The 71,392-nt window shown below is 44.9% G+C and overlaps 2 protein-coding genes and 1 long non-coding RNA gene across 5 annotated transcripts; 2 read left to right on the top strand and 1 right to left on the bottom strand.

The window, feature by feature from the left end:
- The first annotated feature begins 17,285 nt into the window (after positions 1 to 17,285).
- LOC122457030 lies at positions 17,286 to 22,156 on the top strand. 2 transcript variants are annotated; one of them, XR_006276300.1, is made up of 3 exons: positions 17,286 to 17,448; positions 20,431 to 20,531; positions 21,753 to 22,156. It is a non-coding gene; the product is annotated as an uncharacterized LOC122457030 (long non-coding RNA). The 2 variants fall into 2 exon arrangements; XR_006276299.1 differs by lacking the exon at positions 17,286 to 17,448 and adding an exon at positions 19,904 to 20,166.
- Positions 22,157 to 28,734: 6,578 nt separating this feature from the next.
- On the bottom strand, positions 28,735 to 46,216 carry OTUD3 (OTU deubiquitinase 3). The gene is made up of 8 exons (XM_038376373.2): positions 45,987 to 46,216; positions 43,966 to 44,114; positions 42,325 to 42,437; positions 36,525 to 36,647; positions 35,590 to 35,715; positions 34,749 to 34,845; positions 33,705 to 33,895; positions 28,735 to 32,734 (listed from the first exon to the last, which is right to left on the bottom strand). The coding sequence occupies exons 1-8, from the start codon at positions 46,214 to 46,216 to the stop codon at positions 32,558 to 32,560; spliced, it is 1,206 nt and encodes a 401-aa protein (XP_038232301.1). The 3' UTR covers positions 28,735 to 32,557.
- A 247-nt stretch (positions 46,217 to 46,463) lies between these two features.
- On the top strand, positions 46,464 to 59,092 carry RNF186 (ring finger protein 186). 2 transcript variants are annotated; one of them, XM_038376381.2, is made up of 4 exons: positions 46,464 to 46,516; positions 49,450 to 49,535; positions 55,685 to 55,772; positions 56,755 to 59,092. In XM_038376381.2, the coding sequence occupies exon 4, from the start codon at positions 57,416 to 57,418 to the stop codon at positions 58,313 to 58,315; it is 900 nt and encodes a 299-aa protein (XP_038232309.1). In that variant the 5' UTR covers positions 46,464 to 46,516; positions 49,450 to 49,535; positions 55,685 to 55,772; positions 56,755 to 57,415; the 3' UTR covers positions 58,316 to 59,092. The 2 variants fall into 2 exon arrangements, with proteins under 2 accessions (XP_038232309.1, XP_038232312.1); XM_038376384.2 differs by lacking the exons at positions 46,464 to 46,516; positions 49,450 to 49,535; positions 55,685 to 55,772 and adding an exon at positions 46,875 to 46,994 and having other exon boundaries at positions 56,755 to 59,077.
- The last annotated feature ends 12,300 nt before the right edge of the window (positions 59,093 to 71,392 follow it).

Below are 71,392 nucleotides of genomic sequence, written 5' to 3'. Positions count from 1 at the left end.
TGTTTGGGCTTGGGTTCTGAAACCCACCCCGATTCCGGCTTCAGGGACCAAGCTCCAGCCTGAGCCCGAACATCTACACTACAGCTACTTTTAGTGCTATAGTACAAGCCCAAGGCTGTAGATCCAGGCTCCAAGGTTTGCTGCCATGAGTTTTCTTTGCCATGCAGGTTGAGTTTGAGAGAAGAACACTGACATTCTAATGGGCTTCCTTTATGTGGAAAGGGCAAGTAGGCTATGGGGCTAGGCATTTTCTTAACCCCCAGAACAGAATATGAGATCAAAGGAGAGTCAAACACACAATAATAAAATGGGTAACAACCAGAGGCCAGGCAATTAGAGACGGAACTTGGTTTTTACAATGTGGAGGAAATCCGCTGACTGAAGGTTTGAGCACAGCCTGTCTTGCCCGTGTTCTGGAAATGTAGCGACATCTGCGTGTCATGATAGTTTGCTGCTTTATCAGTCACATCCCTGTGCATGTGTCTCAATCCACTAAACTAGGAAGCTGGATGCTGGGCTGAGGTTCTACTCCCTAGGGACTTGTCTAACTGGGAAATTCCATTGCATTAGATTGCACCCCTGTGGAATCAAAGTAATTGACATGATGTTAAACCCAACGGTCCCTGTCTACGGGGTACTATGCCATCACTGCCATCCTGCCACAGGGCCAGGTTATAACGTGATGGAGTTTCACATTGTAGACCAGCTCCTAGGTGTCAGCATGTGCTATCTTGGGGTATGACTACACTGCAATCACAGGATGAGATTGCAGCTCAAGTAGACATACCTGAGCTCGCAGTTATCTGGCTAGCTCTAGTAGTGATAACAGTGAAGCCACAGCAGTGTCCGCTTCAGTGCAGGCTGCCCTGCAAGTCATAGGGTTCTTGGGTTGGCCCATGCTGAAATGACACTGCTATGGTTTCACTTCTTGAGGATCCCAATAGCTAGATTTAAGCTTGTTTGGGTATGTCACATCCTAGGCTTACAGTGTAGACATACTCTTACATGGCCCCATCACCGTTGGTAGCCTCTCTTCTTCTCTCAAATACGCATCCTGTTACTGTTTGTTGGCAGGCTTGGGGAACCAGTGCAAAAGAGAGAGCTGCCAGTGTGACAGTGACTTTGTGCTCTGCTTGAAGAAACACTTAAGCAGCTACAAGAAGGGTTATCGCTTCTATCGAAAGAGCCACTGTGGGGATGAGAAACCCAGATGTTAAAAAGTTGCACAGATTCTTTACCTGCCATATCAACGTACTCTTTATTTGCACAAGGTAAAAGCAACAAAATGTGATTGTTTTATTATAATGTCTGTTTATTACTTATACGCATTTATAGATATAAAATTTTGCATGGACTGCTTAATGTATTTTCATAATGTTTTTGCTTGGATCATTTTATAACTTTGATCCCATTTATATGTAGCAACATTTTTTTGCTGTATTTTTTTTAAAAATTGAAATAAAAAAACAAAGCAGTCGCGTGTCTGACCTGGATTGGTGAATGGAATGATTTCACGATTTTGTTACTGCTTTTGACAGGACAGAAATCTCAAGAACTACTTGTGAATAGCCAACATGATCCACCTTAAACCATGTCATGAATTAGGGACTAAATGAGCCTGATTCTGCTCTGGTTTAATTAAGTTATAAATCAGGAGTAATTCCCTGGAAGTCAGTGGAGATACACTGGGCCAAATTGTCCTCTATTACACCAGGGTAAATCTGAAGTAAATGAAATGAAGTACTTTGCATTTACACACATGTAAATGGAAGGAGAATTTATCCCGCTGCAATAAAAACAGTAAAATTAGGTCCCTTAGTTAGTTGCTTTCTTTATTTACATATATGTTCCCCTTTTGCAATGCTGGACAGTGTCATCCTCCTAGTTGAAACTTCCAATCTCAGCTGCACTGATGCCATGTGGTTTCATGCCTAGTTTCAATACAATTCACAAACTTCTCCAGAGAGGCATATTTGCCCCACCATGCAGCTTTGTAATAGCCAGGTCTTGAAAGATTTAGAGTATTTGGGTTAGGTGAGGTGGGGGAAGATTGCTTAGTATTAAAAAGCATGTGAGATGGAAGAGTAGCATAAAAACTCACCTGAGGAGAGACTGGGTTTTCTGCCAGATCACTGGAAAAGAGGAGAATTTTGGTGGTTAGATTCAGTGACCACAAATTGCAGGGCTGTTGGGGACATCGGTGCTAGTGAGGTTACACTGCTGTCAAACAGCAGTAAGCGAGAGGAGAATCAGGCTCCTAGGATCTGTGGCAGACACCCCACTGAGACTGGCACTGAGTCACTCGTAACCCACAGTCATCCACTGTCCCAGGAGAGAAGACCGTGGGAACTGGTAGAAATTACCTCTTGCACTGCAGTAATTATTAATTTAATTAGGTATTAAAGAACTTGGCACTGCTCTAGCTCTTTCCAGATTGAGATCTCAAAACACCTTTCAGTAGTATTATCCCCAATTAAAGAAGGGGAAACTGAGGCACGGATTATGGCCAGGATTTTCAGATGCCTGCATGGGAGTAATTGGCAGTTTAGGTGGATAGAAAGGTTTGGGATGGGATCCTTTAGTGCAAAAGAGGGTGTCAGTGGCCACAAAAGGCCTGATGAACCTTGGGAGGTGGGGGGTCTAGTCAAGGCCATGGCCACTCATCTTGCATTTTTGGAAGGGCCAGACTCTCACTCACACAGGCGCGGCGGCTCCAGCCATGCTTCAGGCTAACTGAGCAGGAGCAAATTAACACCCGTATTTATTGGCTCAGATAGATACAGCACACCCCATTGCACACTGAATGCAAAGGCCACCATGCATGGAGAGAGGAGCATGGAGATGGATGCTGAGTGCAAACGTGCATTACGGGACTGGAGGAGAGGGAATAGGAACTCCCATCTCCTACACGCAGTGTATTCCCCAGCCAGTGGACTCCATCCCAGGCTGTCTTCTCATGGATGGCTATGCCAGGGGCCCTTCTTTCTGCTCCCCTCTATATTTGTCTCTGTGCCACTGTGGTTCACTACTCTATGTCAACAGGCCTGACAAACTCACTACACCGGACACGTTGCTGTCATAGTATTTATCTATGAAGAATGTCATGTATGGGATCAACTAAAAGTTTGTCATGCTGGTCCTCATCAGCAGCATGCAATGTATGTATAGGTGTCATGCAAGAAGTTGAATGTATGTACCAAAAATCTGTTTAGAATCCTGTTTAGAATCTGTGTCCTGGAGTTTCACCAGACAATGAGGTATGGAGTCCCCTATCTGCCCTGTCTCTTGTGCAAATTAAGCACTATGAAACCAACACAAAGGAAACTCCATTTGCATGTTAGGCCAATAGAAAAACAGGTTGATGGAGTAGCGGTGGGAGGCGGGGAAGAAGGATGTGAAATCAGTATGGGAGACCAAGGCTGGAGGGGTCAAAACAAAGAGTTTTAGGGAAATATAGGGTGAAGCAAAAGAACTGCTGGGAATTTGTGAAAGAAGAGATTCCCTTCTGAGAGATGTGATTTAACCAGAGCAGTGAAATGTTATTGCTGGGAAGAACTAAGGTGAGCTGTTTAACACAGCATCATATAGAGATGTTCTGGAACTAAAGACTCTCATGAAACAGGTCAGAGGATGAGGAGAGATGCTTTTAAGACCAGAGAACTTCAAATGGATATAACTGAAAGGCAATAAAGCTGTTGACTGGGAAATTTCAACCTGAGAAGGAACTTGGGGTTGTGCAAAGTTAATCAAAGAGGTTATATCACCCTGAAATCTTTTTAAAGCCCACAGAGCCATGTTTGGCAAAACAAGGGAGTTTGGGGTAGGTGGACATCAGTTACCTAAACTCTTGAAATTTTGAAAGCAGAACTTAGACTTTAAGTGTAAGAGTCGTGAGACATCTATCAGCTCTGGTACTAAAACCACAGTAACCATGTGAAATTACAACTGTGGAATTGTCAATTCAAGACCTTGTTTTCTCTGATTGGAATGTGCAAAGGCAGCACCACCTCTTACTCTGATTGGTCCCATTTTCAAAAAACCAATGTTGACCAATCAAATTACAGTCCAGAGAGTATGGCCAAACATAGATCCCCCTCCCCCCATCGGAATGGAATAAATAAGCCTAATCATCAGTCTGCTTCCCCATAGCCAACAACTCTTGGAGCAGTACCCTGGATCCATAGACTGGCTGCTGAGGACTCTCTGTATAGGTAACAAACTAAGACTTACCATAGATAAAAGGCAGAGTTAATAGTATTTTAAAGACAGCAGTGTTGTAGAACAAGCCTTACAATACTACTGGCTGAGGTCCACTGGCCTGCAGTGGGAAGGAGGTCAGACTAGATTATCATAGTGGTCCCTTCTTGTGTTAAAATCTGTGAATACTACCTCACCTTAAAACAGGCCACTGATGACCTGGAGATTTCACCTACAGTGCCTCCATTTGACAAGTAACAAGAACTTTTATACGGACGTTTCTTTTCAGCCAAGTGGCCATTTGCCTATTCTAATTAAATGTGTGAGTTACAAAGTTTGTAAATAACTTAGTTATATGGTGCCATGCAGGGGCACTGGAACAATTTGTATAGTGGGGATGCTGAGAGCCATTGAACCAAACTGTAAACCCTCTATATGATGGAAACCACTTCAAGCCACAGGGTGTGACCACACCCCTAGTTCTAGCACCTATGGCATGTCTTCATTCTGTTGAACTCGAGGGAAGTTTTGCCACTGATTTCAATGGGTGAGGATCTGGGCATTGGTCCATTATGTGTAGTTGTGTGTCACTAACAAGTTTCATCCTAGATTTATTGTGGTTTGATGTCTTGTTGTTATATTTTAACAGCCAGAGCCAGATCCTCAATCAGCATTGCTCCATTGACTTCAGTGGAGTTGCATTGATATACACCAGCTAAGGATATGGCCCCTTGTATTAAATTCATTCATTTGAACTCTATAAAAGCCATGTGACCTCTATCATATGACCATGTATATTTTACTCTCAGTAAGTACTGATTTCACTGCAAGCTCTCTTTGGATTAATGTATAAACTTGCAACAGTTCCTGAGACCACACTTTAACCATGCAAATTCATGAGAAATGCAGTATGGGTAACTGGCTAATTACAGTTGCTTAATCCTTGTGTATTTTATATTATATCTGTTTTCAAAGGGCCTCCACCCCTGTTAACAAGGGGTATCGTGCCCAGCAGTGGAACCATTGATAAAACCTGTGTAACCCTTCTGCCAGGGCCGGGTTCAATATCTAGGGGATCCTCTTCAACAATACAACACAGCACTGGCTTGAGCCCTGACCCAGTAACCTGGGAAAATTACACACCGCCCCGGGGTGCCTCTGAGAGGCAATCCTTCCCCTCTTGCAAACACAGAGTCTGAGTGTAGAAAAGAAACTTTTAATGAAAGGAGGGAAGTCACCCGACATTCATTAGGGAAAATGCCACAAACAGGATTCATAATCATAAAACTGTGAACAGGACGCCCACCCTCGAGTGCATGGGGCAGTCTTCTGCCTCATGTTCTTGAGTTCTACAACCAAGAGTTCCTTTTCTGTGTCCCACGCTGCTCCCTTATCACACCCCACTCACAGATGTTGTCCTTGGGCAATGAGGACCCAGGTTTCAGAGGTATAGCTGTGTGAGTGCACCTCCCGCCTGGGGAAGAATGCACCTTGCTTGTTCCGCCATCTGAGCACTTGCTCTGCTTGGCCGCCCTGCCAGCCATGGTTCCTCTCCACTGGCCAACTGTCAGTTACCTTCTGCTGCCACCTGCATCTCTGCTGTGACTTCTGCATGTCAGTCTCTTATTGATTTTCAGCTTTTAGCTGGCTGGGCAGAAACACTGTCCCACCACAAGTGATTTCAGTTCTCATTTAAGTACTTAAAATAACAAAAGTATCAGAGGGGTAACTCTGTTAGTCCGGATCTGTAAAATCGGCAAAGAGTCCTGTGGCACCTTATAGACTAACAGACGTATTGGAGCATAAGCTTTCATGGGTGAATACCCACTTCATCGGAGTCTGTTAGTCTATAAAAAGAAAAGGAGTACTTGTGGCACCTTAGAGACTAACAAATTTATTAGAGCATAAAGCTTTCGTGAGCTACAGCTCACTTCATCGGATGGTGGAAAACCAAATGCATCCGATGAAGTGAGCTGTAGCTCAGGAAAGCTTATGTGCTGCTACTCTGAAACCTGTTAGTCTATAAGGTGCCACAGGACTTTTTTGCTGCTTAAAATAACAAGGGCTCCAAATGGAGCCTATTTAGCACTATCTTTGAACAACAGTGGGGAGAAACAGGTTAAACCAGGCCACACCTCCTGGCTAGGACACCTGTCCCCTCCCCTCTTACTTTTTACAGGGGTTTGGCATTGGAGCCCCTGGCTTAATGAGGTCCTTTCAGCTAAGGGTGACCCCCTCATTTGGGATAGGATAAGCACAGTTCTGCTCCCCTTTATTCATACAATAAAGACAACGACACTGATAACAGCATTTCACTACCCCTGCATTCAGCACTAAAGTGATTTGTAACCCAACACCAGCCAAAGTTGATCACTTTGAGCAACACCACTCTATCTGCTGGATAGTTAAGCAGAGTAGGTGTGTTCATGTAAATACAGTTTGCTCCTGATGTGTCTCCCCATGCCAGCTAGCTGTCATGGGAGAGTTCATTCAGACCCTGCTTACACTTGCTTCTCTTTCTCTTGTTAATGACAAGTCCCTTACTCCACTAAAAGACCCATTCAACTGTGGGAGTTTGCCTGACAAAGTGTTCCAGCATTGGGCCGTATGCGTCACAAAACATTCCATTGGGCCATATGGAGTAGCCTGTTTTCTAAAGTCTGCTAGAAAACCCCTTGAATAGATGATCAGGGTGGATTTGTTTTTTCTTTCAGGTCCTGACTAGACGAAGATGAGGCTTCTCTTGGCATTGGCTGTGCTGTTCTCCTGCAGTAAGTGCAGTAATTTTGCAATCCCTCTAACACATGCTAATTATCCTGGGCCTGATTCTGATCTCGTTGACATTGGAGGAGATTCCATGCAACTCCATTGAAGTCAGGGCAGTTGTCCCGGGATAGAACTAGGGTGAGAGTAGAATCTGAGGGTTGGATTCTGTGGTGCCTTGCGCTGCTGGTGCAACCAGCTAGGTGAGGATTGCCACACGGTTAGAGACTCCTCTGGTGGCATAGAGCTAGTGTTGCAGATCCGGTGGCACTCCTTTGCCAGGTGCTCATATAGGGGGTATAGCCCAAGGGGGGGCATGCTTCCAGCCTCCTCACCATCCATTACAGACCCTTGTAAGAGCAGCTGGGGGACCATCCTTGTTTGCAGCTAGCCAAGGACTGGGTGGGCTATGAAGGTGTCTACATCTTCTGTTGCATGCACCCCCACTCCAGCTCCATGCTACGCTCTCCTCAGCTGCTGTTTAGGATTGGGATGTGGTGTTTTGGGGATCCCCCACATCAGTTAGAGGTTCGGTCACCACCTGCCTTGTAACTTGGGTGCCTGAATGCCGTGCGGCTAGGGCTCAGAGCCCTGACACCAGTAGCCAGCCGACAAGCATAAAGGGTCTCACCCTGGCTTCCACTCACCTAGTTACTCCTTGCATAGTGACTCCAACAGCCCTTACTACCCCAACTCTCCCCAAATCCATCCCCCCCCCCCCGAGTTCTGTAACTACCAGACGCTTGTACCTTTCCCTTCTAGTTCATCACCCCGAAGGTGTCACAACAGCCCTCAGTTCTCAGCTCATTTTGGTGCCTATGCTCCACACAGTTTGCACCCCCAGAGACCTGCTTGGGGTACAAAATGAAAACAGAAAGTTTATTTAATAGAAAAAAAATCACAGCTTTGAAGTTGAGCTCGTGATGAAAAGCAACACCAAACATTACACAGAAAATAAATCTACAGACACAACTTCAGGTGTTGCACTTCTACGGTAGATTAAGTCCCTTTTCTAATCTAAGTTACCTATTGCCTCCGAATGGTCTCCCAGTGTCGTCCTTTTATAGACAGGTTTCAGAGTAGCAGCCGTGTTAGTCTGTATTCGCAAAAAAGAAAAGGAGTACTTGTGGCACCTTAGAGACTAACAAATTTATTTGAGCATAAGCTTTCGTGAGCTACAGCTCACTTCATCGGATGCATTCAGTGGATCCAGCAATTCACGGAGGGCTTCCCGTTAGAGGTTGGCCCTCAGTTTCTGGATGAAACTGCAGTTTCAAGCCTCCTCTTTAAAAGGCATTCCCCCCCCAACTTTTTTTTCCTTTCTTTCTCCTGGCATGGTGCCTCATGGTTATTTAGGTATGGAAATTCTAGACAGGGATGTCGTGAGCTGTAGCTCACAAAAGCTTATGCTCAAATAAATTTCTTAGTCTCTAAGGTGCCACAAGTACTCCTTTTCTTTTTTTGCGAATTCAGACTAACACAGCTGCTACTCTGAAACCTGTTAATGTTTTCCCGTTAGCCTGAATGGCCCGTCGTTTGTCTTTTCTCCTAGGTTGTACAATGCTAACTGCTTGGAGCTGGTTTTGTGTGAACAACTGGCTTGGGAGGTACCCCTCCCTGCCCAGTTACTTTACCACTCTGCTGTGAGGTGATGCTGGAGTTGCTCCATGGTCACAATGCCATGGTCATAATGCCGTGGTTACAATGGCATGCATTCAGCATTTCCTCACTGTTAAGCAAACAAGTGCTTGACCTTGGATTGGGAATTGCTTCCTATCCAGTGGTTCTTGACAGCTCCCTCCCTAGGCTACTGTGAGGCAGAATCCAAGGAACTGCTCTTAACTAACAATAAAGTAAAATAAAATAAGAGACCCAATCTGCCTTAACTGCTTCACGATACCCAGGGTCAGAAGAGAAATTATTTAGAGGGAGAAAGCAACACATGTCCCGTTTTTGATAAAAATACTAGAGAGAACTGGCGCATGTCCTCTGCCATAGTTAAGTTATGATGGGTGCCAGGAGGAGTCTCTCCATTCTCTTCAATAGTCTTTGGATCAGGACCTAAGTGTATAAATGAACATAGAGAAATGTCCATTTCCTTTGCTCTTGCTCCAGTGCAGATTCGCTTTGGGCTGCTTCCGAATAAAACGGAAGAATATAACCATGTTCTTCTCCGGGTTGTGACTCAGGGGCGTTCGACTGAACCGAACAATTCACCTTTTGGCATGAGTGAGAAAGCTGGAAGGAGCTACCCTTTTAGTGTGGTTGCAAGTTAAAATATCCGTAAGTCCCCTGATGGTTCTGAGCCACAATGTTCAGATCCTGAGTCAAATTTCACTCCCAAAATTCATGATCCAGGGTGTGGTTCAGTCCACTTTAGGTAATGGGGTTTGCTGTAGTGTTCTGATTCAGATCCCACAGCTGGGGTGGATCAGATCTGGGTCTTTGGTTTAGGCCCATTTCTATCACTTCTCTTTGTTTAGGGTGAAAAAAATCACACCACAGCTACTGGCTAAGGCCCAGAACCTGCAAGTCAATATGCACAGAGCTCCATGCTGCCAGCTTAGCTTAGGTACGTCTCTGGGCCCAGCACCGTAGTATCTGAGCGCCTCATCATCTTTAATGGATTCATCCTCACAAACCCCTTGTGAGCTTAAAGCCACTTTCCCTATTTCACAGATGAGAAACAGACACAGAGAGGCTAAGGCCCCAATCCACAGAGGTATTTGGGTGGCTAACCCCCCTAGGCATCCAGGCATCTATCTTCCACCTAAGCGTCAGAGCCATTCATACCAGGAAAACAGGCATTCCCCCACCTAAGTTGCATGCAGGGCCCAATCTAGTAGGCATGCTCAGAGGTCACCTACCAGCTTGAGGCCCACTCAAAATCTGGTTGCACAAGGAGATGTTGGTGCCTCTATCCAGTGGTTAATGCACTTATCTGGGATGGGGGAGACCCAGGTTCAATTTCTCTCCCTCTCCACCAGCAGGGGAGAGAGGATTTGAACAGGGGTCTCCCTTTTCACCGGAGGTTCAACTGCAAACCATAACGCTGCTCCCAGCCAACCAGCCATGTAAGGGGGATGCAGGTAGGTATACTACCAATAGCAGCACAGAGCCCCTTCAATCACTTCCCATGGCCGATTGTCTGGAAATGATTGTCTAATTTTCCCTGGGTTCCGTCACCCTCCTGTCTTGAAGGAGTTCAGTGAGTTCTGGCACAAGGGAGGTGTACATTGCACCTTTTCTGGATCTCAGGAAGGCTTCATCCACAGGGAGAGTAGCTAGCATAACTACCTGTCCTGTCCCCACCTGGGTGTTTATGCTGAAAGGACAGCTTTAGATAACACCAGGGGCACCATAGGACCCATGTTGGGAAGAGGCTACTATGGGGATGCTCTCAAATGATCACATCCCATTCCAAAAGGCAGCACCCTCTTTTTACCCGTTAACCATCACAAGAGAAGTCCTGGGCACTCTGTCATGTCACCTTAACCAGGTTCTCTTCCTTGGAGGCCCTTCCTCCATAGTTTCCATGTTCAGCATGCCTGGTGGAGGCAAGAGAAGTGCTCCCCCTCTCGGTGCAATGAAAGTGCAAACACTTGGACCTCATCTAGTTTTACCTTCAAACCCAAGCATTGTTCTCAAGAACTGAAGCAAAGAGCCCAGTGTGACAGAAAGGATAGGAGTGACTGGGTTCTCCATCTGGCAACATATCCTGCAGTAGGGTGACACATGCTTATGCCCTTATTATCATTTAATTATTGAAAGCCACCAGCGTGCTCCGCAGTGCAGACGTAAAAGCTGACGTCATATCTATTTCACGGAGTTTATGTTCTATATTAGACAATGCAGCTCACACACACAGTACATATAGTGCAGGACTAAAGGTTAAGCAGTGTTTTGTTGTTGTTTTTAAATGATATCTGCTCGATAGCTGATGCAGAAAAATCTGGATCTGATCCAAACAGCTCAAATCATCGACAACCTCCACTCGTCCAGGAACCTTCAGCCAGATAGTTCTGCCCAGTCCATGAACCCAGATCCAGGTCTCACTGCCATCAATGGGATTTTAGCAGGTGAATTTGTCCCGAAGTGCATTAAAAGTAGATTATTTCCATCCAGTTACTACAACAACCCCAGCTTGAAATCCATCCTTAGCCTCAAGTTACAAGCATTGTTGAGACTCGCTGGAGCTGAGCGACCTGTGGAACTCAATATGAAGGCGCTGCTAATCCCTCACAGCTCCCCTGGAGTGTGATGGAGATAAATCAGGACATAAGGGACAGGGGACAGGTGGTTGTTCTGGATCTTACAGATGCTGGCACCTACATACTGACTTGAACTATTGTGACTGTCTCAATTCCTCTGACCACAGGTTGTCTGCATGCACTTTACTGTCTGTGCACCTGGGCTGCCTATTGTCAATTAAGATAGGAATTTCCACCCCAGCCTGTGGGGCTCCATTGCTGTGTGCCCCTTGATTTAGTGCATTCAGCAGAACAAATCAGCAGTTGGAATAGCTGTGGGAACGAATGATGAAAACCCTTTCCGAATTTGGGCATGAAAAGGTTGACAATAACTCCATGTCAATGTGAAGAATCTCATATGAGTAGTTAGTTCTGGATTACTGTGCCACCTAGGAGCACTAGTCGTGGATCAAGGCTCGGCTCCTTAAAGGTATTTCAACACCTACCTCCCACTGAAATCAATGAGAGTTAGGAACCTAAATACCTCGGAGGAGCTAGGCCCAGGACCATCTTGCACTAGGTGCTGTACAAAGTGATTGGGAATAACTGCAGTGGGAGGGTGTTTTTGCTACGTTAATCCCCTTCACATCTTGGCCTATGTCAGTAGCACCACCACCATTTAGCTGTGGTTAAACATAAACTTGCAGTCCTCACGCAGGCCAAACTTCCATTGGGTAGCCATGATTCTGGCCCTTTTCAGGTGTTGTTCCCTCGGACAATCCAGCACGGTCTCACTCTTAAAGACACGGGGTGAAATCTTGACCCCATTGACGTCAATGGCAAAACTCCCGGTAACTTCAGTGGGGCCGTGATTATTCTTCATTGTTCAGGGTGGCGGGGAGGAATAGTTTCTTGCCAAACTGGCATCAGAATGCAGAGACTCTGCCAAACAGGTGTGAAACTCCAGCCTGTGAGTTCCTAGCACAGTGGAAGTGTTCAGAAAGGAGCAGTGTGAAATCACCAGACAGAGACTGGAGTCTCTACTGGGGGTCTTCAGCATGATCGGTCATCCTGGCTTAAATACAATGGAAGAGTCCTTCAGACCCAGAGGAAAGAGGGAAATGGGTGACGCCTTCTATTACAGACCTCACCACTCATCTGGATCATCCTGGATGATGGACCTTGGAGAACAAGATCCACCTGGCTGGGGTAGCAGTGGGAGGGACAGAGTGGAGAATATAAGAGAAACCAGTGGCTAGCACACATCAGGTGTTACTCCAGCTGCCAAGCTTTTCCCAAGCCCAGAAGAGGTGAGTGCTTTACAAAAGAGACTGCCCTCTAGTAGGGACCTTGCTACACTGACTTCGTTTACCTGGGAAGTGGTTAGGTATGGTGATTGGTGCGATAGATATTATTTACTGATCTTTTTCTTGCACTATGGGATCAAGCAGCTGATGCCCATTCTGACAAGTTGTAGTTTCTGCTTGTGTGTCATTGTGGGTTATTCCTTCTAACTGGTAACCATAGTTCTCTTACAACTAGTTCTCTGTACTTGGGACAGACTTCCCACCCTTCACTGCAGCTGAGACTGGCTTTGGGACCTTGGGGTTCACTAAAGCATGTCTACACTGCAGCTGGAGGTGTAATTTCCAGCTCAGGTAAATACACCGATTGAGCTAGATCACTACACACACTACCATCCTGGACAGGGCTTGGACTCATTGCGATGAGTGAGTTCGTGCTTCAGAAGTTCGGACTTGCCCCTCTATCCTCTCAGCAGCAGCCAGCTATCTGAAGCCTGCCTCCTAACTGGAGCAGATCCAGAGATCCATACCACTAAGTTGCTTGCCTGAGTGAAAGAGCCGGGTGTTTCCTCTCCCAGGTCCTGCACAAAGATGAGGAATCTCTTTGCAGTCACCTTGTTGATCGCCTGCAGTGAGTACAGCAAACTAGTGACTCCCTAGTCAATGCTAATTATACCATCGCCTCTGCTCTGTGTCCAGCAGGTCCCCCTCAGAGCAGAATCCCCAGCCTCAGGGCAGTGCAAGTGAGGCTCAGTGCTTCATGCACCTGGCCGCAGCATGGGGTCTGGATGTCGGGTTTACTCAGCCCTTAACTGGGCGAGGCCCACACTGAGGTCACTGGGAGCTTTACCCAAGTGAGGCATATTAAAGTCTCAGGCCCCAGCTCGTGCATGGCCCCACACAGCTGTGTACCAACAGGGGTGGGTAAGGTGTTCTCCTTGCCCCTTGCATTGCTGCACAGGGGCCTCTTGCAATACAAGTCCCTGTGCTCTGGGGAAGGGCTGTGCATTCCTGCTCTCCCACAGGAGAATAAGCTGGAGAAAGGGGGCAGGGAGGAGTTGGTGTCCTGGTCCTGCTTCCTCCTGTGCTGGTCCCCAGAGCAAGAGCAGTGCAATTGTGGGAAGCGGCTATGCCAGTCTAAAGGCTGGAATGAGGATTGTGCATCCCCTTTGCAAGGAACACACCAGTAGAGGGCACAAGCTGTCTGGTGCCCCGTGTAGAGCAGTGCAGCGCCGCAGCGCCCCCTACCAAAGGGCTGTGGCATTAAAGCCACGTGCTAACCCCAAGGATTCAGCTCCGTGTTCTTTCATCAGTGCAGTGTGTTCCCCATGTGCATTAACAACGGGAGACGGGGGAGTGATCTTTCCTTTAGAGGAAACTAGCCTTTCTAGTGCTCTTGCTGGTTTGCAGGTCTGTCTGGGGCACAGGGGAGTCTTCTGGAGTTTCAAAAGATGATTAATCAAGCCACGAGAAAAAGTGCCATCCTCAGTTATTATGGGTACGGCTGCTACTGCGGGTCTGATGGCAGAGGGGAACCGAAGGATGCGACAGATTGGTAAATTGCCACTAGATTTTTTTTTTAAATATATCATTCCTCAAGCAGCACTGTCATTCCCATGGGACTGGTCAAATGCTTAAATATCCCTAAAAAGTGCAGCAGAATTTATTATCAAGGGTCCTTTGCAAGAGACCAACTGGATGGAAAGTCTCTTAAGGTGCTCACTGGCTTCTGCAGAAAGCTCAATTTCTACCAGCTACTCACCAGAGCATTTCTGATCCTTGGTTATGGTTAGATATGGCCCTGATTCAGACATGAACAAATACATGCATTAGTGGGAATGTCCTGGATATGTACAGTAAATCCAACAAATGCTTAGGCAATGGCTATAGAATATCAGGGTTGGAAGGGGCCTCAGGAGGTCATCTAGTCCAACCCCCTGCTCAAAGCAGGACCAATCCCCAACTAAATCATCCCAGCCAGGGCTTTGTCAATCCTGACCTTAAAAACCTCTAAAGAAGGAGATTCAACCACCTCCCTAGGTAACCCATTCCAGTGCTTCACCACCATCCTAGTGAAAAATGCTTGTATAGAAAAGATTGTCTATACTGGATGATAGTCTCTTTCATTGTAAGCAGACCTTTGACGTGTGCCTCTTCCTTCTCCCCGGAGGTGCTGCCGAGCTCATCACTGCTGTTACAAAAGGCTAAAAGCTAGTGGATGTTATGGGAACAGACAGCGATATAGTTACACCTACAAGGATGGAGAGATCCTGTGTGGTGAGTTCTCTCCCCTTGGTCAGGTTGGGATATGCTTTGCTTCTACTCTCTAATCAGCACACTGGTTTGGTTCTTTGCCTTTCTCGCTCAGCCTCCTCCTTGGCCTTATCATTGATCCAGAAGAGAAGGGTTCAAAGGGGAGGGTAGCACCAGGGTCCGTGGAAGGACTCTGGCTGTCTCTCCTTGTGTCATGGACCAAAGAAGTGCATTAATGGCCCATAAGTATTGGAGTTGCAACACCTTGATTCTTTGAAAGCCCTGGTTCAGCTTCTGACCCAGTGACTTTGGCCCCTCATCCATCTGATGTAGGTAAATTGGGGTCCATGCAGTTGACTGTAAGGGGGTGTGAGGAGCTCACTTTTTAAGATCTCATCCAATCAAATGTAACCTACCACCAGTGTGAGTGAGGTTGCCTGTAGCAGTACTTCATACCCGCTTTGCACTCGCACAGCCCGAGTGTAAGTGACTCCACAGGGCCAGTAGGAAGTCAGGCCCTGAGAATTAATCCCCTTCCTCCTCATCGCCGCGATTGTCCCATGAAAACCATGCGTGTCTCTCTCTCTCTCCGTCTTGGCAGCTTTGGGGAGCTGGTGTGAAGAACAGGTCTGTGATTGTGACAAGAGCACTACTCTCTGCCTGGAAAGGAACCTGAAGACATTCAACAGCCGCTACGTTCGCTACCGAGACAGCAAGTGCACAGGATTCACACCCAGATGCTAGGGGCCACCCTGGCCCCAGCCCATCCTTTTACTGACCACCCAGCTGACAGGCGTTTGCACATGTTGTTTCCCCAGGACCAATGAGCCAGGAGCGGGACTGTAGAATGGACTGTGACCTCTGAGTGCTTTGCTACAAAGGACAAGAGAAATTCCAGGGAACTGCTTTTAAATAGTCCAGCAGCTCTACCTTAACGTGGGTCACTAGAGCAGACCAGACCGGAAGAGAACCACATCAGATGGCTGGTCACCAGTATAGGAAGGATGGTTGAGAGACTGGGCTGGGTTCAATTCCTGGCTCTGGCGCTGACTTCCTGTGTGACCTTGGCCAAGTGCAGATTTTAAAAGGCACTTAGGCACCTAACTCCCATTGGAACCCATGGAACTTAGGTGCCTAAGTACCTTTATGAATCTGGGCTATAATCGCTCTATGCCTCAGTTGGCCCATCTGTAAAATGGCGATAATAGTCCTTTCTTTGCCTGTGTCTGTAGAGTGCAAGGGACTGTCTCTTCCTATGTGTTTGTACAGCACCTAGCATGATAGGGCTTTGATCTCAGTTTGTCCCAGAAGTGCTACAGGGTTATATGTAATACTACAGTACTAAAAATGGTGACTACAGACCATATGGTTGAACTGGGATTCTCCTAGGATTGCTGGCATAAGCTCCCCATTGTTTAATATTCTGGTTACAGATTCATTTCCTTCACTTTCGTTATTATGCTATTTTCCTTTCCTTTGCTTCTAAATAAAAGTGAGCAGAACACCTTATTCTGCAATGCAGGACAGTCTGTTGAACCGATTTTCCCACCCCTCCGTCTAAGGTTTTTTTTAGAGCAGGGTTTGTGCAGCACAATGGGGCACTGGTCTGATTGGGTGTTGCTGTGAAGACTAGTGCAATACTAATCACAAAGCAGCCCTCCGGGCCATGACCTGGCCCACTCTTACCCTCAGTTGCAAGCATTGTCGGGAACCACTGGAGCCAAGAGACCTCTGGAGTGGAAAGCGTAGGGCTGACTGATGTCTATACCTGGCATCAGCCCTCTTCTGTGGAAGCACCTCAGGCAAGGATGGGTGAGGCCACACACAAAGCGTGACTCGATTTTTTACCCTGGGCAGGTACAAAGAGAAGATACTGCTTAATATTTCCCCCAAACCAGCAGAAAAATGTTCTGGGAACAAAAGCTCCTGTGTCCTTTCTACCTTCCCATCAGCAGTATTTCTAGTAACAGCAAAGCGACACATACTCATGCAAAGGTGGAATTGCATGTACAGAACAGGGGGCTGGGAAATGCAAAAGGTTCCTGTGTTTGTGTTCATAAGGACGCACGCTGGAGGCATTAATGCCCATTTTGGGTACCTCAGTGCATGCTTTGGCATGCTGCCTTATGCTTTGGCACAGGAATATTTTGCATGCAAAACTCAGGCACTGAAGTTTGAAAATCTGATCCATGGGAACTCATTTTTAGTCACAAAGTCACACACACTGATCCTAGAAAGACAATGAAACCTATTTTGCAAAACGTTCTGTGAAAAAACAGGCCCATTGTTTGAGTTTACTCAAAACTTTGACTGCGGGGTAGTTTTGCATTTCACAATGCAGCTCTCAAGCCCCATTAAACCCATGGCAAAAACACGAAGGCCCAACTCCTCAAAGGGCTTCTATGCAAGTTAGGTGCCAAACTACCTTTGCGGATCTGGGCCTAAACCCCTATGGCAACAGTGTCCGGGAGTCCCAGACACACTGCTGCCTAACAAATACATACTGGTGAGAACTGTACATATATGTACTTCCTTTCTTTCTTTAGTTTAATAAGGAGGAGTGGAGCTATGGAATGGCCATGTAACCAACAGCAATAAAGGTGCAGTTAGTACTTTGCACTGCATGCTAGGCTCTCTTTAATTTTTAGCACTTTCTGTGGCTGGACGGTTATTTTCTTCTCTAACCCCTCTCTCAATTGTAATGAAGCATTTGCCTGGCAGCCCTTTACTTTTCCTGTGCTGTAAGTAAATACCCAAGCCTGGGGCATGGTTTTAACTCTCCTGATATTCCTGTAAACTCTGACATTGCCTAGAAGCTACTGTCATAGAAAGCCTTAATGGTTTGCTTGAGACAAAGTAGTCTAGTGAAGTGGTGTGCAAACTGGGGGCAGGGAGGTGCAAGAGGTTTGCGGGGGAGGAGGGTGCAAAGAAACTGGGATCCTGTGCACGCTGCAGGACCTGCTGCCATAATAGCAGGAGTGGGATAAAAATAGGGTGGGTATTGCATGATGGGACAGGAGTGAGATTGAGAAACATAGTCCTCCCTCACTGCAAATAACAAGAACGCCCCGGCCAGCAGCTGCCGCTCTCCAGCAGCCCAGCTCTGAAGGCAGTGCCGCCGTCAGCAGCAGCGCAGAAATAAGGGTTCAGATTACAAGTAATGCGTTGGCGAGTGCAACGAATGCTGCGAATGGTAAGGGGCGGGCGTGACTGGAAAAGTTTGCACACCACTGGTCTAGTGGATGGGGCCCTGGGCTGGAACCCTAGAGAGCTGGGTTCTGTTTCTGACTCTGCCACTGACTGTCTGTGCCTCTGGTTCCCCCTATGTCTGTCCTGTCTCCTTAGCTTGGGAGCTATCCAGGGAAGATGCTGTGTACGTACAGAGTGCAGCACAACTGGGGCACCAATTTTAGGCACAATTAATTTTATCTGCATCAGGTTAGGAAATGGTTCTCATCTCTGGCACTCCCTTCATTTTGCGGAGGACACTGCATTCCTGGATTAGCTGGTGTGGAAAGGAGGGGGCGAGTGGTTACTACCCTGAGTCGATGATGCAAGGACCCAGTAGTAAATAGGAGGGGTATGGGGGAGCTGTGGGTGAGATTCCTGACTACAGCCCTGCGTTCTGAGGGGATAGAGCTCCCCACACACGTTAGGTAATTCAGTCCCTGCCTACAGAATGATCAGAGAGCCAGGAGTGGGATGCAGTAGGGCTAACATGAGAGGCAGGGGGTGTTTTTCCCCGATGTCCCTTTAGACACAGTTTAATTATCCCCAGCTCTTTGGTTGCAGTCGTGCCCTCGGCATGCAGTAACCTGATTCCGCTTGCAGACGAGACTTGGTGGGCGACTGGGCAAAACACCATTCTGCATTACCATGGTTACGGATGCTACTGTGGACAGGGAGTATCCCTAGAGTCACTAAAGGAGACCGACTGGTAAGTCAGAGCACAGGCGCTAAGGGGACTGGGAAGTGCTACCATCATTCAGTGCCCATGCTGCCCTCCTCCCCTCCAGAACTGGAATCATCAGCATGGCTCTTGATTTGTTACTGAGGGCAGTGACCTGGACAAGTGTTCAGAGCACAGGACTGGGAATCAGGAGAGCTGGGTTCTATTACCAAGGAATTGTGTAACTTAACCTCTCAGTCCTTCAATCTTCCCACAGGTAAAATGAGGTTACTGCATGTCCACTATTATGAAGAGCTTTAAGATGCTTGGTAGATACCTACAAACGATCATGATGATGATGATGATTTAGTTCAGTAGCAATCAGTCAGAGTGGGATGACCCCCCCCCAGGAGTAACTGTTCTGTCAGTGTGCATTGTTTAACTAGTGGCATTTACTTTCAAACCCAGTGTCATGCTAGGAACTCAGAGAAGAGGGGCATTTCAAGGGAATCAAGGAACCGCAAGGGGAGATTGGCTCCAAAACCTGTTCTGGCTCATTTGTTCGACCACCTTCAGGAATGCTGTCATTGATATAAGACTCCACCATGTCTCTCAGCTTTGTAGGTGAATATCAAGTCCGAGGGAAGCATAGGTTTGTGGAGTCCAAAAATAATCTCGTAAACTGAGTAATGGATAGTTGAGTGCCAACAGGTGTTATATGCAAAGACAACAAAAGGTGTCTTCATACCCCAGTCTTGTTGGTCTCTGCTGACTCTATGTCCGAGCAAGGTGATGTGACTCCTCACAAACTGATATTTGTTTAGTACAAATTTAAACCCTGGCTCCGTAAGAAGCTCTAAGACCCATTCCACACCTACCAGATGTCCCACCCATGTTTTGTGGGAACAAATGAAGTCATCTAAGTATGTGAGGATGTCATCAGTTCTCAAAGCTTGGGCAAGGCCAGTCACCAGCCTCTGAAATGCCCCTGGTGTGTTCATGAGTCCGAAAGGCGTTCTGAAGAATTGAAACAACCCAAAGCATGTCACAAAGGCAGTTTGTTCTCAATCCTCAGCTGCCACTTTAATCTGATGGTATCCAGATGCCAAATCAAAACTACTCACGTATTTTACTCCTGACATTTTATTCATTTGAGTGTATCTGATCTGAGGGGAAGTTGCTAGCTAGTTTGAACTGTCTGTGAGTTAAGGCACCTGTAGTCAACGCACATCCTCAAGTCTTCATTGGGCTTTTTCACAACTATAGTTGTGGGTGCTCAAGGTGATGCAGACTGCTCAAGGAGGCCCCCGCCCCTCCAGCATGCGCATGAGCTCTTGCAACACTACCTGATCTGCTATCTGCACTGATCAGGCCAGCATGCCTAAAAGAGCATAGGCCTCCAACTAGAGATCAAATCTCTCCTGACAACACTGAGCAATGACTCAGCCAGGAGACCTTAGTTACAGCAGAGAAACAGGAAATCGATCAAAGCAAATACTGCATTGTTGGGAGGCAAACAATGAGCCGCATTTAATCATCCCCTTTGTTGTAACTCTGCGGAAGGTGAATGGTAAGGGCATGTGTTTCACTCCACTTTCCCTGGGGGCCCTGAATGAAAACAGCTAGGATGTTCTGCTAGGAAGATGTACTGTAGATTGTGAGCCCTTCGGGGCAAGCCTTGGTCTTGCTGTGTGCATACGGCTTCTACCCCCCTCCCCAGGCGCTCTGATCTCATTCAGGGACCCTGTGTGCTACTGTAATTCTAATAACAACTAATCATGTTTTTCCTGGCATCCCCCCAGTGCTGGACTAATGCTGACTCTGTTCACACCAGGTGCTGTTATGCTCACATCTGCTGCTACAAGAATTTGTTGGCACGTGGCTGTTATCCCAAATTGGAAGTCTGTTCTTACTCGTGGGGCAACATAGGCTGCAGTAAGTGAGAATGTAGAGACCAAGGCATGAACAGAATGGCTTTGCTCTCCATAGAGACAGGCAGTCTCTGGGCCCCACTCCTCCCGTAGACTGGCAGGCTGGAAAATGGTATTCAACTGGTTAACAAGTGGAACATGCTTGAAATAGGGAACAGGCTGTACAAATCCTGGTTGCGATTATTATTCAGGTGACTGGTTTAGCAAGATAAGCTTCCCTACGGGTGAAACTCACCCCAGAGAGAGGGGTCAGGACAAGGGCCTCCACACGATTTCAGCCCCGTTTATGCCTTATTTTAAAAACTGAAGAGGAGCAAAGGCCTTTTGGTGGCCTCATGCTCTGGGGTGAATTTCACCCTGAGCTGAGTACAGACCCATGGCCCTGCTGCGCCACAGGGAATATTTTTTCTAGAACAACTCGGAGAAGTTGGCAAACAGGGTTCTCCCTAGCTGTGTCACATGTCGCATGATTTCTGGCTATTGTCTATTGCCAGGAGGCACTCACCCAGGAAATTCAGTCTTCACTGGGTGCATAGGAATCCAGGACAGGAAGCAGAATCTAAACGCCAACCTTGTGCTCCAGTAGTGTGTTGGGGTGAAATTCCCCTCTGTGCAGGGCTCCAATATGAGGGCTAGGTACTGCTTAAGCTATTTTAAGGTCTTGCATGAGACTTAGCTGATGCGTAGGATACGTGCCAGCCTTCTGCACCAGGGTGAATTTCATCCTCTGTGCAAGAAAGGAACTGAGCATGTTCCTCAACATGGCATGTGCCCAGCTGCTTTGCAGCCAGCAGAAAGTGGGGTGCTCCAGACCGGCTTGTATCATTCCAATCTTCTCAACAGCGGCATTTTCCAAACAAACATAAACCAGAAAGAGACATTCACCGCAGGCCCCCTGCACCTAGTTATGGATTCGCGATCTTCCTGTTTGGGAAGAGGCTCTATGCACCATCTTGGTTGTTATCACAGAAACCTCTGTAAAGCAGCAGTAGGACTGGTAGGCAAGAGGTCGAGCCAAAACCCACTGCAGTCCATAGAAAGGTTCCCATGGACTACAGTGGGCTTTGGATTGGCCCCAAGTGACACTCCCACACATGCAGTGGCTTGGTTGCAGTACTCAGGCATGCGATGAGAGGATCTGCATATGCTACAGCAGTTGATTCAAGGTAACTGCCCTGAGCTCTATTGTACTGTTCTCATGAGTCCCTGCTGGTTTATTTTTCAGGTGGGAAAACCTTCTGCCAGAAGCTGATCTGTGAATGTAACAAGGCTGCGACCGTTTGTTTCCAAAGGACCGGCCATGTCTACCATGGAAAATATCTCTGTTTCTCACAAATGCTCTGCAAGGGACCCTCTCTCCCATGCTAGGCCCACAGCTGCACTAGTCTCAGTGCTCTGCAGTGCCAGCCTCATTTCTTTCCAGCGCTAGGTGCTGTTCCTTTTTCAGCAAGATATTACAAGTTCTAGCAGCATTCCTCAGCAGGGTTCTGAGCCAACACAGCAGGGAAGTCAACGGGAGCCTTTCCATTGACTTCAATGGATTTTGGACCAGGCCCTTAGGTACAAGCAATACCTGCCCCTACTAGTAAAAATAAAAGCCAGCTTCTAAAGGGCAACCAGTGTTTTTAGCTTCTAAGAATCAGTGTGAAATTCCAGCAGCTCTGCCTACAAGCTTGGGCCATTTTGCATGATTTAACTGCTGATGGAATATTTGAAATAAATCTTATCATAGCTAGCGTCCTCTTGTGTCCGGTTATACCAAGCTGAGCTCTCTCTCTCCCCCTTCTCCAATGGAGATGTTAACCAGTCAGCTCTGCCAGGCAGCTGCAGGCAGGCTTGGTTTTAGGACCAACTATAATCTGAAAGATTATCCAGAGGCAGAGTGGGTGGCTATATGGGTTTGCAACTGTAAAAGTGGGAAAAGCTGCAGAACTGGAATACTGGACTCTGCCTCGAGGTCCTGACCCAAAGTGCGTCTAAATCAGGCTTCCCTGGGCTTTGGATTGGGCCCAAAATGAATGGGGAGATTAACTATGTGCTGGAGTGTGATTGGCTGCATCAACCCCACAGTAGTTTAGCCTGGGCTAATAAAAGCCTGAGCCCAATTAGGCCCCTGGGCAGCATCTGGAGGGGTGTTAGGCAAAACCGGTGATCAAACCCAGCTGTGGGGAGTGGGGTCTTCATAAAAGAAGGAGCAAAGGGAGAAAAAAAGGCCAGACAGGAGACTAGCTGCTAGTTTCCTCTCATGGGCTAAAGGTCGAGAGAAGCCTGTGAGCCCTAGAGCCACAACTAGAGATGGCTGAGGCAGTCTGGGAGGCCATGCTCTGAAATAACAGCAAGCAAGAACTTTGCAGGCGTTAGGCTGAGGCCCAGTAAAAAGCTTTGAGGAAGCCCGAGAAGCTGAGGGTGTCAGGGAAGGCCCCTAGAGACAGGGCAACAGGAGATGGTGAGTTTCACTGTGGTAAGCCTGAAAGAGAGTTTAGTACAGAGTTGCCAGACCGAGGGAGTCCCAAGCTGGCCAGAGATGAGTGGGTTTTTTTCCCCGTGGTGAGACTGAAACAGGTTGATAAAGTGCTGGGAGTTAGCTGAGTGGGACTAGAAGTACTTGAGCTTTCTTTGAGTGATCTACATAGAAGATCCCAGGTGAGGACCCTGTGAGTCTTCGTTAACCCCAAGAGAGGGGTTGAAGAAACTGGAACTTGAGTGGACTACCCTGAAAGGGATGGGGAACTAAAACGGGACCTGGCTAGAGGGCTGAGTCGCAAAAAGAGGCAGGCCACCACAGAACCAGAAACAACTGTCAGCAGGGGTTGCTGGAGAGGAAGAGTTTGCTCCTTCACACCCAGCCACGAGGAGGCATGCCAGAGGTGAGTCAACCCTTCAACGTGGTGATTTCATGTTCTAAAATATTTTGTGCAAGGACTTAAATGACATTCCGGTAGCTCAGTTACAACAACCTCCTTGGCCCTGTCCCCACAAAGGAAAAAAGTGCTCTTTAAAATATAGTTAGCTTAACGGAGTTACCTTAACATGATTGGAAATCTCCTTTCACACCCATGTGGACACAATTTAACACCTTTGCAACTGTGTCAACTGGCTGTGTGGCTGCCCCACAAGGCTAACTCCATTGAACTAACCCAATTTTAAAAGCACCCTTCTTCAGGGTCCAGACATATCCATCCAGCATTATTCCCAAGCACTCGGATATAGGGAGTCAGGCCCCCACAATCATGAGATTTTAAAAATAATAAAACAGGGGCCTTTTTATTGCCCTTGTGGTTTTTCAGCTTTTAGGGTTCATGTTTCCACAGGCTTTTCTCTACAACCATGAGAACTAGAAACTTACTTTCTCCAACTTCCCTGAGGGACTCTTTTTTAAATAATCAAAGGATTGGCTGGCTAACATCAGCTCGCAGTTGTTCATGTCTCCTCTATGGAAAGACTTATAGAATAATTGTATTATTTATTTTGACATGTTGCCTAAGCTCTTAGGCCCCAGGTTAACACTGTTGAGCTGGGATGTAAAACGGGGAAATAGATTGTGAAAATGCTGTTTGCCCATGCGTTAGTGATCTAACAGAACAGCTGTATTCTAAACATTTTTATTAGAAAGGGATATGTTATATTTCATGCTGCAGCTAACAAAGCTTGTAAGAGCAGGAGCATGAATGGACGAATGAGACACTTGAGAAATCATCTCTGGGGTTTCTTAAGCATGGGGAGCTTTGCAGTAAAATCACTGAATTCATGATGGGGGAACAGTCACATTCATTTGGGTAACTCTATCTTGGGTTTTATACTGTACTCCTTTCTTTTTTGGGGGGCTGATCCAGGGCAGGTGTCATGCAGATTAATTCTCACCCCTTTAAGTTGTGTGTGACTTTTGTACATTTTACTCAGGACAGAGAGCAAAACTGAATCAATGCCTCTTTCAGATTTTCCTGCCTTAATACAATTGCTATAACATTTGGGATCCTAACACTGAATGTTAGAGGTATGTTCAAATCCCTAAACCAGACTTTTTTTTTTTTGTTCAGTTTCATGGCAATATTATTGTTGATTTAAGGCCCAATCCTGCAAATACATGCACATGTCAGTAACTTTGCACACAAGTAGTCTCACTGATACTACTTAACATACTGGTGAACATAACGTGGTACATACTGAAACAACAAGGTCTTAATAACATGGGCCCAGATCTTCAAAGATATTTAAGCTCCTTACTTCAATTCATTTCAGTGAAAGTTGGGAGCCTCATACCTTTAAGGATCTAGGCCTTGGTATCTGGACGCAGCAGAGTTAGTGTGTTAGAAATGTAGTGGGGAATGAGATTCAATAGCAACGCACTGCTGTTGAATCTTTGAGAGGCAAGGAGAGACCACTGTTTTGAGAAGGTGAATTGCAAGTTGTGTAAGGAGTGCAGTGGGGAGTAGTGAGGTTCTAGTGTACACTGGAAATCTGTCATCAAAAACATAAACTCTCTCTGACCCCAAGTAAGCATTAAGATACTATCAAACATTTAGAATAAGGGAGTGACATCCACTTAAGTGATTAACTTCCATTCTTTCTTGTCTTGAGTAGAGTACACTTCCTTGCCAAACAACACCACCAAGGGATGCATCCTTGCAAGGAAAGAGGTTTCTTGGTTTTTTTTTTTTTTTTTTTTTTTTCTTGGATTCTCATGATTAGTATTGTACCAGTGAGGAGACCTCTCTGAATGACCCTGATTAAATAGCACCTAGAAAACTGCATTTGCTTCTGATCACCTAAAAAGACTGAAGGGAATTAAGAGTCATGAAGGGGTTGGAGGGACTGTCTTATGAAGAGAGGCGAAAAGACATATGGGACTGGATTCTCCATTGCCCTGTCTTCAGGTCATTTACACCAGCATGAAGTGGGCATTAAAAGCCGCTAATTCCATTTGGTTGCATTTTATACCTACTTTGCACTGGTGTAGATGACACAAGGTTCATGCTAAAATATTAGTTAAATTGGAGCAAACATGAAATCTGAATTCCCAGTGATTGTGAATCAGACTAGACATCCGGATAGGTTCCAAGACCAGAGACAGTGCGGTCCAGTGGGTAGGGTGCTGAACTGGGGTGTAAAGAGAACTGAGTTCTGTACCTGGATCTGTTGCCAAATCATTCCAGCTCTCCTGCCCAATGCTCACAGGTATTTAGGTTCCTAACCTCCACTGAAGTTGGGAACCTAAATAACCTGTGGTGATCTGGGGCCTCCATTTCCCCTCCCACCTATTCTCTGCCTTGTCTGTTCAGACTGTGAGCTCTTCTGAGCAGGAATGATCTCTCACTATGTTTGTGTTAGGAGCTGTACAATGGGACTCTGATCTCAGTAGGACATCCAGCCACTATTGTAATACAAATAGTAATAGAACTAGCAGCTACCTGGGTCTTGTACCCAGGCCTCCAAACATTGGCATATTATCCCTGCTGAATATGGTCACCATTTTTTGCCTCATGAGTTCCCCGATACACTCAGCGTGGAGATTGCATCATGCTGAACTGCAGGGACCACTCTGCAGGTGGGTGGGAGAGCTGGAGCCAGAACTGGAGCATCCAGCTGAGTAGAACCCATTGCAGCAAAGGAGCGATGCTTCAAAAGGATTTGGACATGGCAGCTTGTCTGTAGCTGTGTGGGATTCCTTTGATCTGACAAGTGCAGTAGCGAGGAGCTGTTTGTATTACTGAACTGTTCCGAGATCCAAAACATTGTAAAATCTGAACACTAGATAACTGTGGCAGCGTGGTTACTGCACCCCTACAGACGGCAAGGGGCAGATCAGACTGCCGAAAGAAAGCTGCCCAATAGACCTGGTAGGAAGCTACTGCCCTGAGGTCAAGGGGCAAGGGCCTTATGCATGGGAATGGCTTGTACTTACTACCTTCTCCTAGTCTTATTAAATAATTGCAGCTGAATTTGAGAAGTTGTTCTATCAGGTGTGTATGGGGGGCAGAGGTAGTTAATATTATTGCCGATAGTTCTATTCTTGTTTTGAGTCTCATCTTACGGCTCCTCTCGCGTTGCCTAGCAGGATAACATCCCTCTGGGCCCTTCCCAGGCAGATCCCTGCTCCAAACAAATTGGAATAGATGCTGTTTCAACAGGGTTGTATTTTGCATGATTGCTGTTTACCACTGGTTGGGGGGCTGGGAACAAGCCTAGCTGATTGTAGGCCTACCTGATTCTGTGATGTGGGCAGCTTGACAGCATTCTGGCACTAGGAGTGATCAGGCGCAACAAGGGGTAGCACTGGGAGGACACACACGGCCTTTGCAAGCACCTCTCCTCTACACCAGCACTGCATCATTAAGAGAACACAGGCTAGGGACACATGCTCAGAGTTGCGCACAAGAAGGCTAACAAGTAGTACAGAGGTGCATTTGGGGTGGTTATAGTAAACGTGAGTGGAGGAGCTCTGTGCACTAGAGGCTAATAATGTTAAGCCTGGCCACAATCGTACAGAGCAGACCAGACTTTGCCAATATCCATGTTGAGGAATTAAATAAACATAAAACTGCAAGTGCACCAGGTAAGCAAGTACAGTCCTCTCTCCCCTCTAGTTAGCATAGAGGCCCTCCCATGAATGATGCACCTACTAATATATCTCCTACCGACCTTCCCCTCAAACTTACCCTTCAATTGAACATGTTGACTTACCCTTAAACCATTTGTTCACTTCTCCTTCTAATGAACACCCCAGACTCTTCTAGAGCACTGAAGGGCTTTCACTTTCCATTGTAACTTAGGGGCAGGGGCTCCTCCCATTATAGTGAGTACTTAAATTTCATCTTAATGGGAATTGCAAACAATTGTCACAGAAAGATTAGATGGCTCAATTGCTAGAGCAGATTCATCCTGAACTGCCTTCTAGTATTGCATACATGATGGAAGGCTCCAGTTCTTTTAGTTTGGGCACCAGCACAGCAAAACAAAAGAGGATAAATGAAAGCAAGTCAAACAAGCTGGATTTATGGCCCAGATTCAGTGGAGTACTTAAGAGGGATGGGATTACATACATGCTGCGGCTAAGTATATACTGGAGTCCCCTTACCTCCACCAAGGGAAAGTTTTTAGCTGCTTATAGTAACAAATGAGTTGAAAAGACAGATTAGAAAGAGGTGGTTTATCATTTCCCTGTGTGTTTGGCAGTGCTTTGTATCCAGGCAGCTTCACCTGGTTGTAGGTTTTGGCACAGCGACAAACAAAACACATTTTTAAAAGGCTCACGATTTAAAAAAAACCCACCAGAGTACTACAGAAATCAGGTCAAGCACACTCCATTAAACTCTTTTGAAACTGCCCAGATTTCAAGGTGACAATGCTTTTACCATCTGGGATTCATCTACAGGGCATAAATCACTTCCCCATACACATCATCTTGGAAATTGGGGATAACTCAGGGTCCATAATTCTCACTACTGCTCAGAGGAGCTGGGTCTTGCCTGGTGCACTTCCCTGATGTTAATAATTTTGAAGGTGCGCAAGAAGCAGGGAAGAGTCATTTTGAGCTTCAGCTAGCTGTCTTAAGGCAGGCCTGCCTACAATTACTGGTAATTGGTTAGTGGTGTCTTCACTGAATGAAGTAATGTAACTCATAGATTGGCTTGTAAACCATGATAGTTAGTGGTAGTCTTTAAGCAGGTCTGGTGCAGATGTGGGAAGATCTTGGATGTTTACCATAGATAATTTCCTGGATCTACAGTGTAAGAGTAACTTGGTTTAAGATTAGCACCTAGAAATGCTTAGAATTTTTAAACCACCTAGAATTTAGAGGGTAGTTTAAACCACAAATGTGGTAACACTAGAACTAAGTCACTATGGGAAAGTGTATGCAATCAGTGCCCTGCTTTAGCTTTTCTGCTGAAGGGTTGTTAATTTGGCCGTCTTCACAGCACAATACCATTGTGTAAAGTGGTGGCAAAATGGAGCTAACCAGCTCCTGAATAGAGTTGGTGCTGCACAGTTCATGCTTGCCTCACATTGGGCTGGTCACATACCATGTCTGGGCCGCTGTTCCTCCTCTATAAAATGGAGATCCCATTGCCCTACCACACTGGGTGTTGAGGATAAATACATTGAACACTGAAACACTCCCACACTACAGTAATGGGGACCAGATAAGAACCAGATTGCTTGGGTGTGTTGGCAACTACATTCTTACTCAACAAAATGAAGTAAGACAGTTTTTAGTAATCTGAATTTTGCCTTTAATCTGTACGAGCAATATACAAAAATCTATTCTCCTAGTTCATGGCACGTCTTTGCAGCTTCTATTGCACCAAGTATTAAATTAAGAGACAGACATTTTGGTTTGACGGGGCAGAAGCCCCACAGAGCGCTCTGAAGTAGGAAGGAAGAGAAGAGCCCTACTCAGTTTCAACAGAATCCAAGGGAAATTAGGGACATCTGGAGCATTACTATGGAAGCAAATGCTACAGGTCATGTGACTTTTCGAATAGTCAGGCACTGCAGATGAGGTAAGACCATTGGTAAGTCATCAGATGGACTGAACGCCCTCCAGGGAGGTTTAAGGTATCGCCAGAAAGGAACTAGAATTAATGCACAGTTAAAGATAGGGGAAGCCTCCCTGCCACTTACTCAAACCCAAGCCTGCTTTTGTTACCATGGGCAACCTCCAGCCAAGCGTTTTATTTTCAATGCCATTTAACTGCTATGGGGGTATTTTCTCTTTACATTTACTGGAGGAAGGTATTGGATTAGTAGCATTAAAGAATAATTGACCACATGCTCAACCTGCATAGTTTGGCAATAATTGCTTGTCCACGCTTAGTGCTGTAGTGCATAATGAAGATAGTTTCCCCATTGGCATAGGTACTCCACCTCCCCAAGAGGCAGTAGCTATGTTGATGGGAGAAGCCCATAGCATAGTCTACAGTGGGGGTTACGTCAGTATAACTAGCAACAGTTATACAGACATCGGCTTGGTTTACATTACCAATTTAACTCCATCAAAGTCAGTGGAGTTATGCAAGTTTCCACCTGCTGAGCTAACCCTCTATCCAAATAGGTATATCACAAGGAGCAGCAGCAGCAGTAAAAGCTTCTGACAATGTTTGCTAAACTTCTCTTGAAGGAGCACCTCTCAGACTTCAAAGGAATCAAAGTATCTTTCTAGCAGGACTCAAAACGTATTCATTTCACGTAGGCCACTAAACTACCATTGGTAAAACTGTATCTGCAGCCAGAGAGATCTAGAGTTTGAAGTCTCCATATACTACTGCCTATACTGAGCTATTTAAGTTCCCATCTAGAATTAAGCCCAATGTGTTTTGTACTAAGTAGCCACCTTGATAAAACCAAAGGATTCTCAAGCAGCAGGCTTCTTGGGATGGAGATGGTGTCTGCTATATGGGTGGGAACTGACCCTAATGTAAAATGGCAAGGGAAAAAATAGCTGAGCTCATCACCCCACTGCAAAGACACCCAATGCCATGTAGCAGTTAGCTCCATACCAAAGAGCTCGACAATAAAAGCTGTAAGGGAATGAATCGGATTCATCCTCTGCTCATTTTCCTGATGATCTTCTCCCTGTAAAGGCTATTCGCAGCCTGCCATCTAGAGGACAACTGCCAAATCTCGTTTAGACAACAGGCAGGAAAGGAAGTTCCTGGAGGAACAAAGTACAGGGAACTCCCTCTGTCAGAGATGTTCTAGATTTTAAAGGCAGGAGAATTTCCATCAGCCAGCCCGAGAGTCTGTACCACAGAGGGCAGGAGAGTTTGGGATCCTCAACTACTATAGGCTAGATTTCTTGGCACAGCTTGCTGGAGTGAAGTTGAGTGCTTTAACAAGACAATCAGCTCAGTGCAATAAGAGCTTGTTTAATTTGTTTACACTTACAAACGAAAGCATTTTCTATTGCATATTCCATTTCAGGTACCATAGTTAAGTATCTGAATGTATGATCACTCTTCCCCTCCCACTAAAGATCTGGTAGCACTGCATGAAAAAGCCAGCCCAGTGAATCTCCTCAAGAACAAGGTTGGAATTGCAGGGTCAATGATGGAGGCAGCTTCTGTGCTTATGGTAGAAGCTATATTTTCTTTCCAAACAACTTTCTCCCTACTACTCCAGAATCGGATGGACAAACAATCCTCTAATCAGCTCTGACTCAAGAAAAAGCTACATGATTCACAAAGAATATCAAGAATCCAAATCCTAGTTATACAGCTGACAAACCAGCATTGTCACTTCAGCTCCGACATTTGTCTAGTCACTTACAGAAGCAGGCTCTCCTCCCTATATCAAAACATAGTGGGGCTAAGCAAGGAGGCAACCTCTTAGTGACCTGTAGATACAACCTTGCTAAAGCATTTTCCCCACTGCTGTAAATACCTTTTATTTGCTGCTGGTTAAGTGACGTGCCCTTTGTCAGATTCACTTTTTAGCTTCACCTCCCCACCCCTCTGGGGCCCCCATCTCACTAGCAATTGGAGCAGCAAAGTACAAAGTTGCTAGGTGTTCGTAATCACCTCTGGAGTCTGTAGCCTAGTTGGAACAAAGACTTCCAAAACTTGGATTGATCTGCCAGTAATGTACCTCTTGACCGGTTAGATGCAGCGTCTCATCTCTAAGCAGAAGGGCTACTTTTTTATTATATTCACTACCACCAAGCGGCTTTTTAAATTCTAAGGTCAGAGTTCAGTTTTACTTTTCTACTGCAACCTTTAATATTGCTGGCATACCAAATAGAGCACCATTTCTTCTAGTGCTTCAAATGTTACTAATATACAGTAAGAGGAAACCAAGAACCTCTAAGAGATTTGGCAATTAAGCCAAAAGGACATTTGTATGTTTCACATCTATATATGTTCTAGTACCAATGTAGGATGATTAAGACATCTAGGATCACTTTTCAAAACTCATCTCAGTCAAACATTCTGCTTAGACTTTATTCTGAGTAAGGGTTCCCCCCCCCCGCAATCCTTCACTTTTTAAACTTAACTCTTGATGCAGGTCCAAACACTTGAGTGATATCCAATGCTCCATCCCATCAAATTAAGAACTATGGAGTTTGGCCCTCTTTTGGACTCTAGCGCTGAATAGTCAGGAGCAAGGTGGAGGATGGTCCAAACACCAGCACATCTTTGTTACTATACAATAGAAATCTTACACCTGCTTATGGTAAAAGATTATCATCTTAAACCTCACCAGATTGGGTGAATCCACTCAGCAACCTAGGGAATACATTGGCATCCCCCTACTATTATTGGAGCAGCATTGTCAGAAGGGGAACTCAGTTGCCAGCATATCAGAGCATCTCCAGACTTAAGAGTTCACCCTCTCTGTGCAAAAAAACAAGCACAGACCCAACCATCCCCCATCTCCTCTAATAGTTAGCAGCATTTAGCATCTGGCTTAGTGCAACAAGAGCAGCTCCATCTGGACTATAACTTGCTATCAAGTTACAAGTGGGGAGGAAAAGAAATCTAACGTGTCTGGTATAGCATTTGGCCGATTAGCTTTGAAAGGGATTTGGGAATTTTGTCCCAATCTATTTTAATTAGAGAAAGAAAAGTTCCTGAGTTGGGAGCAATTGAAGTGTTCCTGCACAGTAATTTAAAATCACAGCTCTTCCATACTTGAGCTTTGTAAAATGTAGTCAGAGTTAACTTAAGTAATATTGTGAGATCTCCAAGCAAAATTCACACAAGTTGTGTTGGGTGATGGATCAAGGTTGAATAGACTCTGTCTCAGGAATAGTAAAAACAAGTGCTGACTTTCACTTTGCTTAACCTTGATTGCCCATCCCTCACAAGCTTGGCTGATGCTCTTTAGTGTTATTGAAGAGTTGTTCTTCCCACAGCTGGAGAACCAAAGACAACTCGGCATATGCTAAGAGAAACCCACGGAAACGTTGTTTAAAAATAGAGGGGTGCTGGGGAATCTGCTTTGAAGATGGCTTTGTCTGAAAGCTCAGTGCCCTTCCTGATCAGTCTTATTTGCCATTCACGTATTCCATCAAAGAACCCACAATACTATCAGTCATATGTTCAGAGCTGCAAGGGTCTTCACCAGGGTGACTTGCGTATCCGAGTCTGTCTCACTCCTGTTATTATCTGCATTGTTACTCCTGTTGGGCAGGACTTTCTGCCGGTGCCTTTCTTCTTGCCGCTTCTTCTTCTCTAGCCGCTGCTGCTCCTTCCTTTGTTTAATGCATACCTTAAAAAGAGTCCAACACTAAACACACTTTCAAAACACCCATAGGTAGGGCCCTACCAAATTCATAGTCCATTTTGGTCAATTTCACAGACTTAGGATTTTTAAAATCATAAGTTTCATGATTTCAGCTATTTAAATCTGAAATTTCAGAGTGTTGTAATTGTAGGGGTCCTGACCCAAAAAGGAGTTGGGGAGGGGGAGGTCACAAGGTTATTGTAGAGGGGGTTGTGGTATTACTACCCTTACTTCTGCACTGCTGCCTTCAGAGCTGGGCGGCCGGACAGCAGCAGCTCTGCCTTCAGAACTGGGCTCCCGGCCAGCAGATGCAGCTCTCTGGCTGCCCAGCTCTGAAGGCGGTACAGAAGTAAGAGTGGCAATATTGCAACCCCCCTAAAATAACCTTGTGACACCCCCCCTGCAACTCCCCTTTGGGTCAGGTCCCCAAATTTGAGAAACACTGGTCTCCCCCCATGCAATCTGCATAGTTACAGGGTAAAAGCACACAAGATCAGATTTCATGGAGGGAGACCAGATTTCATGGTCCGTGATGCGTTTTTCATGGCTGTGAATTTGGTAGGACCTTACCCATAAGCCCTGCTCAACAGACAGAGGAATATGCTGTTCTATAGCACAGGGAGGAACAGGATGATATTAAAGCACAAGGATACAAACCAGAGGCCTGAATGTACACATACAGGCACTCTCCCAGGACTTTAGCATCTTCTCATTTGAGAAACAAGAGGCCACATGTTAGTGTAACATTCTTGTTCCCCATTGTTAGAAGAGCATGGCCTGACACAGATCGGATCCCAGCAGTACAGCTAGCAAATTCAGGGAGTGCATTTCTTGCAGTGGTACAGCAAGTTTGTATACATGGGCAAAACGTTTCCAGGATTAAACCTTAATCAAGTTCGCCAGAATGTCAGTTTCACCGAACCTGCAGCTGACCTGCTCCCAGCCCTCCAGATACCTTTGGGAAATGTTGTTTTTTGTTGGTTTGATTCTCTTCATCTGGACTAGCCTGTGTCTTGTTGTTTTCTGTTCCATCCTGATGCAACCCCTGATTTCCAAAGATTCTGGTGCCACTTCCATTCTCCTTCCACAAGGCTGAGCTCTGTGACTTCTGACTCTTGGCCTGGGTCTCGCATTCCTCTTCAGAATCTATCAAGGGAAGATTTCACTCAGACACTGATATAATCCATCTCTTGGTTAGTGTCACTGGGTTCCCAGTGGGCTTTCTGCAAGGCTTTAATTTAAGGGGGTGGCATATACTGCTTAAATCACTTAGCTAGTTACGAGGCTGCTCATGGTAACCAATTTATGGAGCCCACACATTATTTTTTTTTGGAACCCTCAAATTTCACACCCAATGCATGGCTCAAAAGAGGACCATATATAATATATATATATATATATACATACTTGAACCTTGTTGCCTTTTAGTAGCATGCTTTTATTTAACTTTGTGGTGAAAATATCTTCAGGACCTAAAAGTCCCAGGTGAATGGACACCAGAGGCCTGAGTGCAATAGCAGGTTTAGAATGGATTAGAATCAATGAGATCAATTAGTAAACACTGAAAATCCATTTATCTGAGGGAGTGAATAGCATCAGTAATCTGAAGTGGATCCTTGTAAATGTTATGTCATCAGCACAAACCCAGCGCAGGTTGGTTGGGACTAGCTGCTCGGTGTCCTGGATTAAATCAGTTGGTGGGCTCACTCAAGTTCCTAGCATAGTCATTGAAACCAGCTTCATAGATGGCCCTACACTGGAAGCCTCAGCTGAGTCACCAAGCATTGATCAGAGTAGAAGTTTAATCTTCTCCCCTCACAGGTGATCCTTTTAAACTGGGGCTGAGGTACCCTGGTGGGACATCCCAGGAGAAGCTTGCACTGCTACTGTCAGTGCTATGCCTGTCATGTGGATAAGGAGAACACCTTTGTCTCCAGTGCCCTCCTGCCAGCATTTTTCAGAAACTCAAGAGTATTTAAAAAATCCTCCATTTACTTACAGATTCTTTTCACTTCATTCACTTGGAGAATGCCAAATATCGTAGAGTCAATATCATAGTTCTTCACTTCCAGAATCTGGATGATTAAATCAACATCCTAGCCGCAAACAGAGATATGAATACGTGGGATAGATTTGAACCCCTCAGACCTGTTAAACAATTATCTACACATTCTAGCCAAAAGCAAATCTTATTTGGGAAATTCTTATAAATTTACACCTTTCTAGTTTTCAGTAGGGCAAAGTAAGTGACAAATCTGATTTAAACGCTGCAGCCGAATCCAAAAACTGACTGCACAGTCAAGCAGACGAGTGCTAATGTGCTAAGGTATAACCCGCATGATCTAAGCACGTCAGACTACTGGAGAGTCCGTTCCGTCTGTATGTACCCCAGCACTACGGAGCCCAATTCTTGGTCTGCCCCTAGGAACTACTACAATACAGATAATCTACAGGGACAGTGCGGCTATTAATTACAGCTATTTAACAACTATGGCCAAAGTGACTAGGGATTTTGGGTGCCCACTTTACAATACCTTAAGGGTCTAAACTTCAGCAAATGGGTTCTCAACACTCTCTGAAAATCTGGCACCTTCAAGGGGCCTCAAGCTGAATACCCCCCCAAAAAAATCCGGTCATTCCTGAAATACTTCACCTGTAGCTAATATATGGGTAGCATGACGCGTGTCCCTTGAAAGTCCTGCCCAGCGACTTGCAGCTCTGGTGCTGAAACTGCTCAGCAGCACCAGCCCATGACCCATTTGCAGGTCAACTTTGATGTAATAAGAAGCGCCCTCCATTGCGTTCATCACTCAGAAACGAAGATTAGACAAAATACTGACCGAACACCCAGTTGCATTACAGACTTTTTGTACAGCATCTTCCACTTCATCCTCTAACTCCTCTTCAGATTCTGCCTTCTGTGGCTTTATTTTCTCCCTCTTATTAGATTCATTTTTACACAGCATCTGCAGTGACAAGGAAACCATGAAAAGTACCAGCACGGGTCAAATCAGGGTCCCCGAGCATATGAAGATACTCTCATTTCAAGACATGACAAAAGGAAACCTAGTGCTGACCACTGAACTTGGCTAGAGAATTAAATACCTTTGCCTGGAATGTCCTTTATTTTTAAAAAATAAAAAAAACCCACCACAAACTGGATAATTTTCCATTGTCATTTCCACTGTTGCCAGAGTCTTGCATTATATGGTGAAAAGCTTCTGATGCTATAGGATTACGTATAGCAAGCAGACTTCATAAAAGAAAATTTCAAGTACTTACCCTCATTTAGAAGGTGCATGTTGTAAAACTGCATGCACAGTCACTCTGGGACAACTCACTCTAACCCTCCATAGTTAATGAGGGACAGAGATGGCTCTAGGGTGAGGCTGTTTCACCTTCAACTCCCCGCCTGGTTTTTTTACATTGGAAATGCATGCGCATCACGTGCTTACATGATTAAAGGACATTTGGGCACTCTGCACTGATCAGAGCCAGGACTAGAATTCAGTAGAATTCCAGTCCTGTAAACGTAGAAACTTTCTCCAACAGCCTGCTAAGTGGACATCACCAACTGTAACAACGAGGGACATTTTTTTACACCCCAGTGCTCAACACCAACACTGTCAATGAGAGGGTGCCGCATGCATGCGCACACCATCGAAGACAATCACTTCTGACATAGTCAATCAAATCGAGCAGGTAGATACCGAAGACCCAGACTCTAGTTTGATGCCCACACCAGACCAGAGGAGGTCGTTCTGTCATCACCAACCTCTGTTTGAAGATGTGCAGGGGCTTCAGAGTTGTCATTTATTCTCCGCACGCTATCATAGTGCTCTCCATATCGATAGGCGATGTGCAGTTCCCTTGCGTTGCTTTTATCCGTGCCTCGAATCTGAGGAAGATGGAGATTCCCAAAGAGGCCTTGGATTTGAATCAACTTTACATTCTGAAGAGCATTTGATTTTTTTTTTTTCCCCTCCCCCAAAGCAATACTCAAGACCAATACAAAACATTGACCTAGGAAACTACCTAGATAAGACCTTTTAACTAAGGAACATTTAGGCAGTAGTCCAGATGTACCTAAAATAATATCCATAATATGCAAGCTCTAGTACTAGGAAGCCACATCAGCTGCTTGATTCTTATGACTTTAGAAATGCAGTGCTGGTCAATTTTTGCTCTAATACTACAGCAGGCCTAGAAAACATTAAAGAAAATGGAAGTTTTTATTTGTGCCAGCCAAAGCTTCGCAATATTTATAGAAAAGACATCTAGCCTGGGAATTAGCTGCTTCTAGGGATGTAACAGCTGCTAGAATAACTTCAGCTCCAAGTATAGGTAGGCACCCTGATATTTTAAGTTACTTAAATATCTTTATGTAAAAAAATTTAAGATCCCAACTCTGAAATGGAATGCCGAGAATTAGATCCATTTTCATAACCAAATATTTATATGTCAGCTCCTCCTTTACTTGCTTGCCAAACCAGATGACCAATGCCCAAAGCAGCACAAAGAATGCTCACTCACCCTTAGTTGCTTTCAGAAACATGGAGATGTCTACACTACAAAATTAGGTCAATTTTAGAGAAGTATTTTTAGAAACTGATTATACAGTCGATTGCATATGTCCCGACTAAGCGCATTAAGTCGGTGAAATGCATCCTCACTACCGTGGCTAGCATCGACTTAGAGCGGTGCACTGTGGGTAGCTATCCCACAGTTCCCGCAGTCTCCGCTGCCCATTGGAATTCTGGGTTAAGCTCCCAGTGCCTGATGGGGCAAAAACATTGTCACGGGTAATTTTGGGTACATGTGTCAGGCCCCCCCCACCCTCTCTCCGTGAGAGCAATGGCAGACAATCGTTTCACGCCTTTTTCCTGGGTTACCCATGCAGACGCCATACCACAGCAAGCATGGAGCCTGCTCAGCTCACCGTTCATCTCCTGGGTGCTGCTGGCAGACACAATACTGCATTGCTACACAGCAGCAACTCCTTGTCTTCGCGGCAGACAGTGCAGTAGGACTGATAGCCATCGTACATCTCCTGGGTGCTCCTGGCAGACCTTGGTGAGGTCTATCGGGGCGCCTGGACAGACGTGGCTATCCTCCTCTTAGAGCACCAAATGGGAGCCAGAGATTCCAGGTCATTCTCTTCTTTAAGTTTCATCTTGTGGAGATTCAGTCCTGCCTGGAATATCATGCAAGCTGGAGGCTCCTGCCTCAGGCTGCTCTCACCGCTGGTAGCACCATGCGGTCGCACCTACCCCTTGCTCCCATGGCTCATGAAGCCTGGACAGTACTAAGGAGCAGTTCAACTATAGGCTAAGCAAGTGCAGAATGATGGTAGAATGTGCCTTTGGACGTTTAAAAGCTCACTGGCGCTGTTTGCTGACTAGGTCAGACCTCAGCGCAACCAACATTCCCATTGTTATTGCTGCTTGCTGTGTGCTCCATAATTGAGTAAGGAGGAGACGTTTATGGCGGGGTGGGAGGTTGAGGCAAATCGCCTGGCATCCAATTTTGAGCAGCCAGACACCAGGGCGATTAGAAGAGCACAGCAAGGCGTGCTGTGCATCAGAGAGGCTTTGAAAATCGGTTTCATGACTGGCCAGGCTTCGGTGTGACAGTTGTTTCTCCTTGATGCAAACCCGCCCTCTTTGTTGATTTTTAATTCCCTGTAAGCCAACCACCCTCCCCACTTCGAAATAAAGAATGCATAGTTTCAAAACAATAGTTACTTTCTTATTTAAAAAAAAAAAGAACTGACAAGGTATCCCGGGTGCGGTGGGGGAGGAGGGAAGGACAAAGCCACATGGCTTATTGTAGCCACACCAAAAATCAAACTGTTTGAATGACAACCTTCTGTTGCTTGGGCCATCCTCTAGAGTGGAGTGGCTGAGTGCCCGGAGGCTCCCCTGCATGGCATTCTTGGGCATCTAGGTGAGGAGGCTATGGAACATGGGGAGGAGGATAGGCAGTTATACAGTGGATGCAGCGGGAGTCTGTGCTCTTGTTGGCTTTTCTGCAGCTCCAACAGACGCTTCATCATGTCCATTTGCTCCCCCATTAGCCTCAGCATCGCATCCTGCCTCTGCTCTTCATGATCACTTAATTCTTTCCTGGCCTCTGCCACTGAATGCCTCCATGCATTAAGCTGTGCCCTATCAGTGCATGAGGACTGCATGACCTCAGAAAACATCATCGCAGGTGTGGTTTTTTCGCCTTCTAATCTGCGATAACCTCAGGGATGGAGATGATAGGGGGAGCGTAGAAACATTCTATGCTCTACGATTCTGGGGGGACTGCATGGTCACCTGTGCTGCTGAGTTTGTCACGCTGACCAAATAGGAAATGAAATTCAAAAGTTCCCAGGGCTTTTCCTGTGTACCTTGCTAGTGCATCAGAGTTCAAAGTGCTGTCCAGAGCAGTCACAATGGAATACTCTAGGATAGCTCCTGGAGGCCAATACCGTCTATTTGCATCTGCACTACCCCAAATTTGACCCAGCAAGGTCGATTTTAATGCTACTCCCTTCCCCGGGGAGGAGTACAGGAGTCCATTTTAAGAGCCCTTTAGGTCAGCAGAACGGGGTTGGTTGTGTGGACGCAGTCCTTTTTAAATCTACCTAACAAGGCTAAATTCGACCTAACCCAGTAGCGTAGACCAGGCCTCAGTATTTTCCTGCTCTTCTTTTAGACTATATCGGTAGCTGAAGTATAGGTCTGTCCTGTTTAGGATTTGATCTCAAACTAGCGTCCTCCAAGTGAGCTGTAGCTCACGAAAGCTTGTGCTCAAATAAATTTGTTAGTCTCTAAGGTGCCAAAGTACTCCTTTTCTTTTTAAGAACTGTTCACCTTCAAGTCACCAAATCAACAACTTTTCATTTACCTCCCTATTCACATTCCATTATTTTTAAGTTAATCTTGTTGCCATCTGGCATGTTGACCAAGCTTTGCTACCTTTACATCTACATTCCTTTGCAGGAGGGTGAATGGCTACATATCCTGCAGTTCCAAGAGAGCTTCCTGATAGGAAACATGAACAAACTACCTAACAAAAGGGAAGCTTCCCGCTGATGCACTTAGGCTGTAAATAGAGTTTTGCTACAGGAAATGTGACAATACGCAGAAAGTAATCAAAACTCACCTTTATTCAGGAAAGAGAGAGTGTGCTAATTTGTACTGGAAATAGACTTTGTAAATGAGAGCACCTTAAACCAAAGGAGAATGGCAATGGCATCATTAGGCACAAAGCAAACCCTGTAACTCTGTGTAATATGCATCTCAAAGCATTTTTTCCAAATAAATCAAGCAGGCTGATCCAAACCCCAATGGTGTCAATGGAAAGATGTCCAGTGACTTCACTAGGCTTTGGAGCAGACCAAAAATGATTGAGAAATAGAGTGGGAGGCGTTGAATACTTGCTCTACCAGGATTTTTTCAGGTTGGTTGCTTTGTGCTTAAGATGTCTTACAAGTCAACCCCATCTGTTCTATTGCTGAAGGGCTCAAGTGAAGCATGTAAAATAAACTCCCTTAAAGACATCTCTCTGAGGCACAAAGGTAGTTGTAGGGAGAGATCTACACAGCTGCCCCAATATACTTGTTCTGTGGTAGGGGATTTCCATCACTAGGGCTGTCAACTAGCACCTTTCATCAGCACTACATTCAGCCACACAAGACAAGGAATCTCATCACAACCCCTGTAGTGAGGGCACTGAAAATGGTCATTGAATGAGGGAACACTCAGGCAGTAATTGCGGAGGTGATACATGATAGACTGATAAGAGTGAGCACATCAACTTGCACATCCAGCTCAAAACAATAACCTGAGTTACATCTCCATGAACTCCTACATAGTGGTTGCCTCTACATGCTCTGAGAAGCCAAGTACAGTAGAACCTCAGAGTTACAAACACCTCAGGAAAAGAACTCTGAAATGTTCATAACTCTGAACAAAACATTATGGTTCTTTCAAAAGTTTACAACTGAATATTGACTTAACACAGCTTTGAAACTTTATTATGCAGAAGAACAATGCTGGTTTTTTGGTTTTTTTTTTTTTTTAGTATTTTACATTTAACACAGCACTGTACTGTATTTTTTTGTTTTTGGTCTCTCCTGCTACCTGATTGTGTACTTCCAGTTACAAATGAGGGGTGTGGTTGACTGGTCAGCTCATAACTCTGAAGTTCTACCATAGCTGAGCATTATTCTTGCTGGATTCGTAACTAGCTAATTTAGCATAGTAGTAGAATGCTTTTTCTTTAGTATGTGTGGGTTAGCTACCTAACTTATATAGGGTCATCGAAACTCTAAATACACTTTTCTACTTCCGAAATCCATTCAACAGTTTACAGCATGCTGGAGTGCATTTAAAATGCCAATTAGACCTTCCAATTTGTAACTTCTGACTCTGCAGTAGACCTAATCTATGCATTTTGTTGTACTATTTGTAAAGGAGGGCTACTCCTTTACATCCACCTCACTGAAGCACAGACACAGATGAATGATCCAGGACTGAAGATGCACGCTCACATGCTGCTCCTCTGAATACAGAGGGGGAAGGTTCAGTATGGATTCATTCACTATGAGAATCTATACAGATAGCTCATTCTTCTGTCATCTCAGACTTAACCATTTCCCTTGGGAGGCTGGCAAACAGATATGCTTGCTGTTGTATTACAGAGGATTGAGACAAGCTAACAAAGAGCTCTCTCAAACATCTCAGTCCCTGCATAGTCCACGTTCTTATACTGGTGACATTTACCTGAATGTTGTTCAAAATACCGCTAGCAAACACACAGTACATGGTACATCCTAACAATTCATTGATTTCAGTAAAGCAGCAGTAGCTTTCAAAGCAGTTCAGCAGTAGTTAAATAGGATACAAATCTTAGGAAATACATAGAGAATTCACACAGGGGATCAACCCAACTAATTTCTGCACATCCCAGAAGTTCTACATCTGTGTAGCTAAATCAATACTGCTTTGGCCAGTGCTAATTTGGCCTGCAGAGTTACTGCAAAAAGTTTACGGTTCTATCCACTCCATGTCACCCACAAAAAACACTAACTCAGTCCGCACTTCCCCAAAACATCAACTAATGGAGCTTCACACATAACAGACAAAGGGCCCCACCACAACACCAACTCGTATATTAGGTTGACAGCCTTACCGCACTTATTTTCTAACTCCTAAAGCATGTCAGCACCAAGAACTTTCCCCAATCTTAACTCAATCTAATATCAAAACACATTCTACACATACGCCTAATCCTCAGGTGATGTCTCACTCCATGAAGATGTCAGTTTACATAAGACGATCTGGCCTGACATGCTTAAGTTTCAGATGTTCAATAGCTATTTATTAGCCAAAATTAGAGTGTTTTATCCTGCTCCTCCTTGCTTATGTTTGGGAGAAACTTTGCAGGAGGGAAGCAAAGAGCCACTCTATCGTTCCAAAACCCAGCCAAGAGTAATTTGAAAAAAACATCAGCAAATTTAACACCATCTGTATTAGTCAACATGAAGCCAGGCCAAGGTAGGAAAGTTCAGTGTTGATTCTTACCTGCCACAGAGGGGCATTGAGCTGATGAATAACCACATTCATTTGATTGTTCCTTGCAAATGCCACAATAGCATCATTGCCAGCAAATGTACCAGGCTTCGCCAAATTGGCAACTAAAAAAAAAAAAAAAAATTCAAAATGGATGCAGAAAAGGTTAGAGATTTGAATTTGACACCTAAAGAAACACTGGTGGCTAAAGAGAACCACACCTCAGCAACAAGCCTGCCAGACAAATGTGATTATTCATGTTGGAATTTGGCCATAACAAAGATCAGGAGGTCTTTAATCACCATAGAAAAGGCTTCTACCACAACAGTCTCCCCTAACACTTGTTAGGTTGTCAGCTCAGCAGTAACTCAGAAAGAAGCATGTCATGTACTGAGTCACTAAAACCACGTCCTGTATCACCTGTGTGTTAAGGCTTGTCTACACAACTCGCTAGATCAGTGGGCAGCGATCGATCCAGCAGGGGTCGATTTAGACGCAATAAATCAACCACTGAGCGCTCTCCCATTGACTCTGGTACTCCAGAGGGGGGAGGGATAGCTCAGTGGTTTGAGCAATGGCTTGCTAAACCCAGGGTTGTGAGTTCAATCCTTGAGGGGGCCATTTAGGGATCTGGGGCAAAAATTGGGGATTGGTCCTGCTTTGAGCAGGGGGTTGGACTAGATGATCTCCTGAGGTCCCTTCCAACCCTGATATTCTATGATTCTATGATTCCACCAGAATGAGATGCACAAGCGCAGTTGACAGGAGAGCATCAGCTGTTGACTTACCACAGTGAAGACACCGCGGTACGTAGATCTAAGTACGTCGACTTCAACTATGCTATTCACGTAGCTGAAGTTGTGTATCTTAGATCGGCCCCGCGCAGTAGTGTAGGCAAGCCCTTACTTAGTGGTTTCTCCAGGCTCTTATAGCAAAGTCTAAATAAGGATCTGTTTTTGCTCTTATGTAGAATTAGCATTATATAATGTTATACGGCAAGGCTTCCACTTAATCTGAAGTCATACTAAAACCAAGCAGTTTAGGGTGAGATTTTCAAAGGAACCCAAAGAGTTGGGCACTCACTCATTGAAATTCAATGGGAGCTAGGCACCTAACTCACTTACAGTGGGTCTACATTGCAGCTGCATGGTGCAATTCCCAACTCGGGTAGACATACGTGTGCTAGCTCTGATCAAGCAAGCACCTTAAAAATAGCAGTGTGGCAATGAAAGCACAGGCAGTGGCTTGGGCTAGCTGCCTGAGTACAACCCAGTCCAAGATCCTAGATACATATGTGGACAGCTAACCTGAGCCACCACCCAGGCCACTGCAGCCACACATACATTTACCCGACCTGGGAATTGCACCTCAGTGCTACAGTGTAGATATACCCTTAGGCTTCTTTGCCTCTCAAAACTGCTCCCATATTTGTGCACATACCAAGACGAGTTAGCAGCTCGCCTTCCTGGCCGGCCTCCCACCCTCCCCTAAAGCCTTGTTAGTGGAAAACTCTTGAATGTCTACAAATTGCATCTGAAGAATGAATACCTACTCTAAGGTAGCTTTGGGCTGGGAAAATGGAAGGGTGAGAGGTTTGGCTAGGGGATTAATTACACAATAATTCCTTCTGCCTGGATCCCACAGTTTCCATACCATGTCTCTCAAAGGGAACATCATCCTCCACAAAAGGTTCAAAATCCTCCCTCTGCTTTATCATGTAATCCACTGTTTCCTGGCGGTATTTGAGGTGGTTTCTGGAGTGCCCCTCAAACTGGTCACCAAGGGCCCGGAACAAACAGTTGCTGTAGAAAGACAACACTTCAAATAAGTCTGTTTGCCATGTATTTAACATTGGTGAAAGGTACCTGATTAATGCTGAAGTCTGTGATTTACATATAGGGACAGTGCAGTCATGGCAGCAGGAAAGTAAGCTTCCCTGCACGTCATGCCTGTAGTGAGATGAGCACAACCTCCTTGTTTACTCAGCATCTCTACTGAAACTGTAAGTGTTTACCTACTAGTAGCAAGAGGGTACTGCTTTTAGTGAAATAGACACTTATCTGCTAAGAACAAGACAGAAAACCACTTGACTCATGGGCCATCTGTCCTTGAAATCAGGGGAATTTGGGCACCTAATTCCTTTTAAATTGCTTCAAAAATCCCAGCCAAGACAAAAGATGGGATGCTACAAAGAGCAAGTTATTGAATAGCGACACTTTCCACACAGTCAACTATTTTGTTATCCCTTAATGCAGTAGTCATCCCCTAACTGAAGGGTTAACTATAGGTATATTTTAAAGAATTGGAATGTTCTCTAACGTGATAATCTCTTTAAGGGGTTGGGTCATTCAACCTGCCCTCCTCAATCAAGTATATACAGTGACATTGTGTCTTTAGCATATATATGTATAAGTTATAAAAACTGGACTATTTATCAGGTGAGAGAGCATTCAACTGCTGTTCAAAATACAGGTAACAAGACTCATGGGAACATATCAGATTAAAAAGTTAATGAGACACCCAACAGGCACAGGCCAATACAAAATCTGAGGGTCAGTCCACCACTGAGAACCTAATCTCCAGCTGCTGGAACAGAAAATGGGACTGAGATCCCAACACTGTGATGTCCTGGGATCCTGGTTCAGGGGCCTCCATCTTCCAGATCTGCCTTTACCCAATAAAAACCTGATAAATTTGAAGGCTACCCTCCCCAGACAAAGGACTCCTATAGATGCTAGAAGGAATACACGCTCCCCCAACCTCTACCCCAGTGCTTTTGATTTTTGGCGTGTCTCCACGCTTGTACCTCTGCCTCAGCTTGGATTTGGGGGGGGGGGGTCTCTCCCCTTTCAATCAACTCCATTCCTTGCCTCTGCTGCAGCTCAAAGTTTTCTAAAAAAAACAGTAAAGTGAAATTGATAAGATTCTTGCCAATTTCACAGTTGCAATACTGTCTTCTCCTCTTGTAATCAAGTGGATAGAATACTACCCCGTAGTTCTACAAGGCAGCCTCCACGCACCCTCACTCAATCCTCAGCCCCTATATGTGCTGCATTAACACTTCCTACAAGGCTGCAAAATTGAAGCAAGTCCAAATAATTTTCAGTATTGTTTTTTGGAGAGTACGTGAACCACTAGGTTCATGTTAAAACAAGGCAGAGTCCTTGTGGCACCTTAGAGACTAACACATTTATTTGGGCATAAGCTTTCGGGGGCTAAAACCGATTTAATCAGATGCAAACTTATGCCCAAATAAATCTGTTACTCCCTAAGGTGCCACAAGGTCTCCTCGTTGTTTTTGCTAATTCAGACTAACACGGCTACCCCTCTGAAAGCGAGGTCCGTGTTGAGGCACGTGGGCCGCACGAGTGCTGTGCAGCTGGATCAGGGAAGCCAGCGCTCGTGTGTGGGGTGCAGAGGAGCTGGAGGGTTGGGTCCGGCTGCCCAGGGATGGTTGGGGGGCTGGTACCTGGGTCAAGGGCTGTGTGCCCAGGACAGCAGGAGCCGAAGGCCTGGACTGCACCCCAGGGCAGTGTGCCCAGCGCAGGGGGGCACAGCTGGGTGCCCGGGTAGGGGGCGTGGCGCCGCGGGGGGGGGCGGCCTCGGCAGGGAGGGCGGACGTAGTGCGCGAGGGTGCCCGGCAGGGGGGCGTGGCCTCGCCTCCGCGCGCTCACCCGTCGCCCGGCACCTCGCGCAGCTTGAGGCCCAGCGCCTGCAGCTGGTTGCCGAAGCTAACGAACTCCTGGGCCGCGCCGCCGCCGCCGCCGCCGCCCTCCGGGGGGGCCCGGTTCCTGCGCTCCTTGGCCAGCGCCCGGCGGGCCGCCCGCTCGTCCCGCTTCCGCTCCATCTCCGCCTTCTTGCCCCCGCCGCCGGGCCGCGCCTTGGCCGCCTGCCTGCGGGACATGACCCGGCTACTGCCCCAAGCCCCCAACGCTACACCGGCTGCTGTGCGGCCTGCGCCTGCGCCGGAAGCCGCCTCCCTGGCCGGCCTCCCCCCGCCTCCGTCACGTGACGGCCTTTCTACTGGTAGGACCATAGAGCGCGCCCAAGAGGGGCCAGAGCGGTTCTTACCCAACCGTGGTCAATGGGGTCCGCCATCTTGAGAAGGCTGACCCGGGAGAGAGGACAGGAAGCTGAGTTTGGGGGAAGGGAAGAGGCTGAGCCTGCTGTGGAGCAGTGGAGGGGGGAACCAGGGAAAGGGAAGGTAAGCCTCAGAGATCAAGGGGAGCCTGAGCCTTGGGGGCAGGAGGTGGAGAAGCTGAGCCTGGGGGAATGTGGGCAGAGACGTGGGAGAGCAGGGCTGAACTTGGGAAAGGAGGAAGGGAAATGTGAGCCTGGGTCCGGGGAGACTGAGCCTGATTGGTGTGACAAGAGTGGAAAGATGAAATTGTGCAAGAGAGGAAGATGGGGGATGCTGAGCTTGATTGGGACGGGTGGGAAGGGGAATGGGAAGCAAAATAATGTAATATCATTATTCCTTAATTCTTTATCTTCTTGAAGGAAAGAATTTCAAATCCACTCACTTCTTTCACTCTTAGATGCTACTGGGTCCCTTTTCACAGGAGTCCATCTGCCTGGCCAGTTTGTAGATAAGGGCTCTTGGTGCAAGCCTTTGTCCACTGCACCTCCCTTTGCTGCTCTAGATATCCATAGTTGCTACTTGCTTTGATACCTTTCCTCAGGTGGGTGTTGGAGTTCTTCCCTTCCTGATCTCCTTTTACAGCTATGATCATATAGCATGAACCACTTTGTAGACCTGGCTATCAGCCTCTACTTCATCCCTAAAATATTGCCACAAAGCATAGTTTGATAGAATAACAGATTAATGAAATCCATGTGAGAGAGAGAGACTTGAATGCAAACTGTCCATGAGATGGCAGCAGAATAACACAGTTTGTGGTGTGATCCCATGATACTGGTGCTGGGAACACAGGGCTGTTAAGAGTTAGATCCAGGGTGTGAGATGAGAGCTGTGGATTAGCTGAGTTGGTATGGAGGTAAATACAAAGTCCCACATTAAGAATTTCATTTCTACCAGTAAAGTGCTGTTTATTGTAGTCATGTTCAATGAGCGGCTTGTTTCAATTGGCTGTGAATCAGGTCCTTAATGCATCATCAGCATCAGCTTTAATTAATAACAATGGAACACTGCATTTTAGGATCAGCTTTTTCAAGTACCTATTTTACACCTGAACAACTCCCAAAACGTGCACAAGTTGGCTAAGTATGAAATTGTACCTTGAAAATCCCTTATATGTTTTACAAATATTAACTAAACTTCACAGTACCCATAGGGCATGAGTATTTATTAAGCATACAGAGTTAGCATCATTTTGGTGGCATTCATTTTGATATACATTGCCCAGTCAACATTAAAAAAATCTAGCTGGAAGTCTCATGTGCAATTTAGTTGCAACATCCAGAGTGCATATTAGAATATGAGGCCAATTCAATATTTTCCTGTGTCCATGAGCCAATTGGTATTAATGATTTTTTTCTAGTTAGTTTTTTTTTTTTATTTGCACAACTGAGCCTGGGGAAGCACAGCTATGGCAGGAAAGCATCCTTCTTCCCTTTCCTAGTGAATAAGCAGATATTCACTGTTGTATTAATTTAGATATAATATATGGGCCAAAGGTGTTAAACAAGGTCCAGAGTCTGAGCTACAGAGACCCCTGCCTGCTTAATACAGTGGCAAACATAGTATAAAATACAGACCAAACACAATTTATTGATTGAAACACACAAAAGGAAAAGAATCAAAACAAGGTAAAGAGCACTGATACTGAAATTGATCGTGCGAAACAAACTTAATCAAAACCTATCCAAGTCCTTTTTGGAAATAGTGGATATTGGTTAAAGTCTCTTATTCTATCAAACAGTCCTTCTTGGTGCAGGAGAAAGGATTAAGTCTGTTTGTTCAATTCTGAATTGAAAATAATAGTCACTTTTGTGCCTCAGACAAAAAAGACAGACACAGAAGGGAGAGAAGCGATAGGATAGTAAAGATGGGGAAAATAATGCTTTTGTGATGTTCTCAGGATACAAAGCAGCTGGTCAATCATGGATGGATGCTTTGGACTGGCAGTTGGCATGACAGCTCTTAATTTGGACTCCGACTCACCTCCCTGGTCAGGGACATCATCTTGTTGGTCTGGTCAGGTCCCTCTCATTCACTGATCCTTCTCAGGCTGAGCAGACCTGGATGGGCCATCTCGTCTCACTATGCTGGTGCCATGCATTACAGTTGATTTCAAGATCAGGTGAAAACCTGAGAGAAAGAGAGAGACAAGACAGTAGGAAAATGGGGGGCAGAAAGGAGCACTTGAGGGAGGGCAAGAGAGAGAAGGATCTCGCATGTATCACGTGGGGGTCGTCACTGATGCAGTGATGAAGATCAAGTGTCCCCATCCAAGGTCTGGTGTCACGGCAACAATCTTTCCACCACAGCCATGCTGATAAGAGTTCTTGTTGAGTTCTCCCCCAGAGTCTCTTTTAAAGGGCCAAATAGGTGATGAGTGGAATAATCCATTCTCACTTTATTTTTTCCAGCAAGTAGACCTATTTTCCAACACACCAGTTTGGTTCCTTGATTTCCGATCCTCTGCGCCTCTTGTTTACCAGTCATCATCTTAACAACGTCCTTGAGTGGTATAATTTGACCCTTTTTGTTTAAATTAATTTAGTCTTTCTGCTGCCACTTTTTCTTAAACAGTTTTCTATAACAAATCACTGTGACCATTCATGACCCTTTACCCATTTTTCACTAGTTGAGCTTACAGTTAGGATAAATGTGTAGGCCCAGGTATCAGAATATCAACAAAGTGCAGCCTCCTGTCCTACTAATGAGGCCTGCCCCTAAGAGTTTTTTGTTTTGTTATCAATTTCCACCCCATGCATATGCTTTGGAGGGCCCTGCTCTGAGCCAATGTTCTCCCAGCAAACAAACCTGCATTCTTGTGATCCCACCAACCTTTAGCTTCCATAGATCTGCTCCCCATACTAGCTGCTGACACCGTAGACCTCTAGTGACAAGCACCCTATTATTCTGCCCATTTGTGAATCCTTGCCATTCCCCAATGTGCTATGTGGGTTGCTGTTGTCTGTCTGGACCCTTAGATGTCTTATTCCTCACAGGACCACAGAAACCTATGGAAGTGTTCCCCCTTCAGAGAGGCTCAAGAGGGGAGGTTCAGCAGCAAAAGTCCTTTGAGTGAAAGATGGTAGGCTGAATTTTATTAATTCATAGTCATTGCCATTATGACCCTTGCCTGAGAGATCATTCTTATAAGCCTTACCCATGCTCTAAAGCTTCCTCCCAAAATTAGCCAGAAATACGAGAACAATGATTGTGTCTCTTGCCAGAATCCCAAAGGTCACAGAGGGTGGATTTCTCTGTTTCCCTAGAAAGCTATAACTACAAGAAGCTTCCTCAGCTAGAAAACTAGCTGTCTATTGTGGAAGAGGGTTTGATAAAGAAAGCCTTCTGTAGTTTGACATCTAACTCTCCATGGATCATCTTGAACTGCTCCACAAAATTCAAACAACAGAGTACAGTATATGAAAGCAGAGGCTTTTTATGCCATCTCTAGAGCTTTTACAATCCCTATTAGGAACTGTGGGCAACGCAGGCATGATTTTTGATAGACAATCTCCCTTATCATGCTGCAACATTCTCAGTGGAGTTCCCCAGGCAGTATTGATGGCTGCTGTGCAGCCTTTAATGCTGTAGAAAAGGTCAAGAGATGATAAAAACACAAGGACAAAAGGAGGAGGCCAAGCCACAGCTCAATCCCCAAGATTCTCCTGCTTAGGAGGCCAGAGAGAAACTGGTTACTCTTTTATTCAATTTAGTTCCTTATGAATACTCATTTACATCAAGCTCTCCAGCTCCTCTTTTCTCTTTCTTGCTTCCTTTCCTTTCTTTATCTAATTCCCTCTCCTTCTCTTTCCACTCCTCTCCTTTGTTTCTGTCCCTTTAACTATGCTTCCACCCCTCAGATAATGCTCCACTTTGCCAGTCTCCGTGGACCTGATCTGAAGCTCACTGAAGTCAAGAGGACTTCCATTGACTTCACTGGGCTTTGGATCAGGCCCCCAAAGCCCTCCTCCATTCTCCTCTCCCAACTCTCTTCTAGAAGTGGGCAAAATTTTTCAGACAAAACTTTTGCAGAAAAACGCAGATCCCGGTCAACCAAAACATTTCATAAATTTGCGTTGAAATGAGAAAAAAAAAATCAGCAATGTCAAAAGAACCATGTTAACATTATCAAAATTAAACTTTTTGGGGGGCTAGATGCACAAGGGAATTTGGCATCAATCACAAAAACACAGGAGATGGAGGTGCTCACCATGGGAATAGTCACTCACCAGGGACATGGGAGACCTGTAGAAGGATCCCCACCACCTTGTTTTTCTTCTTCTCTGGTTGTACTTGTGGCACTTTAGAGATTAACAAATTTATTAGAGCATAAGCTTTCGCTCACTTCATCGGATGCATTTGGTGGAAAAAACAGAGGGGAGATTGATGTACACATACAGAGAACATGAAACAATGGGTTTATCATACACACTGTAAGGAGAGTGATCACTTAAGATAAGCCATCACCAGCAGCAGGGGGGGGAAAGGAGGAAAATCTTTCATGGTGACAAGCAAGGTAGGCTAATTCCAGCAGTTAACAAGAATATCAGAGGAACAGTGGGGGGTGGGGTGGGAGGGAGAAATACCATGGGGAAATAGTTTTACTTTGTGTAATGACTCATCCATTCCCAGTCTCTATTCAAGCCTAAGTTAATTGTATCCAGTTTGCAAATTAATTCCAATTCAGCAGTCTCTCGTTGGAGTCTGTTTTTGAAGCTTTTTTGTTGAAGTATAGCCATTCTTAGGTCTGTGATCGAGTGACCAGAGAGATTGAAGTGTTCTCCAACTGGTTTTTGAATGTTATAATTCTTGACGTCTGATTTGTGTCCATTCATTCTTTTACGTAGAGACTGTCCAGTTTGACCAATGTACATGGCAGAGGGGCATTGCTGGCACATGATGGCATATATCACATTGGTAGATGCGCAGGTGAACGAGCCTCTGATAGTGTGGCTGATGTGATTAGGCCCTATGATGGTATCCCCTGAATAGATATGTGGACAGAGTTGGCAACGGGCTTTGTTGCAAGGATAGGTTCCTGGGTTAGTGGTTCTGTTGTGTGGTGTGTGGTTGCTGGTGAGTATTTGCTTCAGATTGGGGGGCTGTCTGTAAGCAAGGACTGGTCTGTCTCCCAAGATCTGTGAGAGTGATGGCTCGTCCTTCAGGATAGGTTGTAGATCCTTGATGATGCGTTGGAGAGGTTTTAGTTGGGGGCTGAAGGTGATGGCTAGTGGCGTTCTGTTGTTTTCTTTGTTGGGCCTGTCCTGTAGTAGGTGACTTCTGGGTACTCTTCTGGCTCTGTCAATCTGTTTCTTCACTTCAGCAGGTGGGTATTGTAGTTGTAGGAATGCATGATAGAGATCTTGTAGGTGTTTGTCTCTGTCTGAGGGGTTGGAGCAAATGCAGTTATATCGTAGCGCTTGGCTGTAGACAATAGATCGAGTGGTATGATCTGGATGAAAGCTAGAGGCATGTAGGTAGGAATAGCGGTCAGTAGGTTTCCGATACAGGGTGGTGTTTATGTGACCATCGCTTATTAGCACCGTAGTGTCCAGGAAGTGGATCCCTTGTGTGGACTGGTCCAGGCTGAGGTTGATGGTGGGATGGAAATTGTTGAAATCATGGTGGAATTCCTCAAGAGCTTCTTTTCCATGGGTCCAGATGATGAAGATGTCATCAATGTAGCGCAAGTAGAGTAGGGGCATTAGGGGACGAGAGCTGAGGAAGCGTTGTTCTAAGTCAGCCATAAAAATGTTGGCATACTGTGGGGCCATGCGGGTACCCATCGCAGTGCCGCTGATTTTAAGGTATACATTGTCACCAAATGTGAAATAGTTATGGGTCAGGACAAAGTCACAAAGTTCAGCCACCAGGTTAGCCGTGACAGTATCGGGGATACTGTTCCTGACGGCTTGTAGTCCATCTTTGTGTGGAATGTTGGTGTAGAGGGCTTCTACATCCATAGTGGCTAGGATGGTGTTTTTAGGAAGATCACCAATGGACTGTAGTTTCCTCAGGAAATCGGTGGTGTCTCGAAGATAGCTGGGAGTGCTAGACAACAGAACGCCACTAGCCATCACCTTCAGCCCCCAACTAAAACCTCTCCAACGCATCATCAACCATCTACAACCTATCCTGAAGGACGAGCCATCACTCTCACAGATCTTGGGAGACAGACCAGTCCTTGCTTACAGACAGCCCCCCAATCTGAAGCAAATACTCACCAGCAACCACACACCACACAACAGAACCACTAACCCAGGAACCTATCCTTTCAACAAAGCCCGTTGCCAACTCTGTCCACATATCTATTCAGGGGATACCATCATAGGGCCTAATCACATCAGCCACACTATCAGAGGCTCGTTCACCTGCGCATCTACCAATGTGATATATGCCATCATGTGCCAGCAGTGCCCCTCTGCCATGTACATTGGCCAAACTGGACAGTCTCTACGTAAAAGAATGAATGGACCCAAATCAGATGTCAAGAATTATAACATTCAAAAACCAGTTGGAGAACACTTCAATCTCTCTGGTCACTCGATCACAGACCTAAGAATGGCTATACTTCAACAAAAAAGCTTCAAAAACAGACTCCAACGAGAGACTGCTGAATTGGAATTAATTTGCAAACTGGATACAATTAACTTAGGCTTGAATAGAGACTGGGAATGGATGAGTCATTACACAAAGTAAAACTATTTCCCCATGGTATTTCTCCCTCCCACCCCACCCCCCACTGTTCCTCTGATATTCTTGTTAACTGCTGGAATTAGCCTACCTTGCTTGTCACCATGAAAGGTTTTCCTCCTTTCCCCCCCCTGCTGCTGGTGATGGCTCATCTTAAGTGATCACTCTCCTTACAGTGTGTATGATAAACCCATTGTTTCATGTTCTCTGTATGTGTATATAAATCTCCCCTCTGTTTTTTCCACCAAATGCATCGGATGAAGTGAGCTGTAGCTCACGAAAGCTTATGCTCTAATAAATTTGTTAGTCTCTAAGGTGCCACAAGTACTCCTTTTCTTTTTGCGAATACAGACTAACACGGCTGCTACTCTGAAACATCTGGTTGTTGTGAATGTGGTTTCTCATTTCCTTTGCTTTTATTAAAAATGCCCAAACCAAAATTTTTTTGACTGATTTGATTCACTGAAAATTACACACACACACACACACACACCCCAAAATGGGTTGGGTTTGAACTGAACAATAGTATTTATTTTTCAGAATTGGCTGTGAACCAAACAATCAATTATTCACACAGCTATGTCCCCTTCTCCCTCTTCTCTCCATTCCTTTCTCAACCCATTTTTGCTCATTCTATCCCAGGGATAAATGGCCGCCAGGTTTGGGGGGCTTGATTTCTTTATGCTTGGTTTAAAAAATATTGCCTCCATTCTCATCCAATTGACAGAACTTCTGACCCTATACTCTAGCTCCCTACAGCCCTGGGTACTGACCCAGCACAGCAAGCATTACTTTACAGGAAAATATGATGGCATTCTGCAGAAATAGCCCCAATACAATTTACGTGATATTGCAAGGTCTGGGGCTATTATTGTACAATAGTGTGATGTAAGTGGTGAGTTCAACTCCTGGTATGGTACTTGAAAGCATGATCTTTTGGCCACAGGTAAGACAAAATAATGGGCTGGTAGGGGTGCAGCATTTTGGGGTGATCCCAGAGTGTGTGTGTGTGTGAGTGTGGGTAGTGATGTGAAGTATGAGAGGCAGGAGGGACCCCTCATCAGTTATCTGTTTACCATTGTGAAATAGTGATCAGGATGTCTTTCACTGTGCTAGGAGCAAACAGCACTCCCACTGCACTCTGACCATAAAATATCCTTCCCACCTTTGTCAGTGACAACTGGTTCAAAGAACATCTGGTCATCCACTACCAGTGCAATCATGTGCTGTTCCTACATCAATAATGTTCAATTTATTTATCACCCCTGGACTCTGCACTTTATTTATTGCCCTGTTTTCTTATTAGAACTATGATGACCTTAGCAGGATTTGCCTGATATTTTCAGGACTGCTGCATTCCAGATGAATTCACAGCTGATTAATTTCTAGTTCCCTTTGTCTGGGAAGTTGATTGAAGTGACATTGTGTGATGGACCCCCAGGAAATGCTCAGAATGGTAAAAAAAGGACATTGAGGCAGAAAAAGTGAGTCAGTTCCCTTGGAATGAGCATTACCAATGTGCTGCATAAGCTCAGCCATGTATTCCTGCCCCAGAGCAGGACTGACGGGACAAGCTAAGGTTGCCACTAGTGACTGTGTGTCACAGGATAACTGGTCCCTGTGAGTAAAACTGGGCTCCCCTGTGTCAGAGAAAGTGAGCCAAATCCAGCCAGTTAAAGGGGCGTGGGCTACACCTGTGCCTATAAAGGACTGCCAGAGGGCAGGAAATACTAAAGTGGGAGGCTGCCAGGAACAAGGGCACCAGAAATCCCTACGAGGGGTGACCCTGAAGCCTGAAAGAAAAGGAGTGAGTTAAAAAACTGATTTCTGTTACTTTATTTGCCTGTGTTAAGAGAATAAAGCTCTTTAAAGAAGACGGGGCGTGATAGCAAGTGTTTGGAAACTAGGGAGAAGCCCTGCAACACTGGGTCTATGTTGATTTTCAGGTCTTGTCTAGCAAGTTGAAAGAGTATGATGGAGTGTGGTTTTATTTCTATGCTGATCTCCATCATCAATACCCTCTTTTTCTTTGTCAGTGTAACAAATTCCTTGGCTTTTAAGGGTAGCCTAAAGGTCCAGCCATAACAACAAACGACCTGGGACTGTCTGGGATCCAATACATGGGTTGTCTCACCATAGCCTCAGTAACTCATGGCCTAGTTTCACCATTCCCAGCTCTCCACCAATAGGATCAAAGGGGTGAGTCCCATGCTTCTGGGAGCTTTGTGAGATTATTATTATTTGGGATCCCACAAATCAAGATGGTATCTCCAGTAGCCTAGGAGAAAGAAGAAAAGAATTGTGCTGTACTTTCTTCTCACTTACTCTGCTGAAAATCAGGAGCAACTCCATCGAAGTCAGTGGAGTTACACCAGTGTAAAATTGGTGTATGGGAAAAGAGAATCAGTTCTAATGTCTCTGTCTGTCTATAAATCTCTCTTTCCTCTTTTTTCCTGTGTTCTACATTGTAAGTTGCATTAAAAGTCTGAAGGTGACTATATTCGCTGAAGCTTACTGCTTTATTCATATTTACTGTAGGTGACAGGCAACACATCAAGACTCTCTGCATCTGAACTGACTTTACAAACTGACTTTTGATCAGCATTGCTGGGGTGGCAGATGGAAGGTGCTTACGTGCCCCTGGTAGCCATTTTACACTAAGGCTAATGCTTAAGACAGAAAATAAACGGTGGGGCATATTGAGGAATCAACACCACTGCTATTTACTCTCTCCACTCGAAAAAAAAACTTTTTTCAGAACGTATCTGTTTCCAAGATCTGGGGAACATGTTAGGTCTGAGGAAAGGTGTGATCATTCCCCTATCCCAATGGTAGAACATTTTAAATGTATCCTGAACAGTAGAAGCAGCTCAGGGGACTATGAATAGGGCCCTACCAAATTCACAGTCCATTTTGGTCAGTTTCATGGTCATAGGATTTTAAAAATTGTAAATTTCATGATTTCAGATATTTAAATTTGAAATGTCATGGTGTTGTAAGTGTAGGGGTCCTGACCCAAAAATGGGGGTGGGAGGGTGTCTCAAGGTTATTGTAGGGGGGTCGCGGTATTGCCACCTTAACTTCTGTACTGCTGCCTTCGGAGCTGGGCTCTTGACCTGCAGCTGCCACTCTCCGACCGCCCAGCTCTGAAGGCAGCAGTGCAGAAGTAAGGGTGGCATGGTATGGTATTGTCACCCTTACTTCTGTGCTTCTGCTGGTGGGGCACTGCCTTCAGAGCTGGGTGCCTGGCAAGCAGCTGTTGCTCTCCAGCCACGCAGCGCAGAAGTAAGGGTGGCAATACTGTGACCCCCTTTTGATTTAGATTGATTATTGACCCTCACTGCTGTTGGTTTTTCCCCATCTCATTCTTTGTATTGTGTCATAGGCATACCCAAGGCTTTACACTAGATGAGCAGTGCTAAAGAAAGAGTAGGTCCCTGCCAGAGAGCTCACAATGGGTTAGGATACAATCAAATGTCATGCAAATTCAGTGTTTAGATGAGGACAGAAGGGGGCTTGGCAAACATTCATCTTTCCATGTATTCGCTTTCTATAAATATACTCAAGGTGATAACATATTCCGAACAGTCATGCTTTTCATTTTATAGTACCTTTCATCTGAGGATCTAGACAAAGAGCTTCTGGGAGGCATGTCTAGTACATATTCTTCATCCCAGTTTTATCCATGAAGAAACTCAGGCATCGAGAACTGAAACAACTAACCAATACCACCCAGCAAGTCAGTGTAAGATGTGGAAGTAGAATCTGCTTCTCCTGACTTCCAGTCCCATGGTCTATCCACAAGACTGCATTACATAATATCACTAATAATGCCATCAAGGTAGTAACACAATTCATCCAACTCTGTCTCAGTCCAACACAGTGGCATTTGAGAACTCACTGAAACTGCTTTTAAAAAAAATAAACAAGTACTGCTTTTATGATTATAGTGGTTCTATTGCCACAGTCTGATCACCATAGCAGGACTGGTTTGTCATTTCAATTTTACTAATGCCTCAAGGTCTGCTTCTTGGAGATGAATTGCTCAGTGATTTTTATCAGGCATTATAAAATATCTTAGCCGTTAAGTTACTGATTAACACAGATTCCCGCCTTATAAAAAGGTCATTGTCAGAAGGTACGAGGTGCTTGAAGCCAACGGTCACTATTCAAACACACATAACAGGAACAAAACACTGTATAAAGAGAGCCACAGAATCAGCAAACACTTTAACTGAGCAAAGCAAAACTGCACCAAGATCTCGCTCCATGGAGGGATCAACTGACAAGCTACACATTGAAAATGAATTTAGTTCTCCTGGACCATCAGCTGCAGAGATGGACAGACTGGCGTCCACTAAAGAAGCTGCAGACACAGACAGACTGGGGTCCAATAAGAAAGAAGCTGCAGACAAGGATTGTCCAGGCTCCTCTTCACCATCAGCCGCAGAACTGAACAATCCAGATGCCTCTAAACGAACAGCTTCAGAAATGAACGGTCCAAACTCAATTAAGCCTCCAGTAACAGACTCTCCAGACTCCTGTAAAGTATTAGTTTCAGAAATGGACCACCGACATTCATCCAAAGCATTAATTGCAGATATGGACTGCCTTATCTGCTTCAACAGGTACAACATCTACAGGAGACCTAAGCTCCTGGCTTGCCAACATGCCTTCTGTGAAGTCTGCCTCAAGCTCATCCTTCAGAACGAGGACAATACCTGGATGATCACCTGTCCTTTGTGCAGAAAACCCACTGTTGTGTTTGGAGGGCTTATCCGCACCCTTCTTGATAAAGAAGATATCATAGGCCGTTTGGAAAGCACTTGTCCAAATGCTGAGATACACGTCTCTCCTGAATGGCTACATGACACCGGTGGTACTCAGTCCAGCCATGCCACTATCTTTGAAAACCAGGACATGCCCAGTATCAATCAAACAGCTGTCCAAAGACTTGTGTTGCTCTTGCTGTTAATGGTGATCCTAATCATCCTCGTTCTCCCATTTGTGTACACTGGACTGATTAAATGGGTCCTCTGTCTTGTGCTTATGTTGGGGTTAATCATGTCTTTGGTGCTTTGCTGCAACCCTAACTTCAATTGCAGCTCTTTGGGGATTTCAGTTCCCTCATTCCACAAGAAAGAGAGCGATGTTATAGCCATTGCCTGAAAAGACTGGTGTGTATTACAGAGACAGCAGACTGGAGTTCTTTGTAAGTTGCCAAATGGGAAACCATGGCTGGTCATTACAATATATATCTTTAGGAACCACTATTCTTAGAATAAATTCAAAACACATCCTTAAAGTATCCCAGTAAGGAGTAGCCACAACACTCAATATTGCTTAATTTTATTATCTGACTTAGTGAAACATTTGTATTTAATATTTTTTATATGGGAGATACAATTAGTAAGGATTTTCCTTGTTTGGGTTTGTTTGTTTTGGCATGTTGCATTTTGACTTGTACTGCAGAATGTTTATTATATGAAATGCTTATCAGCTGGCTTCCTGGGAAGACTAGTATAACATCTGCCAGTGTGTTTGTAAATACTCTTCTTAGCTTGTGTATATTTGTTCTTGGTAGACAGTCCTGGGATAAAGTTAAAAACAACCATAAAGACAATGCTCTTGATGGGCACATTAAGTCTGTTTGTTTTTTAAGTAGGGTTTCTGGTATGTAGAATTTCTCAATAGCCTTGATGGAGACTCTCCTGTGTTCTTTACCAAGCAAATGGTTCCACTTACTTGAACAAAGAATACTAACCTGAATATGAATTTCTCACTGTTCAGTCTTATACCTGCCCACCTCTGCTCTTGCCCTCTTCACATAAAGCCTAGAGCACTGGTTCTCAAAGCCGGTCCACCGCTTGTTCAGGGAAAGCCCCGGGCGGGCCGGACCAGTTTGTTTACCTGCTGCATCCACAGGTTCGGCCAATCGCGGCTCCCACTGGCTGCGGTTCACCGCTCCAGGCTAATGGGGGCTGCGGGAAGGGCGGCCAGCAAGTCCCTTGGCCCACGCTGCTTCCCGCAGCCCCCATTGGCCTGAAGCGGGGAACCACGGCCAGTGGGAGCTGCAATCGGCCGAAAGAAACCAGTCCGGCCCGCCAGGGGCTTTCCCTAAACAAGCGGCGGACCGGCTTTGAGAAGCACTGGCCTAGAGTATGACATCGTACTCTGAGATGTGTGATTCCTTATGCCGGGATCAAAGAGAAGGAACTTGTCAATCACTAAAACACACCTTGTGGTATTTCTGTATGCAGTGTGTCCAATAAAGTTTAATAACATTAATTGCTCTTTGACTTCTGTGTCTCATTAGGTTTCACACATAAATTAGCTGTCAGAACACTTCAGAAAAAAGAAAAGGAGTACTTGTGGCACCTTAGAGACTAACAAATTTATTAGAGCATAAGCTTTCGTGAGCTACAGCTCACTTCATCCGATGAAGTGAGCTGTAGCTCGCGAAAGCTTACGCTCTAATAAATTTGTTAGTCTCTAAGGTGCCACAAGTACTCCTTTTCTTTTTGCGAATACAGACTAACACGGCTGCTACTCTGAAACAGAACACTTCAGAGCTCTCTTCCTGAAGGGAACTGGAGCTGATAAAGCACCTAAGAAATGTAATGAAATAAGAATCAGCAATTAAAGATGAGAGATTATGGGCTACCTCTATTGGTGCGGTGCAAACAGTAATTGAGTTGATATGAAGAAAAGACGGTATAACTTAACTAAAATCATTGGTCAGTATTAAACTGTGGGACCTAAAGTTTTCACTAACCAGTTATATTTTTGTGAAGACTTCCACTGATGTCAGTGGGCTTTGGATCAGGCCTCTGGTAACTATTAATATTTGTTCAGGTCAAAACACTATGAAGGGAAACTCTCGCTGCGAATGTCTGACTGATGGACAGACAGATTAGAGAGACAAACTGACTAAAATAGATTATGGCCTTCTAAAGGCATCAGCCTTGGCAGTACTAGTCTTCTCTGGGATAAGACACACATCTTTCTTCTGGCTTAAACTCTTTGACGAGCATAAGATCTCTGGGTCTTCCTCTATATTTGGGCACTACTGTAATATTAATAATCCCAAAAAGAATGGTGATGTCCACTGACACTAAGAAACACAGCTACAGATTTGTGGCCCGAGTGTTAACTATTTCCATAGATGCTGAAAATCCATTTAGTGGGAATAGAAATAGAAACCTTTCTTATGCTTTGAAGGTTAGAAAGAGGGTTGAATAGTAAGAGACTGACAGTCCTGGAAAATGTTGTTCTTTATGGAACATAATCACAGGCAGAGGCAGTACAGGTTTCCCTCCCACGGCCTTGTGTCAGTATACTTCAAGCCTGACTTGAAGGGCCTAGAGATCTATGGGATAAGGGGTAGTTCAGCTTAGATGTCTCTTCAGTCCTTGAGAAGACTACTGACAATGGATCTCATCACAAGGGAATCTTTCAACTAATTTCAATGGGAGGTGGATTGGGCCCTAGGATCTTGACTCATTTCACAACCGCTGCTAAATCGCACCTGGAGAAACACGTTCCAATATGAAAATAAATATTTGCAACAATGAACAACTAAGTTTTGGAGCAAAGGACAAATCTTTCTATTCATACTGTACTAGACAATAGGACTCTCTTGCACTCATTATTTATCATACCAATTTTTTCCCTTTTTTAGGAGAATTTCAGCTCTTCCTAGTTAGAATTCCTGAGAAAATTTTGCTTTTCCTAGCTTTCAGTCTCTCTTGTTTCTGTATTAACATAATGATTAAGTAACAGGCTTCAGTCTGACAGGGAGAGAGGTTATTAATTAGAAAAGTGTTGAGGTGGTAATAATAAGATGTGCATTACATACAGAATAAATATCTTGCAACTGCGACTTCAGAACTCAAATCCCATCAAGAGATTCTAAGGGCATAAGACCTGACAGTTAAGTTTAAGTAGTTTGTGTAGGCAGCAGAATCTTTAGCCTGAGAATTCAAATTTGCCTGGTTGATCTTTCATAGAATAAATTATCCTCTCTTCTCCCATCTTCTATTTCTTCTTCCCTTCTAATTCTTCTTTCCCCTCTCATCTTCTATTCTTTCAACTCCTCTCCCCATTCTCTACTCCTTCCCCTTTTTCCTCTTCTTCACACTGCTTCTGAAGGCTGGAGCATCCTCAGCTGTTGCAGTATCTGTTCTTGGTATACCACCAGAAGAAGAGCCAAATGTGCTGTTACCATCTTGGAGCTGATCTACAGCTTGTATAAATAAATGTAACTCCATTAATTCCAGTGCTGATTCGCACCATCAGATCTGATCCCTTGTTCTGATTCATTGATTTTGACAACTACCTGTAGTGTCATACTTGTGAATTATCAAAAGGTTTACTCCCTGGGTTAAAATCGGTTTCCCACTGCAGTCCTTTTTATGTCATCATAATGACACTGCTGCTTCCATGTTCCACCTCAGTAACTAACTACCCACTTTGCAACCCACCAATGATCAACAGGGACAACCTTGTGTCTGACTCCTATTCCTAATATAATAATTGCAAAAACTATTTGCCTTTATAGCCATCAATGGACCAGTTCATACCAAAAAGCAGTCTCTGGCAGTTAAGCTATTTGTAGAGGAATTACTGCAGCATAAGTCCATGTGACATCAGCCAGTTCTCTTTCCAATTACAGTAGAGGTGTAAGGCACTGCTAAGTACAGAAGCCTCATTTTACATTATTTTCTGAACTTCAAATCATCCTGTAATAAAGTTTGTTTTCTTTATTTTATTCCAATAAAACCATATTATAATATCCCTAAAGTTTATAACATCAGATAATACTCAGTTGCAACAATTATTCCATTCTGCTTTCTTCACTTACAACATCCCCAGCTATAACTTATGGTTATAAACTAGAGATGTAAATATTGTTTAAAAAGTTAGAATTTTTATCATTTAAATGGTTAACCGATTAAAGGGAGAGGGGCTGAGGTTGCTCTGGCTGGTCGGCCGGCCATGGGGCTGGTCGGCCGGCCATGGGGCAGGGGTCAGCTGGCCAGCCTGCAGGCTGTGGCTGAGGTCCGGCGCCAGGGTCCAACGCTGCATGGACCAAGGTCGGGATCTGGTGTGGAGTGGCATGGCATGGCATGGCCGGGGACCAGCGCTGCTCAGCTGGGGTCCAGCATGATGCAGATGGGGCTGGGGTTGGGGTGTGGTCAGGGCCAGCCAGCGCAGATGGACGTTAACGGTTAATGTCAGTTAATGTTTTACGTCCCTACTATAAACAGATCTGAGTGGTCCTTCACTCCGTTGAAGACTACCCTGGATTACGCTGTGGTTGGCCTATATTTGGCCTCTGGGACTCACTTTAGCCACCTGTACATAAAGGTTCTTGTGTCTTGTGCCTTATGTACTTTAATATATGGTTTTGCCTAGAGATGGGCCCAAACCAAAATATCAGAGCAGAACACTCCTAACTTTGGTGAAATACAGATGCAGTTTTTTGCAGCTTGCATCAAGTTATATAATGGACTGGACCAAAATCCTCATTCTGAATGCTTCAAGTTTTTGGTTCTGGATCCAAACTTTGCAGTGGGGCATATTTTTAAAAAAGCTTCAAATATTTGTTCAGTTTCAAAAAGCAAATTGTGATTCAGCCAAATTCATGAACTTGATGACTTCTGAGGTCCCTTCCAGCCCTACATTTCTATGCTCCTCTTGTTGTCACTTCTTACTGCCATTTGAGCACCTAAGTTTTACGAGCACAAATACTCATAACAAATATATTTTAAGACTAAACGTCACCAGAAGTGACGTTTGAGTTTATAAGTCACAATTCATGCTGTGTTGGTTACTTATCTGATTCAGTTTGCAAATTAATTCCAGTTCAGCAGTCTCTCGGTGGAGTCTGTTTTTGAAGTTTTTTTGTTCTAATATTGCCACTTCTAGGTCTTTAATTGAGTGACCAGAGAGACTGAAGTGTTCTCCGACTGGTTTTTGAATGTTATAATTCTTGACTTCTGATTTGTGTCCATTTATTCTTTTACGTAGAGACTGTCCAGTTTGGCCAATGTACATGGCAGAGGGACACTGCTGGCACATGATGGGATATATCACATTGGTAGATGTGCAGGTGAACGAGCCTTTGATAGTGTGGCTGATGTGATTAGGCCCTATGATGGTGTCCCCTAAATAGATATGTGGACACAGTTGGCAACAGGCTTTGTTGCAAGGATAGGTTCTTGGGTTAATGTTTTTGTTGTGTGGTGTGTGGTTGCTGGTGAGTATTTGCTTCAGGTTGGGGGGCTGTCTGTAAGCAAGGACCTGCCTGTCTCGCAAGTTCTGTGAGAGTGATGGGTCATCTGGACGGTCTCTACGTAAAAGAATAAATGGACACAAATCAGACGTCAAGAATTGTAACATTCAAAAACCAGTCGGAGAACACTTCAGTCTCTCTGGTCACTCGATTATAGACCTAAAAGTGGCAATGTTACAACAAAAAAACTTCAAAAACAGACTCCAATGAGAAACTGCTGAATTGGAATTAATTTGCAAACTGGACACCATTAAATTAGGCTTGAATAAAGACTGGGAGTGGATGTGTCATTACAAAAAGTAAAACATGTTTATTTCCCTCCTACCCCCCTCTCCCCCGGTTCCTCATGCATTCCTGTCAACTGCTGGAAATGGCCCACCTTGATCATCACGACAAAAGGTTTTTTTTCCTCTCCTGCTGGTAATAGCTCACCTTACATGATCGCTCTCCTTACAGTTTGTATAGTAACACCCATTGTTTCATGTTCTCTGTGTATATAAAATTCCCCTACTGTATTTTCCACTGCATGCATTCGATGAAGTGAGCTGTAGCTCACAAAAGCTTATGCTCAAATAAATGTGTTAATCTCTAAGGTGCCACAATTACTCTTTTTCTTTATACCTAACTGTGAATCTTCTGAAGACCAAGAATTAGTCACTGAGGAAATACGTAAATCAGGAGTTTATTGCACCTTTTCAGTTACCCCTTTGCAATTGTAAAGATCTGTCAGTAGATAATTTGAGAGCTGGGGAAAAAAAGACAAGTTAGATCAGGATGGGACAATTCATTCTTAAACCTGTTGGCTTTACCTCTAGCTGAAGGATGAAGGTGGTCACAATCTGTGTCTTAATACATCTTTGATACAGCCCCTGGACTTCTGATAAGTTGTCATTGTGGCCCCTGATTAATAATGTTTTGACACTGTTGTTTTAAGTGATCCTCCTAGGTTTTACATTTCCTTATCCAACTCTAATCTCAAGAATAATGACGGTACAAAGGCTCTCAGTTGTATTATATAAGAAATGCAATCTAGGTCAGTCATCTTTGATTTCAAGGCTGCAATCTCAATACAGAAATCTAGGAAATGTGGGTCTGTACTGAGAAATATATCCTCCTCTCTCCCTTCTCTTTCTCAGATGGTGTTAACATTTGCCAAGTCAAGAAATGTGTGTCACACTGATTGAAAAAAGGTATTTTATAATGAGCTTCGCAGGAAGTCGAAGCCACAGGACCCTGGCACAGTGAAATCCCACAGCCAAAGCAGGAGACAATGCCATGGAGAAGAAAGTGCAAATAATTGAACAATGAAAAAAGCGTGGTAAAAGCAGAATGATTAGCAGTGGTGTTCAGCCTCTGAAAAGGAAGGGAAAGGAGATAGATACCAGGAGGCATGGGCATTTACGTAGCACTTTTCATATTCAGCGCTTACAAACCCTGAGTAATCCTTACAGTGTACCCATGAGATAGACAAATAAATCATCAATGATGATCCCCCACTTTACCCGCAGGAAATTGAGGAAGTGAAGTTAAAATTGCCTTCCACAAAATGAATCATTGTCACAGGAGGAAGTAGGCCTAGAGAATACCCAGATTCTAGTACTGTACTCTGGTCAATAGGCAGTTATACCTTTGGGATGCATCACACGTACCTTTGGCATGTGGCCAAGTAGGGCAATAGTGACCAACCAGGATCAGTCAAGACCACTTGGTTGGGTGGGTTCATTGAACAAAATGAGTTTTAATAAAGCCAAATGCAAAATCTTACATCTAGGAACTAAGACGATGAGGAACTGTACTCTGGAATGCAGTGACACTGAAAAAGACTTGGGGATCACGGTAGATAACCAGCTGAACATGAGCTCCCACTATGATGCCAAGTAGGAGTGGGGAAGAGGGATTATCTCTGAATACTACATTAGTAAGACTACTACTGGAATACTGAGTCCAGTTCTGGTGTCCACACACCAAAAAGAAGATTGAAAAATTATAAAGGGTTCAGATAAGAGCTACAAGAAGGTTTTGTGGTCTGGAAAACATGCCCTGTAATGAAAGACTTAAGAAGCTGTAACTATTTAATTTATCCAAATGAAGATTAAGGAATGACTTGATCATGATCAAATACTGCTGATCAGAAATTTTCCAGCAAAACTACCAATTCGCTGAGGCACACTAATTCATTGACTCTATTACAGATTCAACAAAACTTTTCTTGAAACAGGGTACACAGTCTACAGCAGAGAAAGCCACTCAGCTGGGAGCTCCAGCTGAATAGCAGTGATGGAACTGACAAGAATGTCAATTTCACATATTTCCTTTTGGGAACAGGTTTCCCTCTTTCTGAAATGAAATTTTAGGGGGGAATTTGCAGTTCGCTGAGAAATTTCAATAAATTTACTTTCATTTTGAGTAAGAACAAACAGATTGCAAAATATCAAAATGTCTTGCGAACCAAAGCCCCTGAGCTGGCCAGTTCTATCTACAAGAATCTACAGGGGGAAGAGATTTCTGAAAGTAGCTGGCTCTTTAATCTAGCAGAAAAATGCACCATGAGATATAATGGTTGGAAGCTGAAACTAGAAATATTCAGACTCAAAATCGCGTGCATATTTTTAAGTGAAGGCAATTACTCATTAGAACAACTTACCTAGGATGTACTAGATTCTCCATCACTTGAAATCTTTAAATCAAGACTGAATACCTTTTTAAAAGAGATGCTCTAGCTCAACGAAGCTACGGTTTTGATGCCACAATTACTAGGTTACTACTGACCTATGTTACGCAGGATCACTATTGTCCCTTCTGGTCTTGAAATCTATTCATCTAAAATTAGAAAGGGTACGCCCCTTGTAGCCTCAAAATCCCTCTCACAGTAAACTGTTACTAAATTTACCGTTCATAATATTTGGCTGCCCTAGGACTTGTATCTGTTCTATTTACATGCCAGAGCAGATTTCATTGCACTGCTTCCTCCTCTCTCTCTGCCGCTGCCCCTCCTCTAGCAAAACAACCCTTGCATTTCCCAGAGGCCCGGTGCAATGGCTCTGGTAGGGTAGCCAAAAGGCAAAGTTGCACCTTTCTCTGGGGGACTCGTTGTCAGTGGTTCTGCTCCACAGCTCCTGAAAGTGATTGAGGACCCTCCTACCGTGCTTGCGCGACCAGCCTTTGAAAGGCAAGTCTACAGAGGCGCCGGAGGGCAGGTGACACCTGAAGCTGTGTGAAATGTGCTTAGCAAAATGCGCTTCTTCCAGAGAGCAGCTCGGGCTGGCCGGGAGGCTCCTGGCCCATCTACGTTACTGCGGGGGGGGGGGCCCTGAGGTTTCTGGCTCCACATGTACCTGAAACTGACGGTCCGGCTAGGAGCCCCCTGCCCTAGGCTCTGCAGAGATGGAGCGTTGTGTTGTGACCTCAGCCTACTACGACGGTGTTTCGTGGGCCCGGCCCGGCCCGGCCTGGAGCGAGCCTCCCCCCCGCCCAACGGCCCGGCCACACGGCCGAGCTGGAGCTCCGAGTCCAGCCGCAGCGCCCCCTCTCCCGGTGCGCACTTTGCGTAGTCCTCCCGCTCCCCTGCGCTGGCCACGTGAGGCCGCCGCCGCATTCGCCGTTTGGCTACGCGAGCTGCGTAACGCGGGCCCTCTCGGCGTCCCTGAGCCTCGGGCTGGGATTGAGCCGCGAGCCGGCCTGAGGAGGCGGGAGAGCGGGGAGGCGACGGCATTTTAGCACCGTGGCGCCCCCTCCCCCCTGGCGGTTTGCGGGCGGAGACGCACGGTAGGACAAGGGACGGGTTGTTTCTGGCTGGATCGGGCCTGGACATGCGTTTCCCCCAGACCGGGGCCCAGGGGGAGCCCCCCTCACTGGGGTCCCAGCCTGGGGGCTCCCCTCCCGGGGGAAGCGGATCAGGGCGGGGAGTTGCCCTCTCCCGCCCCACCCCCACCCCCACCCCCACCCGCGGGGCTCAGGTTCGCACAGGGCTTCGCTGTCCCCCCGCATTCACCCCCTTGGAGGAGTGGGGATGCTGGAGCCTGCCCCCCGAGTCTGAGCCCTTTGGGGAAACCGTGCACGCTGCTGCCCCCCCCCCCCAATAGTCACCCTAGGGGGCTACAGGGGAGCTGCTGCTGTCGGGAGCAGAGCTGCAGGAGCCTGGACGGGGAGCGTAAAACGTTTTTGGAAAGGGGGCGAGATGGAGAAAATGGGACCCTCACCCCCAGCCTTGCTCCTGTTCAGGGGGTGATAACAGGTCACACGCACACAAGAGCCTTCCTGCACCCTGGGTGGATCTGGTTTCCGGATCTAATCCTGTGCTTAAGCAATCTTGTCCATCTGGGTGTGGATTCTAGCGATAATAATTGTATTTGCACTGATGCATTCCTCCCGGGCTGATGTCTGTACCCACTCAGAGATCCACCATCTGCTTTACTATATCCCACGGTACGGCTCGACCTTTAACCATCTTCATGGTTTAATAAGAAGTGTTCCGATGAAGTGAGCTGTAGCTCACGAAAGCTCATGCTCAAATAAATTTGTTAGTCTCTAAGGTGCCGCAAGTCCTCCTTTTCTTAATAAGAAGTGCTTTCTCCCCTAGAATCTACTGAAACACTGCCGCTGCCCGTCACTCTGTCTGGCTCCCTGCTACCTTCCCGTTGACACCTTAGAGCAGAACTGTGCAGAGCTTGGTCTCTGCTCCCATCTGATCCTACTCTCCGTTCACTCTGCCCAGGCCTCATACTTAACCTCTCCCTTTCTATTTGTCTGTTAGTGCTTCCCTCCCTGGCCTCCTGTAGCTGGCATCTACTCCTTTTTACCTCCCTCCACAAAGTAAGTTTCCTTCATGTCAATTTCCTCCCCAGGGAAGTGCTGTGTGTTTTTGTTTTGTTTTTAAATATTTTTCTTCTAACATCTTATAGAAAACAATAGTTCCACTTATTTTACTCAAATAAAAAGCTCTCACAGAACTACACAGGAAACATTATCACATATTCATGGATTAATTTATATCCAATCTAGGATCACATATGGGTCCCCTATCGTCTTAAATGTCTCTAGTTGATCCCTGAAAGTGAAATTCACTCCTTTGCAGAGGACCACCATAAAGGTGAAGATAGATAAATTTAGACTTTGAATAAGGCATACATCTTTAACAGAGAGGGTAATTAATTATTGGAACAACTTACCATGGGATGTAGTAGATTTTCCATCACTGAAATTTTTTAAATCAAGAGTAGTCATCTTTCTAAAAACTTGATCTAGCTTGAATAGGCAGTTATAGGATTGAAACAGAGTTCAGTGGGTGAAGTACTCTGGCCTGAGCTATGCATGAGGTCAGACTAGATGATCATAATGGTCCTTTCTGACCTTAAAATCTATGAAAGGTCTATGCACTATGTAAATTCCACTTGATGCCTATTCTGAGGGTTTAAATTAGATGTAAGTGTTCACTGGCCTTTTGCTCGCCCTTTGTGCACTCCAAATGCAAAAAAAGGCCTGATCTAGAGATCAGTGAGCTTTGGATGAGGTCTCAATAAAATAATGCCAATACTGTCAACCCCAAATGGTCAGATTTTGTGAGTCAGGCTGCAAAAATCGTGAGTTTGTCTTTAAAATTATGAGTTTTTTTTAATAAAATGTACTTTGGATTGTTTTTATTTGCCTTTTGGTTTTTTGAACCTTTAGGGCTTCTTAGGTGTGGTCAGAGTGAAGGGGGAGTACAATGAGATGTGAACAGAGACAACAGGAGCTGAGTTGCACAGAGCCTTGAAGGTGACTTGCTGGGGAAGGCAGTGGAGGGGCGTAATCTCTGTCAGGTCTTTAGGTTGCTTTGTGTTTTTAAGCTTTTCTCCGCAAACATGAGTGCTAGCAAAAACTTTTTTTTTTTTTTTTTTTTTTTTTTTTAAGAAAGCTGAGATTTTCCAGGTACTGTCCTGATTCCAGTACTGTGTGGTTTACATTAACTATACGGCTCTTCAGTGGAATTCTACATTATATTTGTATGTTTTGTGTCAATGTATAATCCATTCTGAAAAGTAAATGTTTATTGTGTGATTGTGCGTAGGTGGATCTAGATTCTGCAGGCACTTAAACAATGTGTGACTTTACTCATACGAGTAATCCAGTGGAAGTTAATGAGAGAACTCATGTGCATAAATCTGCTTATGTTCATAAATGTTTTCAAGATTATGGCCTTAACTGGCTTTTAGAGAGGAAGGATAGTCTAGTGGTTAAGGCACTGACTTGCGAGATCCAGGTTCGATTCCCTGTTCTGCCTCAGGCTTCCTGTGAGACCTTGGGCAAATCACTTAGCCTCTCTCTACCTCAGTTTACAGATGAAGATCATGACACTTCCCTGCTACATAGGGGTGTTGTGAGGAACTTTGAGATCTACTGATGAAAGATAAGAGTTAGGTGGTGGTATAGCAAATTACAATCTTCCTCTGGATAAGATGTTTTTAATGTTGCATTGCATTTTTCTGTCAGCATCTGAAATAACTCTTGTGATTGCTATTTTAAAAGCTGTATAAATTAGAGTTTCCAAAATACTCATTTGAAATTCCTTTAATTCATTTGCCCAAACGGCATTTACAGGAATAATAAGGCATTTGTGTGAATTGTAAAAGCATCCACAGTTACATTAGATAAGATTAAAAAATATAAGGGATACAACCTGCATACTTAAAGGATAAAGCCAATCACTAACTGCCTGAGGTTACAAAGACATTTCCCTTAATATCAGTTTATTCTATAATTGCCCATTTCTGAGGTTTTTTCACTTTCCTCTGAAGCATCTGGGACTGCTGGAAAGAGGATAGTGGACTAAATAGTCTGTTGGTCTTATACGGTGTGTCAGTCTTTGCATTTCCACACATCCGGATAATAGCCGAGCGATAGAAATCGACGGCAGTGCTTTTATCAGTGCTATTTTATCAGTGCTATTTTATATTATATTATATTATATTATATTATATTATTTTATATTAGTGCTATTTTATCATTGGAAAAGGCATAATTATTCCCTGACATCCATTAACCTTATGGTGCCTTTCCTCTTAAAGACTAGATCAAGGAAACCTAAATAAAATCTCCCTCATTCTATTGACATCAGCAGAGCTCTCTTATGGCCACTTTTCAGGACAGCATCCCAATTTAAGAAAGTGCTCAATCCCATTGAAGTTTACACCATCTTCAAGTTACAAATATACTTAAATAGTTTCCTAAATAGAAAGAGGCTTACACACGTGCTAAAATGCTTTCCTGGACTAGGGCCCATGTGATTAAAGATAACTTGCATGAATAAGGTTTTGCAGAATCAAGCCCAATGCTAGGCAATCTGGAAATATTATTTAATGGTCATGAAGAAGAATATATTATCTGGTTGTAATTTTGTATGTTAAATAATCTGCTCCCCTGCTTTGCATTGAATCCATCATATGGTCACATTTCGCTCTGTGTGTCTAATATTGTTTAGTGTATGTCTATTATATCCTAATCTTGCAATTGGATCCATATGGACAGATCTTTCCTGCCACATAGACCACACTGATTTCAGTGAGTCTCCACGTGGTCAGAAAGTCTGCCCAGGCCAACCAAGTTGCAGGCCTTGAGCCTTATATGCAAACTGGTTGGAATTTCCTCCAGGATCTATACAGCTCTGAACATGCTGTCAGCTCTTAACAAATAACACTGTGAGAGATAATACAGAGCCCCTCAATGCTACTCAGATATTGTTGTGTGATGCAAGACAGTCCATCCCTCCAGCACCTGAAGTCCTGCGTCTTATCTTGTAATCATTCCTGCTCTTTTTCTTCTTGGGGAATGACACTCAGAAACTAAATGTTAAATTGTGTCTTCCTTTGCACCAATGCAACCCCACTGTGTCAATGAGATGACTTAGGTGCATTTGAGGGTTCCAAGGATTTAACCCATTCTGCTGGTTGGCAGTTCCAAGCATCTATATTTTA

This window comes from Dermochelys coriacea, chromosome 18, assembly GCF_009764565.3.
Source record: "Dermochelys coriacea isolate rDerCor1 chromosome 18, rDerCor1.pri.v4, whole genome shotgun sequence".
Taxonomy (NCBI): Eukaryota; Metazoa; Chordata; order Testudines; family Dermochelyidae; genus Dermochelys; species Dermochelys coriacea.
This window is presented reverse-complemented; position numbering and strand designations above follow the sequence as displayed.

Excerpts from the sequence above, each read along its gene's own strand:
- OTUD3 (XM_038376373.2), bottom strand. The coding sequence starts at position 46,216 with ATGTCCCGCAGGCAGGCGGCCAAGGCGCGGCCCGGCGGCGGGGGCAAG. Across the intron at positions 44,115-45,986 it reads CGCGAGGTGCCGGGCGACGG|CAACTGTTTGTTCCGGGCCC; the intron begins GTGAGCGCGCGG and ends GTCTTTCTACAG. Across the intron at positions 33,896-34,748 it reads GAATGAAGTGAAAAGAATCT|ATTCTGAAGAGGAATGCGAG; the intron begins GTAAGTAAATGG and ends TTCCCTTGATAG.
- RNF186 (XM_038376381.2), top strand. The coding sequence starts at position 57,416 with ATGGAGGGATCAACTGACAAGCTACACATTGAAAATGAATTTAGTTCT.